General features: G+C 47.6%; 1 protein-coding gene across 1 annotated transcript; it reads left to right on the top strand.

Annotated features, from left to right (window-relative positions):
* The first annotated feature begins 16566 nt into the window (after nt 1-16566).
* LOC143927175 (transmembrane O-methyltransferase homolog) lies at nt 16567-69596 on the top strand. The gene is made up of 4 exons (XM_077451128.1): nt 16567-17586; nt 34149-34418; nt 46522-46718; nt 69241-69596. The coding sequence occupies exons 2-4, from the start codon at nt 34157-34159 to the stop codon at nt 69559-69561; spliced, it is 780 nt and encodes a 259-aa protein (XP_077307254.1). The 5' UTR covers nt 16567-17586; nt 34149-34156; the 3' UTR covers nt 69562-69596.
* The last annotated feature ends 2493 nt before the right edge of the window (nt 69597-72089 follow it).

Here is a 72089-nt window from a genome sequence, read left to right as displayed (position 1 = left end):
AAGTGTAATATTCCTTTAAATTTCGTAGGGGGGGGGGTTGTCTATAGTATGCCTGTGAAGGGGCGCATGTTTCTGGTGCTTAGAACTGTCCCTGCACAAAGTGTCATTTATGCAGGAAAAAAAGTCCTTTAAAATCACTCGCAGCTATAATGAATTGTCGGCTCCGTAATACAGAGAACACTCATTGAAAGTCATTGATAAAAAAATAAATAAATAAATTTTAAAAAAAAGCGTGGGGGTCCCCCAAATTCAATTACCAGGCCCTTCAGGTCTGGTATGGATATTAAGGGGAACCCTGCCTCAAATTTAAGAAAAAATTTGACGTGGGGTTCCCCCTAAATATCTATAACCAGACCCTTCAGGTCTGGTATGGATATTAAGGGGAACCCCGCGTCAAATTTAAAAAAAAATTGACGTTGGGTTCCCCCTAAAAATCCATACCAGACCCTTTATCCGAGCACGCAACCTGGCAGGCCGCAGGAAAAGAGGGGGGGACGAGAGAGCGGCCCCCCCTCCCTCCTGAACCGTACCAGGCCACATGCCCTCAACATTGGGAGGATGCTTTGGGGGTCTGTGACCCCTCAAAGCACCTTGTCCCCATGTTGATGAAGACAAGGGCCTCATCCCCACAACCCTGGCCGGTGGTTGTGGAGGTCTGCGGGCGGGGGGCTTATCAGAATCTGGAAGCCCCCTTTAACAAGGGGACCCCCAGATCCCGGCCCCCCCCCTGTTTGAAATGGTAAGGGGGTACAAAAGTACCCCTACCATTTTACAAAGAAAGTGTAAAAAATGGTTAAATAAAACAAACACACTTTTGAAAAATTCCTTTATTAAAAATAAAAAAATAAAAAAAAGATTCCAGCGGCGGTAATCCACTCTTGCTATCCAGCGACGGACGGTCATCTCTCCAGCGATGTCTCATCTCATCCAGCGCAGCGAATCCTCCGTCCTTCTTCTGTCTCCGTGGAGGAGACACTGCAAGGATTCCGGCGGCCACCCGTCACCTGACCCCGCCCCCCTCTGACGCAAGGGGAAACCCGGGGTTCCCTGTGACGTAGGGGTGACCCGCACCCCTCTGATGTAACACAGGCAGGTTTCCGTTACATCAGAGGGGGGCGGGGTCACCTATACGTCACGGGGAACCCCGGGTTTCCCCTTGCGTCAGAGGGGGGCGGGGTCAGGTGACGGGTGGCCCCGCCCTCCGTATATAAGAAACGTCAGCCGCCGGAATGCCTGCAGTGTCTCCGTGGAGGAGACAGAAGAAGGATGGAGGATCGCTGCGCTGGATGAGATGAGACATCTCTGGAGAGATGACCGTCCGTCGCTGGATAGCAAGAGTGGATTACCGCCGCTGGAATCTTTTTTTTATTTTTTTATTTTTAATAAAGGAATTTTTCAAAAGTGTGTTTGTTTTATTTAACCATTTTTTACACTTTCTTTGTGAAATGGTAGGGGTACTTTTGTACCCCCTTACCATTTCAAACAGGGGGTGGGGCCGGGATCTGGGGGTCCCCTTGTTAAAGGGGGCTTCCATATTCTGATAAGCCCCCCGCCCGCAGACCTCCACAACCACCGGCCAGGGTTGTGGGGATGAGGCCCTTGTCCTCATCAACATGGGGACAAGGTGCTTTGAGGGGTCACAGACCCCCAAAGCATTCTCCCAATGTTGAGGGCATGTGGCCTGGTACGGTTCAGGAGGGAGGGGGGGGCCGCTCTCTCGTCCCCCCTCTTTTCCTGCGGCCTGCCAGGTTGCGTGCTTGGATAAAGAGTCTGGTATGGATTTTTAGGGGGAACCCCACGTCAATTTTTTTTTTAAATTTGACGCGGGGTTCCCCTTAATATCCATACCAGACCTGAAGGGCCTGGTAATTGAATTTGGGGGACCCCCACGCTTTTTTTTTTTATTTATTTATTTTTTTATTTATCAATGACTTTCAATGAGTGTTCTCTGTATTACGGGAGCCGACAATTCATAATAGCTGCGAGTGATTTTAAAGGACTTTTTTTCCTGCATAAATGACACTTTGTGCAGGGACAATTCTAAGCACGGGAAACATGCGCCCCTTCACAGGCATACTATAGACAACCCCCCCCCCCCCTACGAAATTTAAAGGAATATTACACTTTTATTGTTTCACTTTAATCATTATTAAAATCAGTGCTCCCGAAAAAACGGCCGTTTTTAAAACTTTTTTTGCATTGATCCATGTCCCCTGGGGCAGGACCCGGGTCCCCAAACACTTTTTAGGACAGTAACTTGCAAATTAGCCTTTAAAATGAGCACTTTAGATTTTGAACGTTGGAGTCCCATAGACTTTAATAGGGTTCTAAAGTATGCTATATACTAGCTCCGTCGAATCTTCTTTATACATTCGACAGACACCATAAGCCTTCAAAGACAGATTCGACCGTAATTCATGTGGATTTTCGGACGAATGCAATTTTTGAACGAAAAACGAAATAAATAAAAACGAATTTCGGGAGTAACTAAATAAATTAAGTTTTCAGACGAAAACGAAATTCCGAAACGAAATATTTTACTCTGCACATGTCTAGTTCCCAGTAGGAGTGTCAATTGGCAGCGGCTCCCAGTAGGAGAGTTTTATATCACTGCAGCTCCCAGTAGGAGAGTTTTATATCACTGCAGCTCCCAGTAGGAGAGTTTTATATCACTGCAGCTCCCAGTATGAGTGTTTTATAGGACAGTGGCTAGCAGTAGGGGAGTGGGCAGTGGCAAGTCAATTTGTGAGGCGCAACCCTGCCTAAACTCCAGGGTGCTACAAGGATAATGTGCCAATGCATTGTCTATCTGTATCAGTGGTCATGGCCCCACCCAACAGCTTCCAGTAGGAGTGTTAATTGGCAGTGGCTCCCAGTAGGAGTGTTTAAATGGCAGTGGTTCCCAGTAGGAGTGTTTAAATGGCAGTGGTTCCCAGTAGGAGTGTTTAAATGGCAGTGGTTCCCAGTAGGAGTGTTTAAATGGCAGTGGTTCCCAGTAGGAGTGTTTAAATGGCAGTGGCTCCCAGTAGGGGTGTTAATTGGCAGTGGCTCCCAGTAGGAGTGTCAGTTGGCAGCGGCTCCCAGTAGGAGTGTTATATGGCAGTGGCTCCCAGTAGGAGTGTTATATGGCAGTGGCTCCCAGTAGGAGTGTTATATGGCAGTGGCTCCCAGTAGGAGCCTTGCTGTCCAAACCTGCACATATCCCACCATGTATGACATCACTCTTCCCTCCTGCAATGCCTACAGCATGGCTGCTCAACCTGTGGCCCTACAGCTGTTGGGGAACTACAAGTCCCATCATGCCTCAGCCTTTGGGAGGCATGCTTGTAACTGTCAGTGGCTTGCAATGCCTCATGGGACTTTGTAGTTTTTCAGCAGCTGGAGGGCCACAGGTTGAGCACCCGTGGCCTACAGCATTTGTCATTGTGGATGCAGATGTAGGGCCACACCTACTACATCAGTGTCACACCAGCCCTGCCCCCCTCTCTTCTCCACTAATTCACCAAAGCGGTCCTAATGTATTTTTCTAGGTGGGGGGAGGTGATGAAAAACTGCAAAAGTCGTGGCTGCCCACCTCCTAGTACTTAGACCCTCGGGGGGGTTGGGGGTTCCTATAATGATTGCCAGCAGCTCTTAGAAAAGGCCTTGCTGTAGTTCTATAGCGGGTCATTCCAGCAGCACACTGTGGGCAGACAACAGCTACATGCAGCGACGGACTGACCATTGGGCCACTCAGGCATTGCCCCAGGGCCCCCGAGCCACTAGGGGGGGCCCCATCAGGGTTGCCAGCCTCAGTAAAACCAGGGACAGTATGTAAAAATCTGTGTTTTTTTTTTTTTTTTTTTTTTTTTTTTTTTTTACATCCGTCCCTTACCGACATCCTTTTGGTCTAAAAATCCTGAGATTATAGCTGCCCCACTTCTCCAGTACCTTCTCAGCCAATAGAAACATGTCTGTGTATACTGCGTGTACTGTGTGATTGTATACTGTGTGTGTGTGTGTGTGTGTGTGTGTATAGCGTGTGGCCCCGTAATCTCGGATTGCCTGGGGGCCCCCTTAATCCCCATGATTTGTCAGTCCGCCCCTGGCTACACGTATGTATGAGATGCGCTATGGTACCGTTCACCGCCATGAGCGTTTGCAACTGCTAAAACCGTGACTGTCCACCTACTAGTGCTGAGAACCGAGGGGGTGGTCCTTCTAGAATGATTGACAGCAGCTCTTTATAAAGCACTGCACCTTTTTTTTTGTCTTTTTATATGAAACCTTTTGCTTCCAGTATATTGTATAAGCTGCTTGTTATTGGTAGACGCAGGTTTATTGTTCTTTTTTTTTCTCTTTATAAAGGGCCTTGCTGTCACTCTATAGCAGAACGTTCAGCTGAGGTCTGTGCTTAGTAATAGGAGCCGACAACAGCTGCACATGTATGAGATGTGGCGTGGTCCTGCCCGCCGGTTATCTTAGGACCCCCCCCCCCCCCCCGATAGCTGCCATGTGACCGCCGTACAGTTGCCAAATAAAGGTGTTATTGACGTGTTAGTTGTGGAAAACTACCTGGCAATGCTTACTTGCTTGTAATAATACATTATGTCATGATTACATTGTATTTCATTATATCACATTATTATTACATTGTATTTTATTCCAACACGTTATAATTATTATTACATTATTTTATTGCATTTTATTACAGGTTGGAAAGCATTTAACCTTTACATAGCCAGGCAACTAGAATTTTTTTTTTTTCTGAAGGAGGCTAGCAATGGCAGCCCCCCCCCCCCCCCCATATATTTTCATTTCAATATAAATGAATAACGTTGCTTGTATTTCTTCTAGTCTCGGAAATGTTACAGAGGGGCGTTAAACGAGAATTTTTTTTCTTGTTGTCATATTTTTAATGCATAAAAAAACTGTATATAAACGGTAATGCTGCGTTTTGCACTTTAGCGATGCATTAACACAAAGCACGTTGACGCATGTCACTTCCTGCATTAAGGTCGCTCTGTTAGGGCAGCCCGTTTGTATTTTAATGCATTTTAGTGCGCAACAAGGCAGGATAATGCACGGGTGCTGTTGTGCACTACCTTTTAAAAAGTACATGCATTTTTTTTTTTTGTTTTTTTTTTGATTGCATTTTAGTGCATTCAGGGGGCAATTCCAATGAATGGGCTGCCCTATCAAAATGCATGGCAATGTATTAAGTAACGCATGTCAGCGAAGTTTGTGTTACAGCACCTCAAAATAGTGAACATTACAGAGATGCTGAGACTTTTGACGCTGCATTGGCATGATGCTGCCTCTTACATGGTTGTATACGTATTAATGGTGAGCAGGGGGTGGGTGTGTATGCTGAGCAGGGGGTGGGTGTCTATGGTGAGCAGGGGATGTTCCTATGGTGAGCAGGAGCTGGGTGTGTATGCTGAGCAGGGGGTGGGTGTCTATGCTGATCAGGGGATGTTCCTATGGTGAGCACGGAGTGGGTGTCTATGCTGAGCAGGGGATGTTCCTATGGTGAGCAGGGGCTGGGTGTGTATGCTGACCAGGGGATGTTCCTATGGTGAGCATGGAGTGGGTGTCTATGCTGAGCAGGGGGTGGGTGTCTATGCTGAGCAGGGGATATTCCTATGGTGAGCAGGGGCTGGGTGTGTATGCTGAGCAGGGGATGTTCCTATGGTAAGCACGGAGTGGGTGTCTATGCTGAGCAGGGGCTGGGTGTCTATGCTGAGCAGGGGATGTTCCTATGGTGAACACTGAGTGGGTGTGTATGCTGAGCAGGGGCTGGGTGTGTATGCTGAGCAGGGGCTGGGTGTGTATGCTGAGCAGGGGATGTTCCTATGCTGAGCAGGGGGTGGGTGTCTATGCTGAGCAGGGGATGTTCCTACGGTGAGCACGGGGTGGGTGTGTATGCTGAGCAGGGGGTGGGTGTCTATGCTGAGCAGGGGCTGGGTGTGTATGCTTAGCAGGGGATGTTCCTATGGTGAGCATGGGGTGGGGGTCTATGGTGAGCAGGGGCTGGGTGTGTATGCTGAGCAGGGGGTGGGTGTCTATGCTGAGCAGGGGATGTTCCTATGGTGAGCATGGGGTGGGTGTGTATGGTGAGCACGGGGTGGGTTTCTATGGTGAGCATGGGGTGGGGGTCTATGGTGAGCAGGAGCTGGGTGTGTATGGTGAGCAGGAGCTGGGTGTGTATGCTGAGCAGGGGGTGGGTTTCTATGCTGAGCAGGGGGTGGGTGTCTATGCTGAGCAGGGGATGTTCCTATGGTGAGCACGGGGTGGGTGTTTATGCTGAGCAGGGGATGTTCCTATGGTGAGCAAGGGGTGGGTGTTTATGCTGAGCAGGGGATGTTCCTATGGTGAGCATGGAGTGGGTGTCTATGCTGAGCAGGGGATGTTCCTATGGTGAGCATGGAGTGGGTGTCTATGCTGAGCAGGGGCTGGGTGTCTATGCTGAGCAGGGGATATTCCTATGGTGAGCAGGGGCTAGGTGTGTATGCTGAGCAGGGGATGTTCCTATGGTGAGCACGGAGTGGGTGTCTATGCTGAGCAGGGGATGTTCCTATGGTGAACACTAAGTGGGTGTGTATGCTGAGCAGGGGCTGGGTGTGTATGCTGAGCAGGGGCTGGGTGTGTATGCTGAGCAGGGGATGTTCCTATGCTGAGCAGGGGGTGGGTGTCTATGCTGAGCAGGGGATGTTCCTATGGTGAGCATGGGGTGGGGGTCTATGGTGAGCAGGGGCTGGGTGTGTATGCTGAGCAGGGGGTGGGTGTCTATGCTGAGCAGGGGATGTTCTTATGGTGAGCACGGGGTGGGTGTGTATGGTGAGCAGGGGCTGGGTGTGTATGCTGAGCAGGGGATGTTCCTATGGTGAGCACGGAGTGGGTGTCTAGGCTGAGCAGGGGATGTTCCTATGCTGAGCAGGGGGTGGGTGTCTATGCTGAGCAGGGGATGTTCCTATGCTGAGCAGGGGGTGGGTGTCTATGCTGAGCAGGGGATGTTCCTATGGTGAGCAGGGGGTGGTGTCAATGCTGAGCAAGCAATGGGTCTATGCAGTACCGGGACAAGTCCATCTAATGGCCAGGGCAAAGATCATCTTCCCTTCTCCTTTTCCAGCACAAATCCCCCTCCCCCCAATCATCTGTGCTAGCACAAATCATCTTCCTCCCAAGAAAGAAAAAACTCTCTTAAAAAAAATTGTGCTTAAAGTAGAACTATGGGCAACACGTTTTTATTTTAATTTTGGAAAGAGTAAGGGAGGGTGATAAGTTAATTTTTTACCATCCCTGTCCCATTGCAGAGATTTCCATTCACTTCCTGCCCCATAGCCAAACAGAAAGTGAGAGGAAATCTATCTAATGCAAATTAAGGGAATCCATTTCCCCCCCAGGGCAGGTTTTAAACAGCAAGGGGTGTGACATTGACAGGGAAAGGGTGGGTCATATTTAAATTAGGGGGTGCAGGAATTTAGTTAGGCCTAGGGCAGCACAAAACCTAAATACACTACTGGTCCCGGCCCTGGGTCTCTATGCTGAGCAGGGGCTTGTCTTTATGCTGAGCAGGGGATGTCTTCACTGAGCAGGGGCGTGTCTCTATACTTAGCAGGGACGTGTCTCTGCTGAGCAGGGGATGTCTTCACTGAGTAGGGGGTGTGGATTTGACTTGTGCTCATGAACGTGTACAAAATGTTTCAAGCGGCTTGTTAACTGGCGCTGCCATAGAGTATAGAATAACTGTTTGTTATTATACTATCCTCCTGCAAGATCAATAATGCATTCATTGTTCACCATATCACAACTCATCTTGTATTTGAAGAGTACCTTACACAAGATGATTTACAGCCATTAACATATTTTTTTCAATTTTTTTTTCACACCTGGAATGAATGTTGTGAAAATATATATATATATATATTAGAGTTCTAGGAAAAACTTTCAACTCCCCCCCCCTCATTTTGGGCAGTGACAAATGCCTGACCATCATAAGTTCTACCACCGGAATCTACCTTCTGACTATTGATGAGTGCGTTTGATTTATAAAACATACAATGTAACAATTATTATAGTAGGCATTTGTGCAGTTACATGTATGGCCGCCATTACATTACCTCCCAATGTATTTGACCAAACTTGGCTCTTCCCCCACCAAGCAGTGATTTTCCCTCCCACGCGGAGCGACCATGTACAAAGGACAGATAGGAAAGTAAGAGTGCACTGCCCCCAAGCCCAGAAGATGGTTCACCATCGAGATGAGCGGGTCCCAGGAGCCAGACAGGGGGGCACCCCATGCACTGCAAGCCAAACAAGTCCAAGGTAAAGGAAGCCAGTGCTGACAACTTTATTGATTCTGACAAACGGACAAGGAGTCCTCATCCTCTGGCTCATTTCAATTACATAATTTAGCCTTGTCCGTGAAATTCATCATGGCAGGAGATCTCAAGCGGCAGCTTCTTGTCCATTTGTTCAGTTCAATAAAGTTGTTAGACATTTGCAGCATGTCCCTGGCTTTCTTTACCATGCACAAACAACATCCACCTAGACGCCTACCTTTTGGAGCACTCATGCCAAACACCATTTCCCACCTAGACACCCTTGGCCCTGTGGCCCTGCACCGATAATCAATTGCAACAGATTGCCAAATGGTCAAGGTGTCCCAAACACCTGCTGATCATGGTTGGCCATAAAGAGGACCTGTGCCCTTTGTGCATGATTATACAACGGACAGCAAGAGGTCACTGTATGTTGGAGAATATCTGCCCCGTGTTTCAATATGGCGGCACAGTGGTGTAGTGGGTAGCACTCTCGCCTAGCAGTAAGAAGGGTCACTGGTTCCAATCCCAACCACGACACTACCTGCCTGGAGTTTGCATGTTCTCCCTGTGCCTGCGTGGGTTTCCTCCGGGTACTCCGGATTCCTCCCACACTCCAAAGACATGCAGGTAGGTTAATTGGCTTCTGTCCAAAATTGGCCCCTAGTATATGAATGGAGACCTTGGATTGTGGGCTCCTTGAGGGTAGTGACCGATGTGAGTGTGCAGTGTACAGGGATAGGGACAATTGTAGACACACACTCAGGATGGACTGGATGGTCTGGTGTCTTTATTCAACCTTACTAACTATGAAACTATGAATAAATTCGACTGACCTCAACATCTTATGTGATTGGTGGAATCCAGGGGATGATACAATGGAGACCCAAAATACATAACACGGATTCATTAACTGTACAAAAATGAACAAGACGCAGCCTACAATAATATTTGTCCAGGGGGTGACCCGACCCTGGTGTTTAGTTACATCTGTACACCCACTGTGCCCATTATGAGGGGTTCCCACCATCCCTGTGCTGAGTTCCCAGGTCTGTACACCCGCTGTGCCCATTATGAGGGGTTCCCACCATCCCTGTGCTGAGTTCCCAGGTCTGTACACCCGCTGTGCCCATTATGAGGGGTTCCCACCATCCCTGTGCTGAGTTCCCAGGTCTGTACACCTGCCGTGCCCATTATGAGGGGTTCCCACCATCCCTGTGCTGAGTTCCCAGGTCTGTACACCCGCTGTGCCCATTATGAGGGGTTCCCACCATCCCTGTGCTGAGTTCCCGGGTCTGTACACCCGCTGTGCCCATTATGAGAGGTTCCCACCATCCCGGTGCTGAGTTCCCAGGTCTGTACACCCGCCGTGCCCATTATGAGGGGTTTCCACCATCCCTGTGCTGAGTTCCCGGGTCTGTACACCCGCTGTGCCCATTATGAGGGGTTCCCACCATCCCTGTGCTGAGTTCCCGGGTCTGTACACCCGCTGTGCCCATTATGAGGGGTTCCCACCATCCCTGTGCTGAGTTCCCGGGTCTGTACACCCGCTGTGCCCATTATGAGGGGTTCCCACCATCCCTGTGCTGAGTTCCTGGGTCTGTACACCTGCTGTGCCCATTATGAGGGGTTCCCACCATCCCTGTGCTGAGTTCCTGGGTCTGTACACCCGCTGTACCTATTATGAGGGGTTCCCACCATCCCTGTGCTGAGTTCCCGGGTCTGTATACCCGCTGTGCCCATTATGAGGGATTCCCATCATGCCTGTGCTGAGTTCCCAGGTCTATACACCTGCTGTGTCCATTATGAGGGGTTCCCACCATCCCTGTGCTGAGTCCCTGGGTCTATATACCTGCTATGCCCATTATGAGGGGTTCCTATCATCCTTGTGCTGAGTTCCCGGGTCCTTTCCCCCCGGCTGAATCCAGAATAAGGCAATAGAAATTAGGGGGTAGAGGGTCCCATGCCCCATCCCATGGTGTCCTCACATGCAGACTGGCATCTGAGTCTCTCACTCCTAGGGCACCAATCTTGGATAAGACAATAGAAAAATGGAGGTAGGGGGTAAAATGTTCCATACCCCTTCCCATGTTTCTCCAATACGGATTTTCCTCTGGAGGTCCCTCAACCTTAAACCACCAATCCAGACTAAGGCAATAGAAATTCGGAGGTAGGGGGGTAGAGGTAGGTTTGCCACCTCATCCCTTTAAACCCAAGCGCATTTGAATTACACAGGTTCTAAAGGCTAATTTAATGCAGATAAGGAACCAAGTGAGTTTAATTACCACCATAATCAGCAACAGAACCTGCCTAGTTAATATGTGTTCAGGTTTAAAGGGATGAGGTGGCAACCCAAGGTAGAGGGTCCCTGTATATCATCCCATGGTGTCCCCTCAATGGCAGATCTTCATCTAGAGGTCCCTCACTCCTTTACCACCAGTCATGGCAACAGAAGCTAGAAGGTAGGTTATAGAAGGTCCTGTGTGCCATCCTGAGGCTGTGCCCTCACTCCTGAGCCACCAATCCAGGACAAGGTAATAGAACTAGGAAGGCCGGAGGGTCCTCGTGCCCCATCCCATGGTGTTACCTGCTCTCGGTGAGGTCAGAGGTTGTCCCTTATTCAATGAGACATTTATTGCGATGACATGAACTTTGTTCTGTCTATAAAAATCCTCCCTGGTTGCTGTTTTTATATGAAATGCAATAAATAAGATAAATTATCAGATTGGTGCACCTTCTGTAGCTGAAAACTTACACACAGCTCTCTCCTCGCAGGGCGGTGGATTAGCAGAACAGGAATTCTAATTGGTCAGCTGACCTATTGCGTGCCCCCCACCCCAATATTATTGCAGAGGTCCACAGGCTACTGTGGAGCAAGCACAAAGATCTGGGATATTCACTCCTGTGTGTGGGCACACCCTTATGACCCTGTCCTTTATTGCCTGAGTAGTGATTTCAAGGGAACCTGTCATGACACAAGTAGCAAGGGTCCCGTCCAGTGCTGACCTCAGCGTTGGGACCTGTAACGTCATTTGCCTTCTAGTGGGACTTTGCCCCAGCGGGGTGGGGAAGCTCGTGTACAGCATATTTGCACATTATGGCACCCCTACCCAGGGCCGCTGATAAGGCAGTACAGCCAGCCCTCCTATACTGGGCCAAGGCCCCATCAGTTTAAATAGGGGGCACAGGCACCTGCCCAAACAGGAGGTCGGGCTTTACTGCCTTGGGACGCTTGTGGATCCCCTTGCAGTGCTGCCGATTTTCTCCCTCCAACTGAAATCAGCTGTCTAGTATCTGTGCCCCTTTCCACCTGCTGCGTGTTGTCCCCTGTGTGCCCCCCCCCCCCCCCCCGGAGCTGTTGAGGGCAAGCAGGGGGGATTGCTTCAGGATGGAAAGCAGGGGGTGGGGGCAGTAAATATTTCCTATACTGTATATTACTTAAATGAACACAGCAAACGGTAGTAATTACTCCTGTGACCATTCATCACGGAAGCATAGTAAGCTGTGTTTACTATGCTTCCGTTCATGAATAATTATGGGGCCTCAGAGCACTTCCCATTCATTCATCGGTGCAGCTGAGGCTACAGAGAAAGGGACCGATGAATCATGAATCTCTGGCCTCAGCCCCTTTCTCTGTCTCAAATGTGGTACATTAGGGGTGTGTTTCAACCATTGCCATTTCCCCAAAGCCCCCTAAGCAGGGCCGTTAAAAGAAAAAATGTAAACAATACATAAAGTTCTAAAGAAATAAATAAAAATAAAGAAGGGCTTTTAGACATGTGCAGTCAGTATTTGGTTTACTTCTACACTGCTTGCAGGTCCACGTTTGCTGTCGCTGGTCATTCCGTGGCTCCTGGAATGAGCCACCTGGGTGTGTTGGGGTGGTGGAGGGTCCTGTGTGTCATCCCATGGTGTCCACAATTGCAGATTTGCATGCCACTCTGAGCCACCAATTCAGGATAAGGCAATAGAAACTTGATGGTAGAGGGTAGAGGATCTCATACCCCATCCCAAGGCGTTCTCAGTTGAAGACTTGCACCCAGAGAGCCCTCACTCCTGATCCACCAATTCAGGATAAGGCTATAGAAACTTGGAGGTAGAGGGTCTCATGCCCCATCTCAAAGTGTTTTCAGTGGAAGACTTGCATCTAGGGGTCCCTCACTCCCAAGCCAGCAATTCAGGATAAGACAATAGAAACTTGGAGGTAGAGAGTAGAGGGTCTCATGCCTCATCCTAAGGTGTTCTTAGTTGAAGACTTGCATCCAGGGGTCACTCCTGAGCCACCAGTTCGGGATAAGGCAATAGAAACTTGGAGGTAGAGGGTCTCATGCCCCATCCCAAGGTGTTCTCAGTTTAAGACTTGCACCCAGGGGTCTCTCAATCCTGAGCCACCAATTCAGGATAAGGCAATGGAAACTTGATGGTAGAGGGTAGAGGATCTCATACCCCATCCCAAGGCGTTCTCAGTTGAAGACTTGCACCCAGAGAGCCCTCACTCCTGATCCACCAATTCAGGATAAGGCTATAGAAACTTGGAGGTAGAGAGTAGAGGGTCTCATGCCTCATCCTAAGGTATTCTTAGTTGAAGACTTGCATCCAGGGGTCACTCCTGAGCCACCAGTTCGGGATAAGGCAATAGAAACTTAGAGGTAGAGGGTCTCATGCCCCATCCCAAGGTGTTCTCAGTTTAAGACTTGCACCCAGGGGTCTCTCAATCCTGAGCCACAAATTCCGGATAAGGCAATAGAAACTTGGAGGTAGAGGGTCTCATGCCCCATCTCAAAGTGTTTTCAGTGGAAGACTTGCATCTAGGGGTCCCTCACTCCCAAGCCAGCAATTCAGGATAAGACAATAGAAACTTGGAGGTAGAGAGTAGAGGGTCTCATGCCCCATCCCAAGGTGTTCTCAGTTTAAGACTTGCATCCAGGGGTCTCTCAATCCTGAGCCACCAATTCAGGATAAGGCAATAGAAACTTGGAGGTAGAGAGTAGAGGGTCTCATGTCTCATCCTAAGGTGTTCTTTTTTTTTTTTTTTATTGTTTATTTCTTTATTTAACATATTACAAGTTATAACAGACCAAGTTACAGTATCAGTATATATTTTAAAATTTTGTTTCCTTATACCGCTAGTACATCCTATTCTCGTTTTCCTATTTATTTCAATTGATCCGTGCAAAACAACTTTTTATATATTTCTCTTATTCTTACTTGCCACTATCATATATACTAACATACACACAGACAGACAGACAGACAGACAAAAAAAAACAAAAAAAAAAAACACACGCACTCTCCGGGCGACAAATCCATAGAGTAGTTTCCATAATGAGTTATATAACATAAGCTGACAAAGGAGAAGATTGTTTCTACCCACATCTATTATCGTTACAATTTTTTATTTTTCATTTTTTTTCTTCCTGCCCTCTGGTGTAACTCTCTACCCCATTTTCCTTTGAATACCGTGTTTACTGTCCCACTCAAACAGAAAAAAAAAAAAAAAACCCATACTAACCACTCAATACAGACTCCCCCATTACCAATGAGGGTGGAGCTAACCGTGGATCCGATATCCATCGTTTCCATATTTTAATCCAGTTATTGGATTCTCCCCTATTGCAATCAATTTGTTGTTCTTTCAAGATGTTTTCATTTACCTGAAGACGCCAGTCCTCAAGTAAAGGTGCATTCGAAGATATCCACCTTAGAGCAATTAACTTACGTGCAATAAACAATAGTCTGGTAACTAATATCACCTCCCTGGGAAAGAATCCTTCCTCGTCAAAGTATCCCAGTAGACATGTCATAGGGGTCCTGTCGATATGCGTATTACATGTAGCATTGATTGTATTAACCACCTCTCGCCAATATCTAGCCACTTTTGGACAATTCCACATCATGTGTATTAAATCAGCTGGAGACTTTTGACATCTAGGACACTCCGGAGACGTCTACCCCACTTAAATAATTTAACTGGAGTTCTATATACCCTATATATTATAAATAGTTGCGTCAGGCATTGAGCCGGTGATAATGATACTAGGGGTACCCTTCTCAAGATAATTTGCCAGTTTTCATCTGAGATGTCCCCTATGTCTCTCTCCCAGCCTGTTCTACCCGGGCTGACAACTTTATCCTGATATAGTCTCATCAATTGACCATATAAAGACGAGATCAAGCCCTTTTTTAAATCCCCCCTTGCTAATGATGTTATAAGCGGGGTAGGTTTTATCACTATCTTTTCCCTTCTAAACTGAGTTTGAATCGCATGCCGTATTTGTAAATATTTATAGAAGTGACTAGAAGGCAGTTGAAAGGATTCTTGCAGGTCCTGAAAGGAGCGCAGAACATTATGTGTAAACATCTGTTCTATATATTGGAGCCCCTTAGAGAGCCAGCTTTCGAATCCCTCCAATTTATATAATTCTTTATGTTGCTTATTCCCCCAAAGCGGGGAGTATTTTGAAACTCCTTCAAATTTCATCATACTCCTCATTTCCTTCCAGACTCTATTCATAAGTGTCGTTGTTAGACCCCTACAGGTGTTACCCAGGGCTCCGGATTCCAACTGAGCCACAAGATTATATCGAGAACTGTTATTTAACAGTAAAACCTGTATGGGGTCTTCCCAATTACTTTCTCCCCAGCCTGCAAAATGCTGAAGCTGGGAGGCTATGAAGTAGAGTCTAAGGTATTCTTAGTTGAAGACTTGCACCCAGGGGTCACTCCTGAGCCACCAGTTCGGGATAAGGCAATAGAAACTTGGAGGTAGAGGGTCTCATGCCCCATCCCAAGGTGTTCTCAGTTTAAGACTTGCACCCAGGGGTCTATCAATCCTGAGCCACCAATTCAGGATAAGGCAATAGAAACTTGGAGGTAGAGGGTCTCATGCCTCATTCTAAGGTGTTCTCAGTTGAAGACTTGCACCCAGGGGTCCCTCCTGAGCCACAAATTCCGGATAAAGCAATAGAAACTTTGAGGTAGAGGGTCTCATGCCCCATCTCAATGTGTTTTCAGTGGAAGACTTGCATCTAGGGGTCCTTCACTCCCGAGCCAGCAATTCAGGATAAGGCAATAGAAACTTGGAGGTAGAGGGTAGAGGGTCTCATGTCTCATCCCAAGGCGTTCTCAGTTGAAGACTTGCATCCAGGGGTCCCTCACTCCTGAGCCACCAATTCAGGATAAGGCTAGAGAAACTTGGAGGTAGAGGGTCTCATGCCTCATTCTAAGGTGTTCTCAGTTGAAGACTTGCACCCAGGGATCCCTCCTGAGCCACAAATTCCGGATAAGGCAATAGAAACTTGGAGGTAGAGGGTCTCATGCCCCATCTCAAAGTGTTTTCAGTGGAAGACTTGCATCTAGGGGTCCCTCACTCCCAAGCCAGCAATTCAGAATAATACAATAGAAACTTGGAGTTGGAGGGTCTCATGCCTCATCCTAAGGTGTTCTCAGTTGAAGACTTTCACCTATAAGTCTCTCACTCTGAGCCACCAATTCAGGATAAGGCAATAGAAACTTGGAGGTAGAGGGTCTCATGCCTCATTCTAAGGTATTCTTAGTTGAAGATTTGCACCCAGGGGTCTCTCCTGAGCCACCAGTTCGGGATAAGGCAATAGAAACTTGGAGGTAGAGGGTCTCATGTCTCATCCCAAGGTGTTTTCAGCGGAAGACTTGCATCTAGGGGTCTCTCCCTCCTGAGCCACCAATTCAGGATAAGGCAATAGAAACTTGGAGGTAGAGGGACTCGTGCCCCATCCCAAGATGTTCTCAGTTGAAGACTTGCACCCAGGGGTCTCTCAGTCTGAGCCACCAATTCAGGATAAGGCAATAGAAACTTGGAGGTAGAGGGTCTCATGCCTCATCTCAAGGTGTTCTCAGTTGAAGACTTGCACCCAGGGGTCCCTCCTGAGCCACCAATTAAGGATAAGGCTAGAGAAACTTGGAGGTAGAGGGTCTCATGCCCCATCCCAAGATTTTCTCAGTGGAAGACTTGCACCCAGGGGTCTCTCACTCCTGAGCCACCAATTCAGGATAAGGCAATAGAAAATTGGAGGTAGAGGGTCTCGTGCCTCATCTCAAGGTGTTCTTGGTTGAAGACTTGCACCCAGGGGTCTCTCACTCCCGAGCCACCAATTCAGGATAAGGCAATAGAAACTTGGAGGTAGAGGGTAGAGGGTCTAATGCCCCATCCCAAGGTGTTCTTGGTTGAAGACTTGCACCCAGGGGCCCCTCCTGAGCCACCAATTCAGGATAAGGCGATAAAAACTTGGAGGTAGAGGGTCTCATGCCTCATCCCAAGGTGTTCTCAGTTGAAGACTTGCACCCAGGGGTCCCTCACTCCTGAGCCACCAATCCAGAATAAAGCAGTAGAACCTAGAAGGTAGAGGGTAGAGAGTCTCCTGCCCCATCTCACTCTGCACTGCTCCCTCTGGGTTCAACATTTCTCCTCTTCAGCAAGTGGGCAGCCATCGTTGGGGGGGTTACAATGTGTCAACATTTTGGGATATCCTGCCCGTCCCTGAGTTTATCCCCTATCTTTCTTTCTCTGTGCACTACATCATGAAAATAATCTTAACCCTCTCCACATTGAGGATCCATCCTAAGGGCACACAAAATGCTTTTTCCTGCATTCTACAAAGTTACAATGTACGGTCTGATCACTGGGGGAGGGGAGACTGAGGAAATGCCTCCTCCTCTATCTACAAAGCTACAATGTAAAGTCTGATCACTGGGGGAGGGGAGACTGAGGAAATGCCTCCTCCTGCCTGAAACAGACGTAACATCATCCCAGCCTAGGCAAAGTCACTGGCCAGAGATTGAGGGGGTCTTCTTAATGATAAAAGGTGGAAAGTTTTTGAACAATCCAACCTGTTTATATATATATATATATTGTGACATCACAGGTGTGTGTATGCAGGGATGGTTCTGACTGGTCCACTTTAAACCTTCTCTCATTTTTCCCTATTGAAATTCTGTATCTCTTCTAAACAATCGATGAAATCAGCAGTTGGAGGTGCCAATGAAATGAAGTTGGCATGGAATAAGAAGGCCATAGGACGGCACCATGTTTGTTCCTCGGACGGTCCCCAGCCGGTGTGACTCCCCCGTCTCCTCCTGGCGGTCCGGGAACACCTGTGATCCGGAGTAACCCGACCTCAGCTTCTCAGGTGACATCCTCTGACTGGTCCCCGGGCCTCATCAATAATGGACGAGGAGAACATCGTGTTTCAGGACAGGCAGTGTGGCATTCGGCGGGCAGGAGACGGAAGGAGCTGCGTCTGACCAGGTAACCCTGAGAACCGACTCTCTATATGACCATCAATTACTTCTTATATCTGTATGTATAGAGCAGGGACCTCCGAACTGCAGCCCATGGGTCAGATGTGGCCCTTTCCATGTCTTTATCCCACTCTTGGGGAATCCACTTCCACTGACACCTATGATGGGGCACTATTCCTCCCACTGACACCAATGATGGAGCACTATTCCTCCCACTGACACCAATGATGGGGCACTATTCCTCCCACTGACACCAATGATGGGGCACTATTCCTCCCACTGACACCAATGATGGAACACTATTCCTCCCACTGACACCAATGATGGGGCACTATTCCTCCCACTGATACCAATGATGGGGCACTATTCCTCCTACTGACACCAATGATGGAACACTATTCCTCCCACTGATACCAATGATGGGGCACTATTCCTCCCACTGACACCAATGATGGAACACTATTCCTCCCACTGACACCAATGATGGGGCACTATTCCTCCTACTGACACCAATGATGGGGCACTATTCCTCCCACTGACACCAATGATGAAACACTATTCCTCCCACTGACACCAATGATGGGGCACTATTCCTCCCACTGACACCAATGATGGGGCACTATTCCTCCCACTGACACCAATGATGGGGCACTATTCCTCCTACTGACACCAATGATGGGGCACTATTCCTCCCACTGACACCAATGATGGGGCACTATTCCTCCTACTGACACCAATGATGGAGCACTATTCTTACCACTGATACCAATGATGAGGCACTATTCCTCCCATCGATACCAATGATGGGACACTATACCTCCCACTGACACCAATGATGGGGCACTATTCCTCCTACTGACACCAATGATGGGGCACTATTCCTCCCACTGACACCAATGATGAAACACTATTCCTCCCACTGACACCAATGATGGGGCACTATTCCTCCCACTGACACCAATGATGGGGCACTATTCCTCCTACTGACACCAATGATGGGGCACTATTCCTCCCACTGATACCAATGATGGGGCACTATTCCTCCCACTGATACCAATGATGGAGCACTATTCTTACCACTGATACCAATGATGAGGCACTATTCCTCCCATCGATACCAATGATGGGACACTATACCTCCCACTGATACCAATGATGGGGCACTATACCTCCCACTGATACCAATGATGGGGCACTATACCTCCCACTGATACCAATGATGAGGCACTATTCCACCAACTGATGCCAATGATGGGGCGCTATTCCTCCCATCGATACCAATGATGGGACACTATTCCTCCCACTGATACCAATGATGGGGCACTATTTCTCCCACTGATTCCAATGATGGGGCGCTATTCCCCCCCCACACTGATACGAATGGTGGGGCACTATTCCTCCTACTGATACCAATGATGGGGCACTATTACACTGATACCAATAATTGAGCACTAGTGATGGACGAACTTCCGACGGGACGTTTCGCGAAAGCGAAATGCGAACGGACCCAAACGTTCGCGAAACCGAACGTTCGCCGCGGGCCCCATTGACTTCAATGGGAGGCGAACTTTGCAAACCTTCATGTCGAATTTGCGGCCACGTGGTAATTATTAGGGGGTAAAACGTAGTCCCACCATCTGGACAATGACATAATACATGTATGAGGTGAATTTGGGATCGATAACTACAAGCATTTTTATTTTATTTGGGAAATTGTTCTAACAATTCAGGACTATGGAGCTAATGAAGGCAATGGAGGAGAGGGAAGGTCAGGGACCAGGGTAGGCAAAGAAGAGGGTGCAGGAGATGATCACCAGCAGCGTGACATACCGGAATGACACATGCACCGTGATAGAGGCATCTGACAGCAGCACCGTAATACAGAGCACTGACAGCAGCACCGTGACATACAGCGCTGACAGCAGCACCGTGACATACAGCGCTGACAGCAGCACCGTGACATACAGCGCTGACAGCAGCACCGTGACATACAGCGCTGACAGCAGCACCGTGACATACAGCGCTGACAGCAGCACCGTGACATACAGCGCTGACAGCAGCACCGTGACATACAGCGCTGACAGCAGCACCGTGACATACAGCGCTGACAGCAGCACCGTGACATACAGCGCTGACAGCAGCACCGTGACATACAGCGCTGACAGCAGCACCGTGACATACAGCGCTGACAGCAGCACCGTGACATACAGCACTGACAGCAGCACCGTAAGCAGCCCCAGGAGGAAGTCAGCACAGCACAGGGATGGTGTGATCCCCTCATAATAAGAACCCCCAGGAGGAAGTCAGCACAGCACAGGGATAGTGTGATCCCTTCATAATAAGAACCCCCAGGAGGAAGTCAGCACAGCACAGGGATATCATAAGCAGCCCCAGTAGAAATATGACACCGCTCAACCTCTTCAAAGAGGAGGGTAGGGGCATATAGTACGGTGTGCTTTTTTGGGTCAAGGAAGTGAGCCAAATGAATTAAGAAGGTCTGTGTGCTTGATTAAAAAAATAGTTTATAGACATATACATGGTCTACTGGTCACATGTGTTGAATTCCTCCGAGATCCATGCCTCATTCATTTTTAGAAATGTGAGGTAGTTAACACTGTGGTGAGCTAGGCGAGTACGCTTATCGGTCACAATCCCCCCTGCTGCGCTGAACGTCCTTTCGGACAGGACACTGGATGAGGGGCAAGCCAACAGTTCGATTGCAAATTGGGCAAGCTCTGGCCAGAGGTCAAGCCTGCCCACCCAGTAGTCTAGGGGTTCATCACTCCTCAGAGCGTCCACATCGGCCGTTAACCCAATGTAGTCGGACACCTGACGGTCTAGGCGTTCCCTGATGCTGGATCCGGATGACACCTGTCGATGGGTCGGCTGAAAGAATGACCTCATATCCGAAGTCACCAACACATCTTCAAACCGGCCTCTTCTTGCAGGCGCTGTTGGATTGGTACCCGCAAATCCTTCTCTGGGAGTGGGAATTGCTCCTCTGCCAGCGCACGCAAAAGCAGAATGCAGCATTTCTCGAAGCAAGGCCTGGAAGTGCTGCATTCTGACAGCCCTCTGCGACGGCGGTAACATTTCCGCCATTTTGTGTTTGTACCGGGGGTCTAAGTACGTTGCCACCCAGTACTGGTCCTTGACCCTCATGCTTTTTATACGGGGGTCCCTATTAAAACACTGGAGCATGAAGGCCCCCATTTGCACTAAAGTGGAAGCGGTGTGGTGGCCTGGCTCCTGCTCATCATCCAGGATAATGTCGTCCTCTTCATTCTCCTCTCCCCATCCTCGCACAACAGGGATCCCAGAAAGGTTTAAAGCATGCTCTTCTTGCTCCTGCTCATCCGCCCCGGCACCATCCTCCTCTGACTCCTCATCAGACTCCTGTTGTTGACTTGTCTCAGATAGAGTAGCCCCCCCTGGGAATTCATCCAGCATTGCGACTTCCTCATCTTCCCGCTCCTGCTCCTCCACAGCCTGATCAATGACACGACGCAATGCACGCTCCAGAAAGAAGGCATAAGGTACCATGTCACTGATGGCGCCATGGCTGCGACTGACCAGTTTGGTGATCTCCTCAAATGGCCGCAGAAGTCTGCATGTGTCGCGCATGAGCAGCCACTGGCGCGGTGAAAAAAAACCCAGCTCCCCAGAACCGTTTCTTTCGCAGAGTTCATACAGGTAGACGTTAACTGCACGTTTCTGCTGGAGCAGCCTATCAAGCATATAGAAGGTTGAGTTCCATCGCGTCGGGCAATCGCAAATAAGACGTCTGACCGGCAGATGGTGTCGCCGCTGAATGTCAGCAAGGCGAGCCATGGCCGTGTAAGATCTTCTGAAATGGGCCGAGATTTTCCTTGCCTGCCGCAAGATGTCCTGGACCCCAGGGTATTTGACAAGGAATCGCTGCACGACCAAGTTTAAGACGTGTGCCATGCACGGCACGTGCGTGATTTTGCCCTGTTTCAATGCGCTAAGCAGATTGGCACCGTTGTCACACACCACTTTACCAACTGTCAAATTGAGCGGTGTTAGCCACTCATCTGCCTGTGAACGCAAAGCTGAAAGGAGTGCCGGGCCAGTGTGGCTCTTTGCTTCCAGGCACAACAGACGCAGCACGGCATGGCAACGTCTCACCTGGCATGTGGAATAGGTTCTGGGGAGCTTGGGCGGTGCAGTGGAAGAGACGCTAGCAGCGGAAAAGGAGGAGGCAGCTGAGGAGGAGAGGGAGGAGGATGGAGTAGGAGGAGGAGAAGAAGAGTCAGGCCTGCATGCAATCCGTGGCGGTAAAACCAAATCTACACGGGTGCCACGGGTTACATGCTTGACGGCCGTCAGAAGGTTCACCCAGTGGGCAGTAAAACTGATATACCTTCCCTGCCCGTGTTTGCTAGACCACGTGTCTGTGGTCAGATGTATCTTGGCACCGACACTGTGTGCCAGAGATACATTCACTTGCCGCTGAACATGGCCATATAGCTCTGGGATGCCCTTCTCTGAGAAATACTTCCTTCCTGGGACCTTCCATTGTGGTGTTCCAATGGCCACAAATTTGCGAAAGGCCTCCGAGTCCACCAGTTTATATGGCAGTAGTTGGCGGGCTATGAGTTCTGACAAGCCAGCCGCCAACCGTTGGGCAAGAGGGTTATCCGGCGTCATCATTTTTTTACGCTCAAACATTAGGCCCACGGAAGCCTGCCTTTTTGCAGAAAAATGTGAGCTTGGCGTGATGGAAGGTGGAGTGGAGGACAATTGTGAGGAGAGAGGAGAAGGAGAAGTAGAAGACGAGGCTGGACGGTGAGAGCCTGCAGTGTGGCTTTGTGTGTTCCGTTGCTCCCACTGGGCTCGGTGATGGCTGCTCATGTGCCTTCTTAAGGCGGTCGTCCCTAGGTGAGTATTGGGCTTACCGCGACTAACGCGTTGACTGCAAAGATTGCAGATGGCAACGCTATTGTCAGCAGCGGACACGTTAAAAAAAGCCCACACTGCGGAGCCATGTGCCGGTGTCCTGGGAGCGCCAGATGTGACCGTACATGGTCGATGACTCGCTCCTGATACATTTGCAGTCTGCTTTGTCCCTGCTGTGCAATGTAAGTCATTGCTGCTTCTCCTCCCTATCTGCTGGTCCATATCTCCCTCTGAACTCCCCTCCTCTTCCTCTCTTGTGGGCACCCACGTGACATCACTAGACACGTCATCATCAACGTCACCTTCCCCACCGCTATAAGTAGAGATCTCGGAGTAGGCAGCAACACCGGGGACCAACCTCCTCCTTGGGCTGATCTGGGTACTGGCGTCAGACTGCTGAGTAGCGCTTGTTGCTACCTCCTCTTCCTGATCCAATACCAAGAGTGGCTGCGCATCAGAAATGTCCTCTTGATATGGATCGGAAAATAATTCCAGTGACTCAAGCGGAAGGTATGTGGTGGTGGTGGTGGTGGTCGTGTTGTTGGTGGTAGTGTCTTTGGGGGTGCACATAGCAGAGAGTGAAGAAGAGGGTGCAGATCGAGAGGATGAGGAGGGTGCAGAAGAGTAAGGCTGAGCGAGCCACTCAACCAAGTCTGGTGCATCCTTTAAAGTAATTGAACGCACCTTCTGCAACTTCCCACTTTGGCTCAAGCCTGTTGCTCCTGCCCTACCCCTACCACCCCTGCGGAAGGGCCTGCCTCTTCCTCTGCCTGTCATTTTTTAAATGACCCTGTGACAAAACTCTTAGTCCCTATACCGATGAAGGACTGCTGCAGTATAGGGCAGCGGTCAGCAGTGGTGCACGTCAACCCTATCTATTGTGGACCGATAGCGGTCCTTACAGAACAGCAGACTGTACCGCACTCAAGCCTATGTACCGTAGCACCCTATACCAAGTTACCAGTCCTTATAAGAACTTTTGTGGACCAAGCAGGTTGTGTATTAGTGTTTAGCAGACTGTACGTCAGTCCCTATACCGCTGAAGGACTGCTGCAGTATAGGGCAGCGGTCAGCAGTGGTGCACGTCAACCCTATCTATTGTGGACCGATAGCGGTCCTTACAGAACAGCAGACTGTACCGCACTCAAGCCTATGTACCGTAGCACCCTATACCAAGTTACCAGTCCTTATAAGAACTTTTGTGGACCAAGCAGGTTGTGTATTAGTGTTTAGCAGACTGTACGTCAGTCCCTATACCGCTGAAGGACTGCTGCAGTATAGGGCAGCGGTCAGCAGTGGTGCACGTCAACCCTATCTATTGTGGACCGATAGCGGTCCTTACAGAACAGCAGACTGTACCGCACTCAAGCCTATGTACCGTAGCACCCTATACCAAGTTACCAGTCCTTATAAGAACTTTTGTGGAACAAGCAGGTTGTGTGTTAGTGATTAGCAGACTGTACGTCAGTCCCTATACCGCTGAAGGACTGCTGCAGTATAGGTGAGCGGTCAGCAGTGGTGCACGTCAACCCTATCTATTGTGGACCTATAGCGGTCCTTACAGAACAGCAGACTGTACCGCACTCAAGCCTATGTACCGTAGCACCCTATACCAAGTTACCAGTCCTTATAAGAACTTTTGTGGACCAAGCAGGTTGTGTATTAGTGTTTAGCAGACTGTACGTCAGTCCCTATACCGCTGAAGGACTGCTGCAGTATAGGTGAGCGGTCAGCAGTGGTGCACGTCAACCCTATCTATTGTGGACCGATAGCGGTCCTTACAGAACAGCAGACTGTACCGCACTCAAGCCTATGTACCGTAGCACCCTATACCAAGTTACCAGTCCTTATAAGAACTTTTGTGGACCAAGCAGGTTGTGTGTTAGTGTTTAGCAGACTGTACGTCAGTCCCTATACCGCTGAAGGACTGCTGCAGTATAGGGCAGCGGTCAGCAGTGGTGCACGTCAACCCTATCTATTGTGGACCGATAGCGGTCCTTACAGAACAGCAGACTGTACCGCACTCAAGCCTATGTACCGTAGCACCCTATACCAAGTTACCAGTCCTTATAAGAACTTTTGTGGACCAAGCAGGTTGTGTATTAGTGTTTAGCAGACTGTACGTCAGTCCCTATACCGCTGAAGGACTGCTGCAGTATAGGGCAGCGGTCAGCAGTGGTGCACGTCAACCCTATCTATTGTGGACCGATAGCGGTCCTTACAGAACAGCAGACTGTACCGCACTCAAGCCTATGTACCGTAGCACCCTATACCAAGTTACCAGTCCTTATAAGAACTTTTGTGGAACAAGCAGGTTGTGTGTTAGTGATTAGCAGACTGTACGTCAGTCCCTATACCGCTGAAGGACTGCTGCAGTATAGGTGAGCGGTCAGCAGTGGTGCACGTCAACCCTATCTATTGTGGACCGATAGCGGTCCTTACAGAACAGCAGACTGTACCGCACTCAAGCCTATGTACCGTAGCACCCTATACCAAGTTACCAGTCCTTATAAGAACTTTTGTGGACCAAGCAGGTTGTGTATTAGTGTTTAGCAGACTGTACGTCAGTCCCTATACCGCTGAAGGACTGCTGCAGTATAGGGCAGCGGTCAGCAGTGGTGCACGTCAACCCTATCTATTGTGGACCGATAGCGGTCCTTACAGAACAGCAGACTGTACCGCACTCAAGCCTATGTACCGTAGCACCCTATACCAAGTTACCAGTCCTTATAAGAACTTTTGTGGAACAAGCAGGTTGTGTGTTAGTGATTAGCAGACTGTACGTCAGTCCCTATACCGCTGAAGGACTGCTGCAGTATAGGTGAGCGGTCAGCAGTGGTGCACGTCAACCCTATCTATTGTGGACCTATAGCGGTCCTTACAGAACAGCAGACTGTACCGCACTCAAGCCTATGTACCGTAGCACCCTATACCAAGTTACCAGTCCTTATAAGAACTTTTGTGGACCAAGCAGGTTGTGTATTAGTGTTTAGCAGACTGTACGTCAGTCCCTATACCGCTGAAGGACTGCTGCAGTATAGGGCAGCGGTCAGCAGTGGTGCACGTCAACCCTATCTATTGTGGACCGATAGCGGTCCTTACAGAACAGCAGACTGTACCGCACTCAAGCCTATGTACCGTAGCACCCTATACCAAGTTACCAGTCCTTATAAGAACTTTTGTGGACCAAGCAGGTTGTGTATTAGTGTTTAGCAGACTGTACGTCAGTCCCTATACCGCTGAAGGACTGCTGCAGTATAGGGCAGCGGTCAGCAGTGGTGCACGTCAACCCTATCTATTGTGGACCGATAGCGGTCCTTACAGAACAGCAGACTGTACCGCACTCAAGCCTATGTACCGTAGCACCCTATACCAAGTTACCAGTCCTTATAAGAACTTTTGTGGAACAAGCAGGTTGTGTGTTAGTGATTAGCAGACTGTACGTCAGTCCCTATACCGCTGAAGGACTGCTGCAGTATAGGTGAGCGGTCAGCAGTGGTGCACGTCAACCCTATCTATTGTGGACCGATAGCGGTCCTTACAGAACAGCAGACTGTACCGCACTCAAGCCTATGTACCGTAGCACCCTATACCAAGTTACCAGTCCTTATAAGAACTTTTGTGGACCAAGCAGGTTGTGTATTAGTGTTTAGCAGACTGTACGTCAGTCCCTATACCGCTGAAGGACTGCTGCAGTATAGGGCAGCGGTCAGCAGTGGTGCACGTCAACCCTATCTATTGTGGACCGATAGCGGTCCTTACAGAACAGCAGACTGTACCGCACTCAAGCCTATGTACCGTAGCACCCTATACCAAGTTACCAGTCCTTATAAGAACTTTTGTGGAACAAGCAGGTTGTGTGTTAGTGATTAGCAGACTGTACGTCAGTCCCTATACCGCTGAAGGACTGCTGCAGTATAGGGCAGCGGTCAGCAGTGGTGCACGTCAACCCTATCTATTGTGGACCGATAGCGGTCCTTACAGAACAGCAGACTGTACCGCACTCAAGCCTATGTACCGTAGCACCCTATACCAAGTTACCAGTCCTTATAAGAACTTTTGTGGAACAAGTGAGTTGTGAATGTTTAGCAGACTGCAGCAGAAGGGCAGCAGTCAAGTATAATATCCTTTCTATATTTGGAAGAAAGAATATTATACATGTACAAGCCTATTACTGTACCACTGATACCAGTCCTGAAAAGAACCTTTGTGGAACTAATAATAACAGCAAGTCTTTAAAATTACCCTCACTGCCTGACAACACTGCTTCCTTCCTGTCCCTATACAAATTGGCAAAAAAAGAGAACGATTAGTGGTTACTGGAACAGCTCTTTTGTGGACCTTGATAGTAACAGCTAATGATGATGATGATGATGATGATGATGAAAGACTAATCTGGCTGTCCCTGTAGCATACACCGTCCTTTCACTTTCTCTAAACTAACAAAAGACACTCAGGCTGCTGCAAGAATCAGCAGCACAGCAAACCTATCAACACCTAACACCTATACCAGTCCTGAAAAGAACTTTTGTGTACCAAATAGCTAGTGGTTTATCTCTCCCTACTCCACACAGGAACCTGTCCCTATCGTAACAGAAGAAAGAATGTAAAATGGCCACCGGATCGGGTGTATTTATAGGTTAGGGGGAATGTACAAGTGTCCATGTGCTGTCATGTCTCAATTGGCTGTCCTGTATCACATGATAAACGTGTCACCAAAGGTTAAAGTTCTTGTATACATTAAACACGTAAGTCCGCCGCGGCGAACGACGGAAAAAGGCGTTCGAACGTGCGGACCGCGAATGTCGGAAATTCGCCGCGAAACGACCGCCGGGCGAACCGTTCGGCCATCACTATTGAGCACTATTGCTCCCACTAATACCAATGATAGGACACTATGCCTCCCACTGATACCAATGATGGGGCACTATTCCTCCCATCGATACCAATGATGGGACACTATACCTCCCACTGATACCAATGATGAGGCACTATTCCACCAACTGATGCCAATGATGGGGCACTATTGCTCCCACTAATACCAATGATAGGACACTATGCCTCCCACTGATACCAATGATGGGGCACTGTTCCTCACACTGATACCAATGATGGGGCACTATTCCTCACACTGATACCAATGATGGGGCACTATTCCTCCCACTGATACCAATGATGGGGCACTGTTCCTCACACTGATATCAATAATGGGGCACTATTCCTCACACTAATACCTTCTGAAAATGCCAGATAGTCTGGCTGTCAAACTCATCCTACTGTTTCAATAATTTGATATTCTGACCTTGGGACAAGTATACAGAAAAGAGATCTGACAGTTCGCTGACAGTTTTGTATGGCTGCGTCTGCTCCGTGATTGAAAGCTGAAAAAAAAAAAAGGACACCGGATACTATAGATAACCCCCCTCCCATCTGATAAAACCACCATTACTGCATTGTAAATTCACTGGAAGGTAACTATTTGCCTCCTCTTTGTCTGTGTGGCCACACTCTAATGCACCGCTCCCCCCCCTCATTGTATCACATGCCGCCATTTTTAAAAGAAGATGTCATCGATGGTTGGAGACTTCTTTCTTGTCCTGTGCCGGCCAACTGACAGATCTCACACATGCACTGTATAGGATCCGAGCGGCTTAATCAGGCCTATTTGGCCGAAACACGTTCTTTTTTCTTTCTTCCCAGCTGTATGTCACTTTGCCCAATATAGGATAAGCATTTGTAAGATACCTACCGAAGTGGTGGCTTTTCATTGAAGTTTGATTAGTGACGTAGCCTTCCCAGGGTGCACCTACATCACCAATTCCTCAGGGAAACCCCCGAAGTTTGGTAAAAATTGTAAGTGTGCAATAGTTGTTTGCGTTTACAAATATCTTTATGGTATTTATGGACGGGCACGCATCATGAATTTGTTCTGTTTGGGGTAAAGGTCAGTGCCAGCATCGATCTAAGGCCCGAAGGGTATATAGCTTTGAGATGGGTCGGTGTCATATACCAAAAGAAGAGCACTTCATATATATTCCCTTTATAGAGGGTGCAAATGGACCTTTTGGCTGCTTGGGACCAAACTATCTGCCACTGAGATAGGGACAGCTCTTCCACAATAGCCTGCTCCCATCTAAGCATATGCCGGTGTATGTCAAGTTGCAATTTTTAAGTACAGATGACCTATTTAGAGTGTTTGATCTGCACTCTCCCACGTGTTTTCTTTTCTTCTAGTCTCAGCTATCTATTTGTCTTTGTTAGGGATGAGCCAAACACCCCCTCGGTTCGGTTCGCACCAGAACCTTCGAATGGACCGTAAATTCGTACGAACTTTAGAACCCTATTAAAGTCTATGGGACTCGAACGTTCAAAATCAAAAGTGCTAATTTTAAAGGCTAATATGCAAGATATGCAACAGACAATACCAGCAATAAGGGGTATCTTCAGGTGTATACTGTGCTGGAGGCACACAACACCCACTTTAACTCCTGCAGATACTTGTATAAGAGAACACCAGCAATAAAGGGTAGATACAGGTGTATACTGTGCTGGAGGCACACAACACCCACTAACTACTGCAGATGCCTGTATTAGAGAACATCAGCAAAAAAGGGTAGATACAGGTGTATACTGTGCTGCAGGCACACAACACCCACTAACTACTGCAGATGCCTGTATTAGAGAACATCAGCAATAAAGGGTAGATACAGGTGTATACTGTGCTGGAGGCACACAACACCCACTAACTACTGCAGATGCCTGTATTAGAGAACATCAGCAATAAAGGGTAGATACAGGTGTGTACTGTGCTGGAGGCACACAACACCCACTTTAACTCCTGCAGATGCCTGTATAAGAGAACACCTGCAATAAAGGGTAGATACAGGTGTATACTGTGCTGTGCTGGAGGCACACAACACCCACTAACTCCTGCAGATGCCTGTATAAGAGAACACCAGCAATAAAGGGTAGATACGGGTGTATACTGTGCTGGAGGCACACAACACTTTAACTCCTGCAGATGCCTGTATAAGAGAACACCAGCAATAAAGGGTAGATACGGGTGTATACTGTGCTGGAGGCACACAACACCCACTTTAACTCCTGCAGATGTCTGTATAAGAGAACACCAGCAATAAAGGGTAGATATAGGTGTATACTGTGCTGTGCTGGAGGCACACAACACCCACTAACTACTGCAGATGCCTGTATTAGAGAACACCAGCAAAAAAGGGTAGATACAGGTGTATACTGTGCTGGAGGCACACAACACCCACTTTAACTCCTGCAGATGCCTGTATAAGAGAACACCAGCAATAAAGGGTAGATACAGGTGTATACTGTGCTGGAGGCACACAACACCCACTTTAACTCCTGCAGATGCCTGTATTATAGAACACCAGCAATAAAGGGTAGATACAGGTGTATACTGTGCTGTGCTGGAGGCACACAACACCCACTAACTACTGCAGATGCCTGTATTAGAGAACACCAGCAAAAAAGGGTATCTTCAGGTGTATACTGTGCTGGAGGCACACAACACCCACTAACTCCTGCAGATGCCTGTATTAGAGAACACCAGCAAGAAAGGGTATCTTCAGGTGTATACTGTGTTGGAGGCACACAACACCCACTTTCACTCCTGCAGATTCCTGAGAAAAGAACACACTGTCCCTGCCTATCTTGCTCTTTCCCTGCACGCCGGATCAAACTACACAAGGCCGCCACGCTGGCGGCCTTATATAGTGTGGGGCGTGTACTAAACCCCCTGAGCTATAATTGGCCACAGGCATCCTGCCTGTGGCCAATTATGGCTCTCCTCGCTGCCGGTCGCTGTGATTGGCCAAGCATGCACTGTGACCCCGCATCAATCATGAGCCAGCAATGCACTGCGATGGCGCAGTGCATTGTGGGCCGTTCGTGCCACACGAATTTGGAGCGAACGGTCCACAAAGTTCTGAATTCACCGAACAGACGAACGGCCGATGTTCGAGTCGAACACCGAGCTCATCCCTAGTCTTTGTATATATGTGGAGCTTGCAAGGAAGAACAGTCTGCTTTGGTTACAGTGATGGGCTCTGTTTCTGAAGATTATACCTACTTTTCCTTTTATTTAAAGCATTAAAGGCAGAAAAAGCCAGGCAAATAGCATTTTCAACAGGAAGCCTGGTAAAAACCTCTGCCTTAGTTCTGATCTTAGTGGGGACAGCTACAGGTGGAGAAACCCAAGAAGAAAAATGTAGTATATAAAGCAGCTTTTCAACAATGCTTAGCATAGTGTATCTATGGGACAGCCGCATTGTCACCCTAGGACAGGAGGTACATTAGAACTACAGAACACCTCCCCCTCACCTCATGTATATTATGTATATAACACTGCTTGCACAGTACAGAGGTGTCCTGTACCTGGTGGAGAGCTTCCCTTACTTCTGTCCAATACCCACTGGGGATTAATGTCAGGGCAGGGTAGGACGAGGCACTGGTGTTGGCGGCGGGTTACAGCAGATAATCTGAAGTCGGTTGTGGATATTATTGAAGTGCTCAGACCAGATCAGTGGAGAATAGTGGTTCACAGATCAGGCACAGGAGCCTGTAGGTGCAGGAGGCAGAGGTGTAGTCAGGGAAAACAGGAGCCAGCAACAGCCAGGCAGCAGATGTAAGAATTCAGAAAGCAGAAGAGAAGTCAGGCCAGGGTGGAGATCAGACAGGCAGCAGAGGTAGCAATTCAGAAAGCAGAATATACCATAGGCTAGGGTGGAGATCAGACAGGCAGCAGAGGTAGCAATTCAGAAAGCAGAAGTGAAGCCAGGCCAGGGTGGAATTCAGACTGGTAGCAGAGGTATCAATTCAGAAAGCAGAAGAGAAGTCAGGCCAGAGTGGAGATCAAACAGGCAGCATAGGTAGAAATTCAGAAAGCAGAAGAGAAGTTAGGCCAGGGTGGAGATCAGACAGGCAGCAGAGGTAGCAATTCGGAAATCAGAAGAGAAGTCCGGCCTGGGTGGAGATAAGACAGGCAACAGAGGTAGCAATTCGGAAAGCAGAAGAGATGTCAGGCCAGCGTGGAGATCAGACAAGCAGCAGAGGTAGTAATTTGGAAAGCAGAAGAGAAGCCCGGTCAGAGTGGAGATCAGACAGGCAGCTGAGGCAGCAATTCAGAAAGCAATAGAGAAGTTAGGCCAGGGTGGAGATCAGAAAGGTAGCAGAGGTAGCCATTCGGAAAGCAGAAGAGAGGTCAGGCCATGGTGGAAATCAGACAGGCAGCAGAGGTAGCAATTTAGAAAGTAGAAGAGAGGTCAGGCCATGGTGGAGATCATAAAGGCAACAGAGATAACAATTTGGAAAGCAGAAGAAAAATCAGGTTAGGGGGAGATCAGATGGGCAGAAGAGGCACCACGAAAGCAGGCAAGGGAGAAGTCAGGACACAAGCCAAGGTGAGCAGCAGGAGATACAGATACACCAGATGCAAGCCAGGTCAAACCCAGGATAGCAGAGCATTAGTCAGGTCACAGTAGCTGATGAGCACTCAGCAACTCTCCTAGATTGTGCTGAGCTTTAAATAAGGCATTTGGCTCCAAAAGCAAATGTACGCAGAGCAGTGACCCAAAGACTTAGACCATGGCAGGCAAAATACAAAGGTTCTGAACTTCAGGACTGCCCATGCACCTGCCCTTCCTGACAACAGGACAACTCACAAGAGTTCTGGCAGGATCAACAAGTACTTGATTGCAGATATCACAAACCAGTGGCGGTGCGTCCATAAGGGCACACTGGTGCCGCCCCCTCTCTCCAGCCATCCCCTCTATCACCAATAGATAGATTCATGCATTGCAAGAATCTATACATGGCCACCGCTGCCACCCCCTAGTCAGGCACCTGGCCCCTTTTCAGGCATCAAGCACCTGAATTACAGTGGCGGGGGTGGTATTGAAGCACCTGATTAGAGCCATAGGCTCTAACAGGCATCAAAAAAGGTAAACAGCGAGCTTCATACTTGGCGCTCGCAGTTCACCCAGCTGTGTTAGAATAGCAAATCAATACTAACTTTCCTAACACTTAATCGCCTCTCCGCCAATCAGGTACTCGGGTCTGTTACCTCTCACCTGATTGGCTGAAACGACAGGCGCTGTGATTGGATGCCTATCATAGCAGAGGATGGGAGGAGAGGACAGGAGAAGACATTGAGGACATGGAGGAGCGACGCTGCTGTCACCTGCTGCCCCACCGACACAGGGTAAGTGCCGGATGGGCGGGAGGGCACAATGGCAGCATTCAATGGGCACAGTCAGAAAATTTGATGGGCACAGTGGCAGCATTTGATGGCACGGTGGCAGCGTTTGATGGGCACAATGGCAGCATTTGAGGGCAAAGTGGCAGCATTTGATGGGCACACTGGTAGCATTTGATGGCACAGCGGCAGCATTTTATGGGCACAGTAGCAGCATTTGATGGCACAGCGGCAGCATTTTATGGGCACAGTAGCAGCATTTGATGGCACAGTGGCAGCGTTTTATGGGCACAGTAATAGCATTTGATGGCACAGTGGCAGAGTTTGATGGGCACCGTGGCAGCATTTGATGGCACAGTGGCAGTGTTTGATGGGCACAGTGGCAGTGTTTGATGGGCACAGTGGCAGCGTTTGATGGGCACAGTGGCGGCATTTGATGACACAGTGGCTGTGTTTGATGGGCACAGTGGCTGCGTTTGAGGGCACAGTGGCTGCGTTTGATGGCACAGTGGCTGCATTTGATGGCACAGTGGCTGCATTTGATGGCACAGTGGCAGCATTTGATGGCACAGTGGCTGCGTTTGATGGCACAGTGGCAGCATTTGATGGCATAGTGGCTACGTTTGATGGCACAGTAAGGCTGCAATTGATGGGTTTTTTTTTCAGTTTGTTTGCCCCCCCCCCCAAAAAAAAATTGAGCACCAGCCACCACTGCACAAAACTCTTTAATGGGATATTCAACATACACAAAGGTAGTGAAGAAGATACATTCATTGTTGGGGATTACAAGACTGTTGGGGGGGACCAGTTTTATACAAAAAGATCCAGTGTAGCTAAATAACTGGGAGCAGATGGTAAAGTCAGGAATATGCAGGAGATGACGCACAGCTGCAGGAGAGACCTGAACCCAAGGGTGCTACCTTATGCAAATCTCGCATCTGAGGACGCCTTTTCGTCCCACCTGCTTGATATGACAGGGGGGACCCCACTGACCAATAGTGATGGGCGGTAAGTGAAAGGAAATCTCTGTCTATGGAGCTGATATCTGTTCCAAGGTCTACGTTGACCCTGGTTTACCAGAATCCATCAATAACAGAGAAGAACGAATTTTCTAAATGTACTAAAAATTTTAGTCAGTTGGGTTTCGGTGGAGCATTCCTATAATTCAGAAACTTCTCAAATCTGAACCAAAAACCCCACCAAGGTCAATGGAAATCCAAACCCAGCTAGGAAAAAGGTTTGTATTAATAGAGCAGCAAATGAGGCAACGATTTTGGTTTGGGAGGCTCCTTAGAAGGAATGTCTGCGGGCTGGTTGGTAAGTAGGCTTGGGTTTTTTCCTGGGCATTCCCCAGGCTTTGTTGTTATCCCTAGAACGAATGTATGAAGGGCATCACAGAATCACCTGTCTATCTTCCTTCGAAGGTTGGAACATGGTGTCCCCAGCAATAGCCTTGGCCTTCATCCCCTTCATCATCACCCTGATCATCCGCTACCGCCATTATTTCCTGCTCTTCTACCGAGCCGTGATTGTGCGCAGGATTCAGGACTATCTGACCGGCATGCCGCGCGAGGAGCGGGCCTTCCAGTACGTCATGCTTCACGCCATTCCCGGGGACCCCCAGCACGTGCTCAACACCTTCGACCAGTACTGTCTGCACTGCGAGCACCTCAGCAACATTGGACCTCAGAAAGGTGGGTCACTCAGTTTTATTCTAGCCACTGATGAGTATCTCCAAAAAGGTGTACACCCTCCACCTTCATATGCCGCAAGTCTAATTACCTGTAATATTTACCGTATCTACCGATGAAAAACTAACGTTAAAACGAAACTCCACAAAAAAAAAAAAAAAAGAAAAAACGTTTCGACGTTTGCTATGTACCAATAAAAGACCTCCAATGATGGGTGTCCTGTTGTGTGGATAGCTGTTGCTTTGGGTAAAACGCTTATGCCCCGTACACACAAGCGGATTTTCCATTGGAAAAAACTTGGTTGGTTTTTCCGATGGACTTACGCTCAAGCTTGGCTTGCACACACACAGTCACACAAAAGTTCTCTGAACTTTCGACCGCCAAGAACGTGGTGACGTACGTAAAGAAGAAATTGAAAAGCGGATTTTTAAGGCTGCCACTATAATCCCAGCAGGGAAGGAAAAGTACTCAAAGGTAAAATTAAATATCAAAAATGTATTAAATATCATTAGAAAACATGTTGCAAAGGTGAATACATGGGTGTGCCATACAGTCTGCTTTATAAGACCGATGTGGCTGGACAAGGAAACCTGTAGGGGTGGCCTGAGCAATGTTGAGTATGTTATCATAACAGTCATCTTCTATCTGAAGGCCATCTGACTGGATCACAGTGTCAGCCCCAATAGATCACTACTATGCATTTCGCTGTTAGCTTCCTCAGGACATCCTATTGATACATGATGAATGCACATGGGAGGAACGGGACATCCAAATCCCTCTCCACGTGGATTTCTCATTCATACTGTGGCAGGGGTGTCCCTCATTACGAGGACCAGCATCCGGGAGGACATAGGCTCTTCCAGAGAGACACCTGTAGTGGTGGCCTTAGGAATGTTGAGTATGTTATCATAACAGTCATCTTCTATCTGAAGGCCATCTGACTGGATCACAGTGTCAGCCCCAATAGATCACTACACGTTTCGCTGTTACCTTCCTCAGGACATCCTATTGAGACGTAAAGAAAAAACACATGGGAGGTATGGGACATCCAAATCCCTCTCCATGTGGATGTCTCATTCACACTGTGGCAGGGGTGTCCCTCATTATGAGGACCAGCATCCGGGGGTACATATGCTCTTCCAGAGAGACACCGGTACAGGTGGCCTTAGGAATGTTGAGTATGTTATCATAACAGTCATCTTCTATCTGAAGGCCATCTGACTGGATCACAGCGTCAGCCCCATTGGATCACTACGTGTTTGCACGAGAAGTGCCTGGTTACTGAGTTGGGAAGGACATTGACGAGTTCACAATTTTCCCGTACCACAAAGGAAGCGGGAAACGTTCCAGGTACAGTTGGAAAAAAGTTCCTGTTCACCCTCAGTTGATTGTTCAAGTTTTGAGTCAACGTGCTGACTGCCATGGTTTCTGGCTAGAGATCTGTTCAGCTTTGAAGTGCCCAGCTGCGAGTGGCTACTCTCTTTGTGGAAGTAGAGACTTTGTTAAACCTGCAGTTTAAGGTACCTGAGTTCTTCACCCCGTGCCCTCTGTTCCCTAAAAGACTGTGTTTTGTGAAAGTTCTACTGCAAAATAAAACCTTTTGAAAGGACTTTATCTGTGTCAGTATACAAGTCGTTGGGTATCAACCCTGGGAACCCCTAGATGTGGAGGAGCAGGGCAGGAGAAGGTAACCGGTAACCCCATTCAGTCAAGGCCGCCCTGCAACGTGTTATGGCCGCTACATAGGTATCAATATTTTGGCTGTAAAGTAAGGCTTCTCTTATAAAACCTAGCAAATGATAGCATCCCATAAAAAAGAAAATATAATGGAGAGAATTCTATAGGTCTAATGCCGCGTACATACAAGGGGTTTTTCCATCAGAAAAATCTTGGATGGTTTTTCCGTCGGGATTCCGCTCAAGCTTGGCTTGCACACACACGGTCACACAAAAGTTCTCGGAACTTTCGACCGCCAAGAACGCGGTGACGTACAACGCTCTGGCGAGATGAGAAAATTAAGTTCAATGCTTCCGAGCGTGCGTCAGATTGTTTCCGAGCACGCGTAGGAATTTTGCCCGTCGGAAAAAACGTGGATGGTTTCGCTGATTGCGCTCAAGCTTGGCTTGCATACACACGGTGACACAAAAGTTTGCTGAACTTTCGACCATCAAGAACGCGGTGACATACAACGCTACGACGAGTCGAAAAAAATTAAGTTCAGTGCTTCCGAGCGTGCATCGGATTGTTTCCGAGCACGCGTAGGAATTTTGCCCGTCGGAAAAAACGTGGATGGTTTCGCTGATTGCGCTCAAGCTTGGCTTGCATACACACGGTGACACAAAAGTTTGCTGAACTTTCGACCATCAAGAACGCGGTGACATACAACGCTACGACGAGTCGAAAAAAATTAAGTTCAGTGCTTCCGAGCGTGCATCGGATTGTTTCCGAGCACGCGTAGGAATTTTGCCCGTCGGAAAAAACGTGGATGGTATCGCTGATTGCGCTCAAGCTTGGCTTGCATACACACGGTCACACAAAAGTTTGCTGAACTTTCGACCGTCAAGAACGCGGTGACGTACAACGCCACAACGAGCTGAGAAAATTAAGTTCAATGCTTCCAAGCGTGCGTCGAAATGTTTCTGAGCATGCGTAGGAATTTTGCGTGTCGGAATTGCTACAGACGATTAGAATTTCCGATGGGAACTTTTTCTGACCGAAAAATTGAGAACCTGCTCTCAATCTTTTGCTGGCTGGAATTCGGCCAGCAAAAGTCCGATGGAGCATACACACAGTCGCATTTTCCGACCAAAAGCTCTCATCAGTCTTTTGCTGGCCCGAATTTCCGATCGTGTGTACACGGCATAAGTTTCATTTTTTTAATCAACGGGGCTATCTCCTCCAAGAAAACCTTCATCTTTGGGCAGTGACACCATAAATGCAGAAATGAACCCCTTTGGTTACATCCCCTCCAGCAATTAACATTCGCAGATGGATATATCTGAGCCAATCGAACCGGTGTACGATACCATCTTGTCAGGAACTTATAAGACATCTCCTGTATATGGAAACTTATTGAAGTATGGTGTGTCGCTCCCATCACCCTTTTTAATTTGTTCTGATGTAAAATTATAGACTAGTTCTCTTTCCCATTCCCAAATGAAATAGGGAGCCGTCATATTTTGGGCGCTCAGAACCAGCCTATACATTCAAGACAACATATGACCCGGCTCTGATAAGTTATCACACCATTCCTCAAAAGTAGTAAGCGGGTTCGCTGGCCTGATCTGGTGCTTCCACTTATTGAACAAGTCTGTCAGTTGACGGTATTTCCATACAGCCATTGGTACTTCCCCCAGTATTCGAACCAAGTCCACCAATGGAATCACTTTGCCCGGTGGGGCCACGCCAGCGCAATTACCCTTCCCATCCATTGCCCCACTCCCTTTCTCTTCCTCCGGGGGAAACCAGGGAAATCTTTCCAATGGTGTTATAAGGGATATGGGGGGGGGGGGGGCAAACTTTCCCGTACTGTTCATTCTATCCCAAATGGATAGCGTTGTCTTCGTCAGTGGTGATGCATATTCTAACAAACCCCTATAAGAAGCCGGGAATTCAGGGGGCTCCGGCCAAGTTCCTACCTGCTAATGTTTTCTCCAAGGGCACCCATATATTACTAGCAGAGTCATGGTCTCCTCAAAATCTCGTGTGCCAACCTAGGATGTTTATCTCCCCACACAAAAATCATAAAAGCCCTTCATATTTGTTTAAAGAATATCTGTGGGAGTGTTATGGGTACGGTATGCAAAAAGTAAATAAGCCTGGGAATTACACTCATTTTAAGCGCATTTACCCTGCCAAACCACGTCAGAGTATGACTTCTCCAATTTTGCAAGTCTTTTATTATGGATACCATCAAGGGCCCATCGTTTTTAGATCATATAGGTGCTTTACATCTGAAGAGATAAAGATCCCTAAATAGAATATAGAATCAAGGCGCCAAACAAAAGGAAAAGATTGTTGCCAGGTGTTCCTCATCCTCAAAGGCACATGGATCATCATCAACACTGATTTCTCAATATTTATTTTAAAATTAGATATGAGGTCAAACCTGTTGTCACAAGGGCCACGTACCTGATGTGAGACTGAAGTAGTGGGGAGGCCTCCCTTGCACCTCAGGTCCTTAAAGCCTCTGGAGACGGAGACAGAGACCTGGTGGTCATCGAGTGGCAGGGGTGCGGAGCACCGTACAAGCCTTAGTCCGGGATCCGAGCCGAGGTCAAGTCCAGTTGGGCAGGGAAGCATAAAACGGTTAATCATAAGAAGAATGGTCGAGATCCAAGCCGGGGTTGGTTCCAATCTGGCAGCTGAGTACAAAAGGGGCAAAGAAGTAGAATGGTTAAGGTACAAATCTGAGGTCAATGGCAAGCAGCAATCAAGAGTAATCAAATAGGTTTCCAGGTCACAACAGGTTCAGACAGATCACACACTAACTAGCACATGAACAAGGGGGGGACTGAAGATAATCCAGCAATTTGGCAGTGTCTGGGCTGGGTTTATATAGGGAAGTTTGAGGTCACTTCCTGTGCGCCTCCTGGGCATTTTCCCGCCTTTTTCCATCAGGTTGATGTCACTTCCTGTGTGCCTCCTGGGCATTTTCCCACCTTTTTCCATCAGGTTGATGTCACTTCCTGTGTGCCTCCTGGGCATTTTCCCACCTTTTTCCATCAGGTTGATGTCACTTCCTGTGTGCCTCCTGGGCATTTTCCCACCTTTTTCCATCAGGTTGATGTCACTTCCTGTGTGCCTCCTGGGTATTTTCCCACCTTTTTCCATCAGGTTGAGGTCACTTCCTCTGCGCGTTCTGGGCATTTTCCCACGCAGCTGCGGTTTGGCACCCTGAGGCGTCTTTGGCGCATGCTCAGTTGGCACGGATTTCCTCTTGCGGCAATGCGCCATTGGTGCATTTGTAGTAAGCCGTGGACTCTTACACCTGTCTATTTACAACATCAGTTCCGTCAAAGACACTTGAGGAGAAGAGAGGTACAACAGTAGATCATCTACGTAAGCTGAGATCTTATGTTCCGTTAATCCAATACAAATCCCCTTAATTTTTCCTATTTGCCCTAATTGTGCGCAGAAAGGGCTCCAGCACCATAGTAAATAACAATTGGGACAGTGGGCACCCCTGCCTAGTCCCATTTCGAATCTCAAAATAATCTGATAGTCTACCATTAACTTTAACCCTTGCTCTAGGATCTGCATACAGTGCCGTCACCCATCCCATCATCCGCTCTCTCAGACCCATCTCCCTCAAAACTCCGACCATAAACTCCCACCCCACCCTATCGAATGCTTTTTCAGCATCCATTGAAATTACTACACTCGGGGTCCGGTTGGGTCCATTATGCATCCAATGCAATACATGCAGGGCCCGAATAGTATTATTTCTAGCCTCTCAGCCCTTCATAAACCCTGTTTGATCTGGGTGAATCAATTTAACTACCGTATTTATCGGCGTATAACACGCACTTTTTTCCCCTCAAAATCCGGGGAAAATCATGGGTGCGTGTTATACGCCGATCCCCCCGCCGATCTGCCGATCTGCGCTCTGTGGAGCGCCGCCGATATTTACCGAGTTGAGCCGAGTGTACTGTGTACTCGGCTCCGCTCTCAGTCACGCCCAGTCCCGCCTCCTAGCCTTTACGTCCCGCCATTGGCCCGGTGTTGTGTCCATCACAGGAGCCAGGAAAAGGGGCGGGACGGGGGCGTTACTGCGAGCAGAGCCGAGTAGCCAAGTACCCTCGGCTCGGCTCGGTCTTTGTCGGCGGCGGGAGGAGCCGAAGATCTAGGCGGCGGGAGGAGCCGAAGATCTCGGCGGCGGCGGCGGGAGGAGCCGAAGATCTCGATGGCGGCGGCGGGAGGAGCCGAAGATGGCGGCGGTAAATGGAGGGGGACAGTGTAGGGCTGCAGGGGGACAGTGTAGGGCTGCAGGAGAACAATGTAGGGCTGCAGGGGGACAGTGTAGGGCTGCAGGGGGACAGTGGAAGGCTTCAGGGGGACAGTGGAAGGCTACATTGATGGGCATTTAAAATGTAAGGTTTTTTCCTTAAAATTGCCTCCTAAAAGTTTTTTCCCTTAAACTTCCTTCCTAAACTTGGGGTGCGTGTTATACGCCGGCGCGTGTTATACGCCGATAAATACGGTATATGTTCTGGTATCCTTAGGGCCAGAAATTTAGCCAGGAGCTTAGTGTCTGAGTTAAGGAGGGAGATGGGTCGGTAGCTGGTACAGCACTGAGGGTCTTTCCCTACCTTCGGGAGAACCAACACATAAGCCAACAGTGCCTCTGGAGGCAATGTGTTAGAGACTGAGAAAAGAGTTAAGGTATCTACAAAGAGGAGCCAACAGGATTGGGGAAAACTTTTTATAATGCATATTTGTGAAACCATCAGGTATCTAATGGCAAAGCCGCAATCGCTCCGCCCAGCTCTTCAATGGAGATTACTTTCTCCATTTACTCCAAGGCCACAGATGGAATGGCCTGTAGCCCTGAGGCCTCAAGATATTCCTGAACTCTATCCAAACGTCCACCCTCCTCCGCCCCCATGGGAACTTAGTCTATGTTATATAGAGACACATAAAATCGATGGAAGTCTATCTCTGCCTTCATGTGACGCAGTTCATGCCAGAGGCAGCCCCTCTTACCAATCGTGCAAAGCCCTCTCACATTATATGATACAATCTTCATTCTACCTGCCGTTCTCTCAATACTCCCATAAGTCTCTTACTGTGCTGCTGTGCCTGATCGATGTCTGCGCCCGGCCTTCTGAGCTCTCTCACCTTGGATGCATCTGATGAGAAGAAGGAGGGAGAAAAACAAAACAAAAAAACACAAAACCATCTAAAAACTGTAACCTGCTATGGCACTGTCTGTGGCACATCCCTCTAAAGGGATGGTGAATCCGGGCAGAGGTGCACCACCTGTGCCTGGAGCCCCCCCCCACTTCCGCTTTTTGGCAGGAAACAAAGTGTCTTGTCTCGGGACCAACTTATTGGGGAAAAGATGGATAAAAACATGAACAGGGTACCTTGTGAACCCCGGGCTTCCATTTATATTCTTATATCATTTTTTTGCGGTATTTCAGTGTATTGGCTCAAAAATTCCTACCAAAGTGCATAAAACAAACAAGTATTTTGGGGGGGAAAAGAAAAAAATAGGGGGGTTAAAAAAAGGGGGGGGGAATTGAGAAAGGACAGAGAGACAGCTCAAAAAAAGGGGGGTAATAAAAAGGGAGGGGGAGGGTGGTGGGGGATTAAGAGAGGACAGAGGGAAAAAAACAACATCCCCCCCAGTCAACTCTAGACAATCTGTTCCTTTCTTCTTAGCCTTTTTCACTTTACAACGCTACTCAGGCATATCCTTCTACAACAGGATTATAGTTCTGTCTTATCCACATCAATCTTCCATCGACCTTTATCTGGCACTTGTTGCCATCGTTCTGGTCGTTGTGGTGATGGTTTGTTGTTACTCAAGCTCCAATCCGAGAAGTCCACCAGGGGGAGCTCCAGAACTTCTATGAAGTGTTGCAGGTCATCTTTAGTTTTAAGTGTTGCTGTTTTCCCATTCCGGGTTGCTACAACCTTAAAGGGATATCCCCAGCGATAGTTTACATCAGCTGCTTGTAGAACTTCCAACAAAGGTTTAATCGTTCTACATTGCATAGGGGTTCTATATGATAAATCTGGAAATAAAGTTATTTGCGCACCTTCAAAATCATCCATGGATTTATTATGGGCTGCTTTCACGATGGCTTCTTTCCCTGGATATCTATGTAGTTTACAAATGATATCTCTTGGTTTTTCCGCATTTTGGGGGGTAGGGGCGAGGGCACGATGGACTCTGTCTATTTCAATCTTATCCGGTGCGGATGGCCCCTGAATAAACTGGAACAGACTGATCACCTTTGGAAGCAATTCAAAATGTTGTGTTATTTCAGGCAGGGCCCTTATACGTATATTTTGTCTACGATCTCTATTTTCTTGGTTATCCACCATTTGATCTAACGGAGAATTCAACACTTCCTCATGATGTTTTGTCATATCTTGGATATCAGCCACTCCTTGTCTAATATCAACCTGGCCCATCCCCATTTCCTCCACTCTGTGCATCAGTGCCCCTATATCCCCCCTTAACCCCTCCACAGCCTGTTTGCAGGATGATTCAACAGCAGTAATTGAAGTAATTGAATGCCTTTCTTTGTAGGAAGTGCTAGTAATCTTCTATCTGAATGCCAGCTGACGGGATCACAACGCCAGCACCAATGCATCACTACACGTTTCGTTGTTAGCTTCCTCAGGAGATCCTATTGGTACGTGATGAAAACATATGGGAGGTATGGGACATCCAAATCACCATGAGGTAAAGATGGGAAAAAAAAGGGGGAAGAAAGGGGAAGGGAAGATAAAAGAGCTCGCCCAACTCGCTCCGATGGAAATGGAAGAAGGTACCAGACAGCCTAATGAAGAGCCTCATTCATGTGTGGCAGCTTTTGAATGATGCTCTGGCATTGATAGTGGGTAATGAATTTGATGGTGAGTAAAAAAAAACTATTTATTCCCTTGGACTAGACTGGATGCACAGTGTGATGTATTCTATTTGAGTATTCCTGATGGAAATAGTCAAAGGCGCTGTCCTCTCTGGAAGAGCCTATGTATCCCCAGATGCCAGTCCTCGTAATGAGGGACACCCCTGCCACAGTGTGAATGAAACGTCCACATGGAGAGGGATTTGGATGTCCCATACCTCCCATGTGTTTTCATCACGTATCAATAGGATCTCCTGAGAAAGCTAACAGCGAAACGTGTAGTGATCCATTGGGGCTGATGCTGTGATCCAGTCAGATGGCCTTCAGATAGAAGATTACTGTTATGATAACATACTCAACATTGCTCAGGCCACCCCTACAGGTTTTCTTGTCAAGCCATATCGGTCTTATATAGGAGACTGTACATACTATGGCACACCCATGTATTCACCTTTGCTACATGTTTTTTTTAATGATATTTAATACATTTTTATATTTTATTTTACCTTTGAGTACTTTTCCTTCCCTACTGGGATTATAGTGGCAGCCCTAAAAGTCCACTTTTCAATTTCTTCTTTATTTTCTTTATATTATTGTTCACTGATGAAGGGCCCCTTTTATTAGTTATCAATGGGATGAGGACCCCCCTATATTAGTGGTCAGTGAAGAAAGACCACCTTATATAGTGGTCAGTGAGATAAGCCCCCCTTATTTTAGTGGTCAGTGGAATGAGGACCTTTCTTATATATTGGTCAGTGGAGAAGGACCCCCACTTATATTAATGGTCAGTGAGATAAGGACCTCCTTATATTAGTCATCATTGGGATGAGCAACTCCTTATATTAGTGATCAGTGGAGAAGGACCCCCTTGTATTAGTGGTCAGTAAGATAAGCACCCCCTTACATTGGTGGTCAGTGGAGAAGGAGCCCTTATATTAGTGGTCAGTGGAGATAAGGACCCCCTTACATTGGTTGTTCGTAGAGAAGGACCCCTTATATTAGTGGTCAGTGAGATAAGGACCCCCTTACATTGGTGGTCGGTGGAGAAGGACTCCTTATATTAGTGGTCAGTGGGATAAGGCCCAGCTTATAAAGTGATCGCTTGGAGAAGAACCTCCCTATATTAGTAGTCAGTGGAGAAGGAGCCCCTTATTTTAGTGTACTGTAGAGAAGGATCCACTTATATTAGTGGTCAGTGGGATAAGGACCTGCATATACATTGTATTTGTGATCAGTGGAGAAGGACACCTATATCTGTGGCCAGTGAAGGACCCTCTTATATTTATGGTCAGTGGAGAGGGATCCTCTTATATTAACAGTCATTGGAAAAGGACCACTTTCATTGGTGGTCAGTGGAAAAGGACCCTCTTATAATAGTTGTCAGTGGAGAAGGATCCCCTGTATTAGTGATCAGTTGAGAAGGACCCCCTGTATTAGTGGTCCATTGAGAAGGACCCCCTGTATTAGTGGGCCATTGAGAAGGACCCCATGTATTAGTGGTCAGTGGAGAAGGACTCCCTGTATTAGTGGTCAGTGGAGAAGGACTCCCTGTATTAGTGGTCAGTGGAGAAGGACCCCCTATATTAGTGGTCGTGGAGAAGGACCCCCTGTATTAGTGGTCGGTGGAGAAGGACCCCCTGTATTAGTGGTCGGTGGAGAAGGACCCCCTGTAATAGTGGTCGGTGGTCAGTCACTTTAATTGCTGTAGAGAAAATTTGGGATGTACATCTGTGGTCAGTGGAGAGGGATCCTCTTATATTAACGGTCATTGGAGAAGGACCACTTTCATTGGTGGTCAATGGAAAAGGACCCTCTTATAATAGTGGTCGGTGGAGAAGGACCCCCTGCATTAGTGATCAGTGGAGAAGGACCCCCTGTATTAGTGATCAGTGGAGAAGGACCCCCTGTATTAGTGATCAGTGGAGAAGGACCCCCTGTATTAGTGGTCGGTGGAGAAGGGCCCCCTGTATTAGTGGTCCATTGAGAAGGACCCCCTGTACTAGTGGTCAGTGGAGAATGACCCCCTATATTACATGTAAAAGATTTGTATAGATGGGGTTTGATCAAAAGATAAAATGGTACCACATCCCAAACAGTAAATATTTAAAGATATAGGGAAGAAACAAACAGGGGACTGGAGGGTAACCAACCCCCGGGACTTTTAAGACGGTACCCAGTATCATAAACAGAGAATAAAATCAATATAGTTTTATTGAAAATACAAATATATAAACAAAAAACGTTTCCAGAAAAAGGAAAAAGTGTATAAATATACGTAGCAAGTCTTAACATACAAGGACTGGTGCAGAATCATACGGAACTACACATGTTATCGAATTTGTACATTATATATGCTGCATTTTTCTCTCTACATGTTTCGCTCTTCTGAGCTTCTTCAGGACATTACAGCGTGTACATTTATACAGAAAACTGAAAAATATACAAAAATAATCAATAAATTTAATTAATTAATGCATCCCAAAAAGTTTTTTTGAAACACATATAGATCTGTCAGCTACAGTATCTGCTCGGGTCTCAGTTGGTCGAGGCAGATATATTCCTTATCAAATGAAATTTTCAAACAAGGACATTATTGCAAAGAAACACGAAATAGATACAAGTTAATAAGTCCTAAGATTAAATATACATGAGACTTTAACATTGTGAACAAAAACGGATAGTAACAAAACTATCCAATTGGAGATTTCAATTAAGTTTTCAAAAATGGCCGCCTTACCCATTGAATCTTTAAATTCATACTTTTCAGGGAAATAATTAGGTCAGATGTTGATAAGTGAGGGAGAGAGAAAGACCCCCTGTATTAGTGGTCCGTGGAGAAGGACCCCCTGTATTACTGGTCGGTGGAGAAGGACCTCCTATATTAGTGGTCAGTGGAGAAAGACCCCCTGTAATAGTGGTCGGTGGTCAGTCATTTTAATTGCTGTAGAGAAAATTTGGGATGACCTGACTGTGCTGTCTGCTAGGGCTGGACAGATCACAAGACACAAATTCACACCGGTTGGATCTGTTGCACTGCGTTTAGCGCACATTAACATGCACTGCATTCGGACAACACCATTAATTTCAATGGGCTGCCTAACACACCACAATAGCCCTAAAATAGGATTTGGATATTTTTATTGGTGCACACCATAAATCCTGGTAGAACATTGTAGTGAGCTGCTGTGTAGGTGTGTTGGGGTCACCATTTATAGGGATCATCAGGGCACCAATGCATGTCACCTGCAGTACTGCACATTGGGGCAAGTCATGCTATAGCATGGCGCACTGAAGTGAACAGGCCCTCTGTTTTTTATTTCCTACTGGCAGGATTTGCCCTTACTTCCTCTCTTGGTGCTCACACAGGAAGTCAGTGCCAATCCCCCAATTGGGGAAAACAATAAAAAAACTTGGAGGAGCATTTCTTTACTTGTTAAAGTCTTGCTGCCCTAGGCAGCAGCCCACATGGCCCCTCCACCCATAAAACCATTAACCCCTCCGTCTCTTCTTTCCTCCCTCAGGGAAGACCCTGGATCGCCTGGTCTATGAAAACGCCCCGCTCAACGTGCTGGAACTGGGCACATACTGCGGCTATGCCACCATTATCATCGCCCAGGCCCTGCCACTGGGAGCCCGCCTCTACACAGTGGACTATAACCCCAAGAGGGCCGCCGTGGCTGAAAAGGTGATCCGATTGGCTGGCTTTGATGATGACACGGTGGGTACTGTCTCTATTCACCAATAAGTAAATCCATCTAGAGGGTGCGGCTGATGGTATAGCAGATCACGTGACCTCTATGGGGGTCTAGCACTAACTGGCACCACCGTTATTAATGCTACTTAAACACACTGCAATCAGTGGTCAGTAGAAGATGGCCCCCCTTATAGTAATGGTCAGTGGAAGAAGGACCCTCTTATATCCGTGATCAGTAGAAGAAGGACCACCTTATATCAATGGTCAGTAGAAACGTGACTGCCTTATACTATAGAGAGAAGAGAAAGTAGAGCCCTATATTCTCAAAAACCATTACAGATTTTGTAGGAACAACATGTAGAGCCCAACATATTTAAAATATATAACAATCTTTATTCCCAAAATTTCTAAAAAACATATTTGCATAAAACCATTACAGCACCCTCTGCATTCAGTATGTCAACAGATACCCAGTCCCAAGCATGGAGATACACATTGTATATTGTGCATTGTGATAGTATTGTGTTTAATAAATAGAAGTCCATATCCGTAAATATTTTCTTCTATCTTTTCATGTGACAACACTGAAGAAATGACACTTGTCTACAATGTAAAGTAGTGAGTGTACAGCTTGTATAACAGTGTAAATTTCCTGTCCCCTCAAAATAACTCAACACACAGCCATTAATGTCTAAACCGCTGGCTAGGGATGAGCCGAACACCCCCCGGTTCGGTTCGCACCAGAACTTGCGAACGACCCCCGCGTTCGGTACGAACGTTAGAACCCCATTGAAGTCTATGGGACTCGAACGTTCGACTTGGAAAGTGCTAATTTTAACGGCTAATATGCAAGATAGTGTCCTAAAAAGGGTTTGGCGACCTGCCTCCTGCCTCAGGGGACATGGGTCACTGCAAAAAAAAGTTTTAAAAACTACCGTTTTGGCGGGAGTACTGATTTTAATGACGATTAAAGTGAAAAAAAAAAAGTGAAATATTCCTTTAAATATGGTGCCTGGTGGGTGTCTGTAGTATGCCTGTGAAGTGCCACGTGTTTCCCGTGTTTAGAACAGTCCCTGCACAAAATGACATTAAGCGGAAATAACACCATTTAAAACTGCTTGCGGTTTTAATGTTATATCTGGTTCCTGCAATATGGTTGAAAATCATTCAGAAAAATGGCATGGGTAGCCCTCCCTGCCCATTACCAGCCTATTTGGGTCTTGTACGCATATTAAGGGGAACCCCGTACCCATATTAAAAAAAGGAAATGCGTGTGGTCCCCAGGCCCTATATACTCAGAACAGCAGTATACAGGCGGTGCAAACAAGACAGGGACTGTGTAGGTTTGTTGTGTTAAGTTGAATCTGTTTGTAATTTTCAACTGGTACATTTTTAAAGTGTAGCTCCAGTCAAAAAAAATATTTTTAAGCTTTTTGGAAAACATAGGGATGGGTTATCACCCCTGTATAATTTGTTTTGTCGTCCATCTTTTTTCATCTCACTTGCTGTTGTCTCCTTCCGTTTGCAAGTAGGAGATGTTTGTAAGTTGGATGTTTGAAAGTAGGGGCCTGCCCTATATGCTCTGCAGAAATGGCGGAACAAGGTGTTGGTTTTGCAACAACATTGTAAGCCCTCAAAGTGACTCTTGGTGGGCGCTGGAGCGCCCTGCTGTGAAAGATTATATCAAGAATTGTAATTACATGCCATTGTTGAACAGTGGTAGAAAAATTTACCTTTGGTGGTTGTGGTGCTGGTGCCACAACACTATAAGTCCTCACAGTTACTCTGGGTGGGCACAGGAAGGGGCCCTCCTGTGAAATATTATATCAAGAATTGTAATTACATGTCCCTGTTAAACAGGGGCAGAAAAATTGGGCCTTAGGCACTGGTGCCATCACACTGCAACCTCTGCCATACACTCTAGTTTTATTGCAGGAATTAGCCCTGCTGCAAAGCATTGCATCAAAAATTGTACTTAAACGCCCCTGTTAAACAGGGGCAGAAAAATTGGGCCTTAGGCACTGGTGCCATCACACTGCAACCTCTGCCATACACTCTAGTTTTATTGCAGGAATTAGCCCTGCTGCAAAGCATTGCATCAAAAATTGTACTTAAACGCCCCTGTTAAACAGGGGCAGAAAAATTGGGCCTTAGGCACTGGTGCCATCACACTGCAACCTCTGCCATACACTCTAGTTTTTTTGCAGGAATTAGCCCTGCTGCAAAGCATTGCATCAAAAATTGTACTTAAACGCCCCTGTTAAACAGGGGCAGAAAAATTGGGCTGCTGGCATCACCCAGAACCAAAAATGTTCTTCCAACATATCAGCGGAGGAGGAAGAGGATAGACAATCAACATAACAGGACAGTCACTCAGCATCAGCATAGGCAGTCTTGAAGGGATGTGGTATTTCAAAAAAAATTATTCGGTTACATCAGCTTCAGGTGCTTGGTAGCTGTGGGTGATCCAAGACTGATTCATCTTGATGAAGGTCAGTCGATCAACTGATTCGGTGGACAGGCGCACCCTGTGATCGGTAACGAAGCCACCAGCAGCACTGAAGGTGCGTTTCGAAAAAACGCTGGATGCAGGACAGGCCAGTAGCTCAATTGCATACTGTGCAAGCTCTGGCCAGTGATCCATCCTCAAGACCCAGTAAGCCAGAGGATTTTCAGTGGGAAAGGTGTCCAAGTCTGACCTTGCCCCTAGGTATTCCTGCACCATGTAAATTAGACGCTGGCGATGGGTGCTGGAACCAATCATACCTTGGGGCTGCGGACTAAAAAATTGTCTGAAAGCATCAGTCAGACGGCCACCTTCTCCACCGCTCCTTCTGGCTGATGCCTCAGCAACATGTTGTCCAGGACCAGGAGTTTGTGACCTCCCAGTCTCTGGGAACGCGTTGCACAGAGCTTTCTGCAAGGCCTCCCGGAGATGTCTCATCCTCTGCTCCCTCTGCGATGGCAAGATAAGGTCGGCAACCTTACCCTTGTACCGTGGATCAAGGAGAGTGGCCAGCCAGTAATGGTCCCTCTCCTTGATCCGAAGAATACGAGGATCCTTCCGCAGGCTTTGCAGGATCAGGGAGGCCATGCAGCGTAGGTTAGCTGAGGCATTCGGTCCGGAGTCCTCTGGGTCACTAAGGACAACATGATCCGCAGCTACCTCCTCCCAGCCACGTACAAGTCCACGTGTTTCTTGGGACTGTAAATCATCCCTATAAGACTGCTGCTGCTGATGCTGAGTGCCAGCCTCCACCTCCATGCTGACACAATCATCCTCCTCCTCCTCTTCCTCCTCCTCACCCTCTTCCTGTGTGATGGGTGGCACAGCAGGAACACTGTCTGGATAAAGGGGGCCTTGAGAGGCAAGGAAGTCCTCCTCTTCCTGCCTCTGTTCTGCCTCAAGTGCCCTGTCCATTATTCCACGCAGCGTATGCTCCAAGAGGTGGACAAGAGGTATAGTGTCACTGATGCATGCACTGTCACTGCTCACCATCCTTGTGGCCTCCTCAAACGGTGACAGGACAGTGCATGCATCCCTGATCATGCCCCACTGGCGTGGTGAGAAAAAACCAAGCTCTCCTGACCCTGTCCTGGTGCCGTAGTCGCACAGGTACTCATTGATGGCCCTCTGCTGCGTGTGCAGCCGCTGCAGCATGGCCAATGTTGAGTTCCATCTGGTGGGCATGTCACATATAAGGCGGTTCTTGGGCAGGTTCAACTCCTTTTGGAGCTCAGCCAGCCGAGCACAGGCATTAAATGATCGGCGGAAATGCACACAGACTCTCCTGGCCTGTTTCAGGACATCCTGTAAGCCGGGGTACCTGCCCAAGAACCGCTGCACCACCAGGTTAAGGACGTGAGCTACACAGGGCACATGGGTCAGTTGTCCCTGTCGGAGGGCGGAGAGGAGGTTGGTGCCATTGTCGCAAACCACCATTCCTGGCTTAAGCTGGCGTGGCGTCAACCACCTCTCGGCCTGCCCCTGCAGAGCTGACAAAACATCCGCCCCAGTGTGGCTCCTGTCCCCCAAACAAACCAGCGCAAGCACGGCATGGCATCGTTTTGCCTGCGTACTTGCGTAGCCCCTGCAACGCCTACGGAGCACCGCTGGTTCTGAGGACAGAGCACTGGAAGAGGCAATGGAGGAAGAAGAAGAGGACGGGGTGGAGGAGAGAGGTGTGTCACAACCAATAGTAGCATTTTGGAGGCGTGGTGGCGGAACAACCTCCAATACTACTGCACCTTGTCCTGCATCCTTCCCAGCAGCCAGAAGAGTGACCCAATGGGCCGTGAAAGACAGGTAACGTCCCTGTCCATGCCTGCTGGACCATGAGTCAGCGGTAATATGCACCTTACCGCTGACCGCCCTGTCCAGCGAGGCAAGGACATTGCCTTCCACATGCCGGTAGAGAGCCGGAATTGCCTTCCGTGAGAAAAAGTGGCGTTTGGGGACCTGCCACTGAGGAACCGCACATTGTACAAACTCACGGAAGGGGGCCGAGTCTACCAACTGAAAAGGCAGCAGTTGAAGTGCTAGCAATTTAGCCAAGCTAGCATTCAACCGCTGGGCATGTGGATGGCTGGGAGTAAATGTCTTCCGCCGGTCCAGCAGCTGGGGCAGGGACATTTGTCTGCTATAATCGGACGTGGATGTACCACTAGCAGAGTTCCCGGAAGCACTTGGCTGTGACACACCTAATTCTACACCTTCATTCCTCTCAGAGCAGGTTTCAGAGAGGACTGAAGGTCTAGTGGGGTTGGAGATGCCAGCTGATGAGGAGCAAGGAGAGGTCCGCTTTGTTCTTTGGTGTGGGTCTTTGAGGTACGCTTGCCAACGAGCTGCATGGCAGGTCAACATATGTCTGGTCAAGCATGTGGTGCCCAAGCGGCTGATGTTTTGGCCACGTGAGATACGCTTGAGACATATGTTGCAAATAGCAGCGGTGCGATCTGATGCACTCGTCTCAAAAAAGGCCCACACCAAAGAACTTTTAGAATAACGCGCAGAGGAAGCGCTCTGCGCAGAGGAAGCGCTCTGCGCAGGCGGAGCTCTGCGGTGTGATTCAGTCGGTGTGCTGCCCCTAAGCTGGCCCCCGGAGGGCATCCTGCCTCGTTGGACATGTGCCTCCTCCTCCTCCTCCTCCTCCTCCCTCCTTCCAGGCACCCACGTGGAGTCAGTGCCCTCATCATCCCCTCCCTCTTCATCGCTGTAGCAAACCTGGCAGTATGCTGCAGCTTGTGGAACATGACTGCCAGATTGCTGTCCTTCTTGAGCATCCCCTCTCTCTGTGCTCACGCTACTGCCTTCCTCTAGCTGAGTGTCATCATCAGAGCCCACCAAACACTGGGCATCCTCCTGGAGCATGTACCCAACACTGTGCTCAAAGAGTTCAGGAGACTCCTCAGGAGGACGTGGTGGGTCTAGGGAAGGAGTCACTGATGATGACATTGAGAGGAGGGAAGACGATGCGTTGGCAGCTGCTTTGCTAGTACCCTGAGACTGGGTGAGAGAGGATGAGGAGGATGAAGAGGGCTTGGTCATCCACTCTACCAAGTCGTTGGCATGTTGCGGTTCAACATGTCCAGCTGCAGAAAAGAAGGACAAGCATGTCCCATGGCCACGTGCTGATGACAATGCACCGCGTCCACGACCAGCACTGTTGTCTCTAGACACAGAGCCTGCTTGCCCTCTTTTATCGGCTCGCGCCTGTCTGCCTCTCCTTGCTGGCCTTCCAGACATGGTAATGGCCTGAAGGGAGTTGGGTAAAACAGTAGTTGGGTAGTTTATATTGTGCTGGAGGCACACACAACACCCACTAACTCCTGCAGATGCCTTTTTTATAGAACAGCAGAGTTAAAGGGGTATATACAGATGTATACTGTGCTGTGCTGGAAGCACACACAACTTCCAATAACTCCAGCAGATGCCAATCGGGCCCAAATAGAGAACAGCTATGTAGGTGGATAATAGCGGTATGTACTGGGTACAGAGCAGGCACACAGCACGCACTATCTCCTGAGTGACACTACTGACTGCAAGCTCTATTGTTAAAGATGGACCACTAGCTATATAGGTGAGGTGAATATCACGGTGTATACTGCGGTCAGGGCACGCAGACAATAACCAGAAAACAGCAGAGTTAAAGGGGTATATACAGATGTATACTGTGCTGTGCTGGAGGCACACACAACTTCCAATAACTCCAGCAAATGACAATCGGGCTCAAATAGAGAACAGCTATGTAGGTGTATATAGTGGTATGTACTGGGTACAGAGCACACAGACAGCACGCACTAACACTACTGACTGCAAGCTCTATTATTAAAGATAGATCACTAGCTATATAGGTGAGGTGAATATAGCGGTGTATACTGCGGTCAGGGCACAGACAGTAACCACTACACAAGAGCAAAATAGTAAATCAGCCAAAAACGATTGGTGTGTAACTGTGTTGAAGGTACACAGAACACCCACTGCTTCAGATGCTAACAAACACTACACGAGGCCGCCTGAAAGGCAGTTTTATATAGTGTGGGGCGTGCACTACACAGTCTGAGCTATGATTGGCCACAGGCAGGATGCCTGTGGCCAACCATTGCTCTCCTCGCTACTGGCGCTGCGATTGGCCAAGCATGCGGGGTCACAGTGCATGCTTGGCCAATCGTGAGACAGCAATGCATTGCGCCATCGCAGTGCATTGTGGGCCACACGAATTTTGCCGCGAACGGCCCAAACGTTCGAAATTCAGCGAACGCACGAACGACCGATGTTCGAGTCGAACATGCGTTCGACTCGAACACGAAGCTCATCCCTACCGCTGGCAACAAAAGTCAGTACACCCCTAAGTGAAAATGTCCAAATTGGGTCCAAAAGTGACAATATTTTGTGTGGCCGCCATTATTTTCCAGCACTGCCTTAACCCTCTTGGGCATGGAGGTCACCAGAGCTTCACAGGTCACCACTGGAGTCCTCTTCCCCTCCCCCATGATGACATCACAGAGCTGGTGGATGTTGGAGACCTTGCGTTCCTCCACCTTCCATTTGAGGATGTCCCACAGATGATCAATAGGGTTTAGGTCTGGAGACATGCTTGGCCAGTCCATCACCTTTACCCTCAGCTTCTTTAGCAAGGCAGTGGTCATCTTGGAGGTGTGTTTGGGGTGGTTATCATGTTGGAATACTGCCCTGCGGTCCAGTCTCTGAAGGGAGGGGATCATGCTCTGCTTCAGTAGGTCACAGTACATGTTGGCATTCATGGTCCCCTCAATGATCTGTAGCCCCCCAGTGCCGGCAGCACTCATGCAGCCCCAGACCATGACACCCCCACCACCATGCTTGACTGTAGACAAGACACACTTGTCTTTGTCCTCCTCACCTGGTTGCCCCCACACACGCTTGTCACCATCTGACACCAAATACGTTTATCTTGGTCTCATCAGACCACAGGACATGGTTCCAGTAATCCATGTCCTTAGTCTGCTTGTCTTCAGCAAACTGTTTGTGGTCTTTCTTGTGCATCATCTTTAGAAGAGGCTTCCTTCTGGGATGACAGCCATGCAGACCAATTTGATGCAGTGTGCGGCGTATGGTCTGAGCACTGACAGGCTGACCCCCCCCCCCCCCCCCCCCTACAACCTCTGCAGTAATGCTGGCAGCACTCATACGTCTATTTCCCAAAGACAACCTCTGGATATGACGCTGAGCACGTGACCTCAACTTCTTTGGTGGACCATGGCGAGGCCTGTTCTGGGTGGAACCTGTCCTGTTATACCGCTGTATGGTCTTGGCCACCGTGCTGCAGATCAGTTTCAGGGTCTTGGCAATCTTCTTACAGCCTAGGGCATCTTTATGTAGAGCAACAATTCTTTTTTTCAGATCCTCAGAGTGTTCTTTGCCATGAGGTGCCATGCTGAACTTCCAGTGACCAGTATGAATGAATGAATGAATGAATGAAATACTTATATAGCGCGCAATGCGAACTGAATCGCCTCTAGGCGCTGTGGCGAGCTTTGATCATCTGCTAAAAGAGGAAGGTCTTGAGTTTTTTCCTAAAAGCCAGGTGATTTTCTTCCAGGCGGATGTTGATTGGTAGAGCATTCCATAGCAGAGGCCCTTGGACAGCGAATCTCCGATCACCCTTGGATTTATACCGGGCTTTGGGCACGAGGAGGAGGTTTTTGTTGGCTGATCGAAGACTGCGGTTTGGTGTGTAATGATTTATTTTCTCCATTAGGTATTGCGGAGCTTCTCTATGCACGCATTTGTGGGTGAGGCAAAGGGTCTTGAACGTGATCCGATTTTTTACGGTTAGCCAATGTAAGCTCCTCAGTGAAGGAGAAATGGATTCCCAGGGTTTTTTCCTGTTATCAGCCTTGCCGCCGTGTTTTGGATCAGTTGTAATCGCGCAAGTTGATATTGTGGTAATCCTATGTAAAGCGAGTTTGCGTAGTCCAGTCCTGAATTAATGATTGTTCCAACTACCACTGCTTTGTCATTCCTTGGGATAAAAGGGATGAGTCTGCGAAGCATGCGCAGTAGATGGTGAGATCGACTGACTACAGATCCTATTTGCGCATCCATTGACATTTGTGCGTCTAAAATAACCCCGAGACTCTTCGCTTTGGTCTTTGGGGAGATAGTCTGCCCAAAGACGGTTGGTGGAGACCAGGAGGTTTTGGTTGCGGGCTTATGATTTGGGTGTAAGATAGGAAACTCTGTCTTTGATTGGTTCAGCTGGAGGGAGTTGGTGGTCATCCAGTCCTCTATTGATTTGAGGCAGTTTTCAAGTTGTTGTTGGTGATCTTTTTTTCCATTGATCCGGAAATAAAGTTGTGTGTCGTCAGCGTAAGAGTGGAAGCAGAGATCTGAGCATCTGATGATTTGAAGGAGTGGGCGAATGTAAATGTTGAAGAGAACGGGTGACAACGGAGAGCCTTGAGGGACTCCGCAGGTGACTGCCCGAGTTTCGGAGAGGAATTTTCCTAGTTTCACTGTCTGTGACCGATTTCCTAGGAAGGACGCGAACCAATGGAGATCTATGTCTTGGACTCCGGCTACTTCTGTGAGGCGGACGAGTAGAGTATTGTGATCTACTGTATCAAACGCTGCACTTAGGTCTAGCAGTACGAGGAGACACGGCTCTCCGTCATCTGCTGCTTCGAGGGCGTCATCCCAAATCTTGAGGAGAGCTGTTTCTGTTCCATGACCCGGGCGGAAGCCTGATTGCAGCGGGTCCAGGAGTTTGTGAGTATCCAGGTGAAGTTGTAGCTGATGTACTACAGCTTTCTCCATGATCTTAGAAATGGTGTTGAGGCTTGTAATCGGCCTATGGTTGTTTGGATCCTGAGGGTCCAGGTTTGGTTTCTTGAGTAGAGGTTTGACGATGCCTTGTTTGAGGATGCTGGGAACAATCCCTTCGTGGAATGATCGGTTTATGAGGTGGGTTATGGTTGGAGCCACGATGTCGGAGCATTCTTTCAGTAGTTTTGTGGGGATGATGTCAATAGGTGAGATACTGTCACGCAGTTTATTAATGATGTTTTTTGCAGTGTCTACGGTAATTGGGGATAGTGAAAATTTTGGCGGTTGCGGTATGTTGGTGCAGACATCCTCTTTATGTATTTGCTGGCTGAGGTTGGATGTTTTCTTCTGACAAATTGTTTCCCTGATGGTTTTGACTTTATCGATGAAAAAATCCGACAGTTTGTCACAGTAATCCTGGGATTCGCTTTCTGGGGGTTCTAGGCACACCGGATTCATTGATTGATTAACCAGTTTAAACAGTTCCCGTGGCTGGTTTGCGGCCGTTGAGATTGTATATGAGAAGTGGTCCTTTTTGGCTTTGAAGATTGCTTTCCGATAATTCTCTGTCAGACCTTTGTAGTTAAATAGGTTTTCCTCGGTGGGATTTCTTCTCCATGTTCTTTCCGCTCTTCTGCGTTCTTGCTTTAGTACGGAGAGGGAGCTATTAAACCATCCAGCATTTTTCTTCCTGATGAGAGCCCTGCGTTTTGGTGCTACCGAGTCTGCTGATTGCAGTAATGCCTTGTTCAGGGAGTTGAGTGTTTCCTCCGTAGAGTGGTTTAAGGTTATTGTAGATATTTTTTTGGACAGAGTGGTTTTGAAGGCTTCGGAGTACAGTTTTTTATGCGATCTGGTCCAGTGCGTTGTTACAGGTTTCCGTTTTGCGTTGGTGATGTTGGTAGCGATTTTGAATTTGATGGCGTGGTGATCCGTCCATGGCAGAGTTATGTTGTCGAGTATGTTGACGTCGATGTTCTGTTTGAAAATGAGGTCCAGGGTGTGTCCTGACCCATGCGTGGGAGTCTTTATCAGTTGCTGTAGACCCAGTTCTTCTAGTTGATTGATGCAGGCAGTCGCGATGGGGTCTTTAGGCTCGTTTGCCCAAAGGTTGAAATCTCCGAGTGCCAGGAAATTTTTGAATTTTAGGGTGTGCATTGCAAAGGATTCCGTGAGGGGTGAAAGAAGATTGGACTTTGGTCCCGGTGGTCTGTAGCACAGTAGAATATGAGTGGTGTCATGGGGTGTTGGTTGAAAATGTAGCGTCAGGGTTTCCATAAAAGACACTGGGTTCTGAGCTGATGGTTTAGTGAGATCAAGGTGACCTTTAAATATCACTGCTAGGCCTCCTCCTTTTTTCCCTATCCGGTGTTCGGTTAGGATCCTGTAGTTTTCCGGCACCAATTCGGTATGAGAGAGTGAAAGCGATAATATCAATTTTAACACACCTGTTCCCTATTCACACCTGAGACCTTGTAACACTAATGAGACACATGACACCGGGGAGGGAAAATGGCTAATTGGGCCCAATTTGGACATTTTCACTTAGGGGTGTCCTCACTTTTGCTGCCAGCGGTTTAGACATTAATGGCTGTGTGTTGAGTTATTTTGAGGGGACAGCAAATTGACACTGTTATACAAGCTGTACACTCACTACTTTACATTGTAGCCAAGTGTCATTTCTTCAGTGTTGTCACATGAAAAGATAGAAGAAAATATTTACAAAAATGTGATGGGGTGTACTTACTTTTGTGAGATACTGTATATGTGGTTGTCAGCATGGATATCACAGATTAATTTCACAGTTCCTCCACACTTGTTAGTCAATGCGTTTTGTAAGATTTACTTGCTTCTTCAGGACTGATCGGGTGGGTGCTACTATTGCATTCAAAATATGCACAGAAATATTCCATGAGTGTCATATCATATTGAAGGGTATCTTTAATATAATATACTCTACATTATTACTGTAGCCAAGTCCCGGGCCTCTTTGGGCCTAATAGTTACCTCCAGGGTTGGGGGAGCTGACATCCTTCAGTGTAGAGGCGGTTACAAGTCATGGTGGGTGTAATGCAAGATGAACAGGTGGGCGCCAGACACTTTTTGAATGCAAAGAGATTTATTGTCTCGTAAATAGAACTGTGGGAGAGAGGGTTAGGGCCAGGCAGGGGCGGACTGACAACTCATGGGGCCCCCGGGCAATAGGAGATTATGGGGGCCCCAGGCAATTAGAGATTATGGGGCCACACAGTATACACAAACACACACACACACACACAGTATACAATCACACAGTATACACACAGACATGTTTCTATTGGCTGAGAAGGTGCTGGAGAGGGGCGGCAGCTATAATCTTGGGATTTTTAGACAAAAGGGATGTCGGTAAGGGACATTTCAGAGACAGATGTAAATGAAACACAGATTTTTACATACTGTCCCTGGTTTCACTGAGGCTGGCAACCCTGATGGGGACCCCTAGTGGCCCGGGGGCCCTCGGGCAGTGCCCTAGTGGCCGAATGGTCAGTCTGCCGCCCTGGGGTCACTCAACGAGCTCCCAGTCTTTCTCACTAGACTTCAGATCCAATAGCCACTGGTTTCCCAAAGCTCCTTCACAGTAGCTCTCCCATCTTTATTGGAACATCTTTTTGGAGGCCCAGCCAGTAGTTGAGTGATTTGCAGGTTTTGGCCAAGGGTACGTAGTACGTAGGAGATACTGCTGATGGGGTGTTTGCGTGATATATTAAGGTGTTTACCCTAAACTTTTGGAGCATACTCTATTCTCGGACAGTTCTGAGTCCAGATCCTTATCCCTTTACACCACACATTGGGACTACTCACCCTCAACCTCGATTTTACTTTCAAGTTTGTCCAGGTATATAGTAAGTCTCCTTTGACACAAGAGGCACTCCAACTAGATATGCGTCTGACTCTTCTCTGGGGTTTGGTTACATCTTTTTTCACCTCAGGGCCTCCTGTTTATGTTGGGTGGACAGCCGGTTGCAAACTTTGGTAAATTGGTCTTCCGGGTTTTTTTGAGGGACGCGAAGAAACTCCTAGTGAAATTGAAAGATTTAGAATGGGGAGTCAACTATGGATGGATTACTTGTGATTAGGGATGAGCCCGATGCTCGAGTCGAACGTAAGCTCGACTCGAAACATCGGGCGTTCACGTGTTTGCCCGAAAAGCAAACAATTTTGGTGTGTACGCGGCAAATTCGAAAGCCGCGGAACACCCTTTAAAAGTCTATGGGAGAAATCAAAAGTGCTCATTTTAAAGGCTAATATGCTGGTATTGTCATAAAAAGTGTTTGGGGACCTGGGTCCTGCCCCAGGGGACAAGGATCAATGCAATAAAAAGTTTTAAAAACTGACGTTTTTTTCGGGAGCAGTGATTTTAATAATGCTTAAAGTGAAACAATAAAAGTGTAATATTCCTTTAAATTTCGTACCTGGGGGGTGTCTATAGTATGCCTGTGAAGGGGCGCATGTTGCCCGTGTTTAGAACAGTCCGAGAGCAAAATGACATTTCTAAAGGAAAAAAAAGTCATTTAAAAGTACTCGCGGCTGTAATAAATTGTCGATCCCGGCAACACACATAAAAGTCATTGAAAAAAAATGGGATGGGATTCCCCCAGAGTCCATTACCAGACCCTTTTGGGTCTGGTATGAATATGAAGGGGAACCCTCGAACCAAAATGTAAATAAAAAAATGCTTGGGCCCCCCCCCCCAAATTCCATACCGGGCCCTTCAGGTCTGGTATGGATATTAAGGGGAACCCCGCACCAAAATTAAAAAAATAATGGCGTAGGGGTCCCCCCAAAAATCAATACCAGACCCTTATCCGAGCAAGTTCCTTGATGTACAGCATTACACATCGCTGGCGAAATTCCCAGGAAGGGTTTGCTGTCTAAGGCCGCGTACACACGGGCGGATTGTCTGCCCAACTTAGTCCGCGCGGACAATCCGCTCGTGTGTGGGCTTCAGCGGACTTTTTCAGCGGACAGTCTGACGGACTAAGTCTTTCGGAATTTCCGTAATTTTGTCCGTCCAAACTTGGTTTCAGCGGACAGTCCGCTCGTGAGTAGGCTAGTTGGACGGACTAAGTATGGCGCATGCTCAGAAAGGATTTACACGGCTGAAGGTTGCATTGCAGTGTATAGGACGTCGTTTTTCTAGTCCCGTCGTACGTGCTGTACACGTCATCGCGCAAGCTTTCAGCGGACTGTCTGTTCGTCGTGTGTGGTCAAGTCCGTTCATTCAAAAGTTGGACGGACTGTCTGTCGGATTGTCTGACGAACTTAGTTGGGCAGATAATCCGCCCGTGTGTACGCGGCCTAACACACATTGTAGGGAGCACTTAGATAGGGGGGCATCCCTCATCTTCTACAGTCAGTATTCCGGTGCTCTCTACCCCATTCAGTATAGAATTTAACAAAATAAGAAACACGGTTACTAAATATCTTCCCGTTTTGTTTAATGATCCTATTTACACTCAGATGCTTTCTAGGGGCATCAAAACCGTTTCTCGCAGGGCCCCAACGCTAGGCAGATTTTTATCGCCCAGTCTGTTCAACCAGTGAGAGCTCTGGCTCTCACTGGTTGAAGTTTAACCCTTTCATGACTAAGCCTGTTTTTGGAATTTGGTGTTTACAAGTTAAAATCCATATTTTCTACTAGAAAATTACTTGGAACCCCCAAACATTATATATATTTTTTTAACAGAGACTCTAGAGAATAAAACGGCGATTGTTGCAATATTTTATGTCACACGGTATTTGCGCAGCGGTGTTTTAAATGCAACTTTTTGGGAAAATGTACACTTTCATTAATTAAAAAAAAACAAAACAGTAAGATTATCCCATTTTTTTTGCATAATCTGAAAGATAATGTTACGCCGAGTAAATAGATACCAAACATGTCACACTTTATAATTGCACGCACTTGTGGATTGACGACAAAGTACGGTACCTAAAAATCTCAATAGGCGACGCTTTAAACATTTTTTACGGTTACCAGGTTAGCGTTACAGAGGAGGTCTAGTGCTAGAATTATTGCTCTCGCTCTGACGATCGCGGCGATACCTCACATGTGTGATTTGAACACCGTTTACATATGCGGGAGCGACTTCCGTATGCGTTTTCTTTGCTTTGCGAGCTCGCGGGGACGGCGGGCGCTTTAAAAAAAAATTTTTTATTTTTTTATTTATTTTATTTATTTAAAAATTACTAAATTGTTTAAAAAAAAATAAAATAATTTTGATCACTTTTATTGCTGTCACAAGGAATGTAAACATCCCTTGTGACAGTAATAGGTGGTGACAGGTACTCTTTATGGAGGGATCGGGGGTCTAAAAGACCCCCCACCCCTCCTTTACACTTCAATGTATTCAGATCGCCGAAAACGGTGATTCTGAATACCGGATATTTTTTTAAAACCGGCGCCATTGGCAGCCGAGTAAACGGGAAGTGACGTCATGACGTCGCTTCCGTGTTTACTATGAGGAGACTGGAACGAAGCCGATTACGGCTTCGTTCCAGTTCCTCCCCAGCGGCCGGAGCCATCGGACACGCAATCGGTGCTCCCGATCGAGCGGGAGCACCGGTAACAGCGGCGGGAGGCGGCGGGAGGGGGGGACGTCCCCTCCCGCTCCTCCGGCATAACAGCCGAGCGGCTTTTAGCCGCATCGGTTGTTATGGCTGGATAGCCAATCGCTCGCTGTAAAAGACGGTACCGGGATGATGCCTGCAGGTGCGGGCATCATCCCGGTATACCCCCCGGAAGCCGAGTACGCAGATCTGCGTACGCTCGGCGGGAAGAGGTTAAAGGTCATTTCAAATGTGGAATTGTCAGAAACCATGAAATCAGACCGAGACGGAAGTACAGTTAAATCACACTTGTTTAATAATAAAAGTAAAAAGAACAAACGTAGTCAAAACATAGCCAAAGTTCAGTAACCAGAATGGATGGTCAGCCAAGCCAGAAGTCAGGGATCAACTTAGAGAAACAGCCAGGGCCAGATTAACGTAGGGGCTATTGGAGCTGCAGCTCCAAGCCTCTACCTTTAATATAGGCCCAGCAGGGTTGGACTGACCATTTGGGCACTGCCATTGCCCTACTGATGCTGTCCACTGCCAAAAAACCCAGCCCCAAATGATTTTGATAAAAAAAATATAAAAAAAATTAATTGTAAAAAATTAATTATAAAAAGAAAAAAAAAAAAAAAACTGCTGACACCGTCCAGTGCACTACTTACACCATCTACTGCCATCTACTGGAAAAAAAAAATAATAAAAAAGTAAAATTGTAAAAAAAAAAAAAAAATAAGAATGTAAACAATAAAAGATTGCAATGAATAATTAAAAAAGTTTTAAAAATTAAAAAAAAAAAGTATACAGGAAATTTGGGCTCATTTGCACGGGTTCTCTTGCACATAGTGTGAATGAGCAGTTTGTTAAAAAAAAATACCTAATTTGTTTTATTAAAAATTTGATTGCGTTTTAATTTTATTTATTAACCATAAAAAACTGCCCTCCAAAGTCCTCAGCACCAGGCCCATGATGCTCTGAACCCGGCCCTGGAAACAGCAAGCAGGATCTGGAGCCAGAAAGGATGTCAGCCAAGTAAGTCTTAAAACAGGATCGCAGGAGATAGTCTCCGTGATGTTGACCAAGGCGAAGGCAGAGATCCTCTGGACTGGATGGCTTAGGTAGGCAGGACTGACGAGCAGGATCATCTATAGGTGAGTAACTGTGGAGAGAGATGGGAGCTGGCAATTAGCCGACAGCTGAGCGGCCAGCTCTGAGAAGAAAGGGCTCAGCCCAGCCTTGACAGGAATACGGGGATGTGCTTATTGTTGTTATATCAAGAGGGGCCCTTCAGTCTGTTCTACTACTACTGGTAGAAGTGTTGTTGATTTTTCATGTATTAACTTCAGCACCAGGTTTCTGGTATATGTAGTTACATGCGATTTATGCAACATTCAGTATGTGGGTCGCATGACGTGCAGACTGAAGGATCGCCTTTATGATCAATTAAGAGACATTGAGAAAAACCACTCCACGGATGTGGACATTGGAACATAGTCCATAACAAGGAGGTCTCCAGTTTAGTTATTCAGGGGATTGAAGCTCTAGTGACACCCCCCTAGGGGAGGCGACAGATTTAGAGCGCTTTGCAAGAGGGAAGTTTACTATATTTTTTCCCTCAATACCAGGAGACCAGCAGGATTACATTTTGAGTGGAATGTCTCATATTATTACGATTAACTCTAAATTGAGGTTGATTTTTGTCATATATACATTTTTTATGTTTAAACTGATGTTTTATGGGTTTTTTCCTGCGTTTTTTCCTGCGTATGTTTTTTTAAAATTTAAATCTCTTATTTTTTTGGCATTTTTTTTCTGTTTTCTCTGCATCTTTTCTGCATTTTTAATTTTTTTTTTTTGCGTCTTTTTTTGCTTTCCTGCTGCTTTGCTGGCTTCCGTTGGGTCTGATAGATGTCGGAATGGGTGGGACCAAGCAGCTATCAACACAAGCCAACGATTGGGCAGCTTAAGAATGGGGGTGGGGCCACACAAACGTGGCGGCCTGCCCAGACCCCCATCCCATTGGCTGGTATTTGATAGCCGTTTGGCCCCGCCCACCCCCCCTCCCTTCCCCCCGACATCACCGCTGAATTTTGACAGCTGGTCTCTCTCTCTATGCAAGCCTTGACGTTACATGACAGCATTTCAAGCTCACACACTCAGCGGCTCTGGTAAACATCACAATCTGCTGCCTGTGAAACTGTTTCACAGGCAGCGGGGGGCTGCGCAGGATCTTGAATGCAACATTTCTGGGCAGATCTTGGGAGACGGCATGGGTGATTAGGGTGTGCCCAGGCACAACCAGCACACCCCGTGCGCACACCTATGTATATATGCGTATCTTTGATATGTACATGTATATATAGAAATCCCTTTTTCTTTTTTTGTTTATGTTGACCATCTCGCTTTGTGGTCTATTTCCATGTTTTCCATTTGTTCTCAGGGGCCTCGCATGTATGTATGTATCTCTCTCTCTCCCCCCCCCCCCTTTTTTTTGGGCCACATGTGTTTGCAATTTAAAATCATTGAAAGCATCATGTGACATGTTTGAATCTGGTATATATTTGTCAAAAAATATGTGGTCATTTAGCTATGACTAAGCAACAATGATGTTGTGAAACGCGTCAGCTGTTTGTCCTGCTTGGGTTGTCACACGAACGTTGACTATTCATTACTATAAAGGCGGAGGGTAGCTGTCCAGAATCCATTTCTTCTATACTCCTGTTTATGTTTCTCAGTAACAACTTTCTGGGTAAGCTATATACAAACTGAGGACATGATTATATGGCTGCCGCACCGATAACTAGTCTTTACTGAGTAACATAATATATATGTCCCCTTCTTTTATAGAGCGTTGAGGTTGAACAACTCTGCCTACATATATACGTTTAGTTAGTCTGGATTTGGGAGAAGTGGGCATTTGGATTCTTTATTCAGTGCCCCCCCCCATCCTTCCCTAAGGTGACCCCTGTGTTTGCCCCCATAAATGGCTATCGCCCATATTTCTCCTTTCAAGGTTGGTCAGGCAAGCACAGCTTTTTGATTTTGTATGGATAGGATGCATGAAGATATGTATATGGGCTCCTTGAGCGTAGGGACCGATGTGAGTGTGCAATGTACAGGGATAGGGACAATTGTGGACACTCACTCAGGTTGAACTGGATGGACTGGTGTCTTTATTAAACCTTACTAACTATGTAACTATTTAAAAAGTAACAAAAATGTAGAGTATACGATAAGGATAACCTTCAAAAAGATACGACACTCGTGGAACATTTCTGTGCATATTTTGAATCAAATAGTAGCACCCTCCCGATCAGTCCTGAAGAAGCAAGTAAAACTTGTGAAACGCGTTGACTAACAAGTATGGAGGAACTGTGACATTGATCTGTGATATCCATGCTGACACCACATATAGATTTTTCACTGATGGACTTCTATTCATCACATACAATACTCGGCTGGATTTGTATCCCCATGCTTGGGATTGGGTATTGCGTTGACCTACTGAATGTAGAGGGTGCTGTAATGATTTTATACAAATCCTTTTTTATACATTTTTGGAATAAAGATTGTTATACATATTAAATAGACTGCCCCATGTTGTGCTTACAAACTCTGTCATGGTTTTTGAGAATGTAGGGCTCTACTTTCTCTTCTCTCTATATTTAATTTGGATGTTGGCAAGGTGAGGGTCCTTCCTCTGTAGACCCCTTATATTAGTGGTCAGTAGAAGAAGAACTCCTTTATCAGTGGTCAGAAGAAGAGGGACCCCTTATATCAGTGACCAGTAGAAAAAGGATTTCCTTTATATCAGTGGTCAGTAGAAAAAGGATTTCCTTTATATCAGTGGTCAGTAGAAAAAGGATTTCCTTTATATCAGTGGTCAGTAGAAGGAGGACTCGTTTATATCAGTGGTCAGAAGAAGAAGGACTCCCTTATATCAGTGGTCAGTAGAACAAGTACTCGTTTATATCAGTGGTAAGTAGAAGAAGGACTCCTTTATATCAGTGGTCAGTAGAACAAGTACTCATTTATATCAGTGGTCAGTAGAAGAAGGACTCTCTTATATCAGTGGTCAGTAGAAGAAGGACTCCTTTATATCAGTGGTCAGTAGAAGAAGGACTCCTTTATATCAGTGGTCAGTAGAAGAAGGACTCCTTTATATCAGTGGTCAGTAGAATAAGGACTCTCTTATATCAGTGGTCAGTAGAACAAGTACTCGTTTATATCAGTGGTCAGTAGAAGAAGGACTCCTTTATATCAGTGGTCAGTAGAAGAAGGACTCCCTTATATCAGTGGTCAGTAGAACAAGTACTCGTTTATATCAGTGGTAAGTAGAAGAAGGACTCCTTTATATCAGTGGTCAGTAGAAGAAGGACTCCTTTATATCAGTGGTCAGTAGAAGAAGGACTCCTTTATATCAGTGGTCAGTAGAACAAGTACTCATTTATATCAGTGGTCAGTAGAAGAAGGACTCTCTTATATCAGTGTTCAGTAGAAGGACTCCCTTATATCAGTGGTCAATAGAAGAAGGATTCACTTATATCAGTGGTCAGTAGAAGAAGGACTCCCTTATATCAGTGGTCAGTAGAAGATGGACTCCTTTATATCAGTGGTCAGTAGAAGATGGACTCCTTTATATCAGTGGTTAGTATAAGAAGGACTCTCTTATATCAGTGGTCAGTAGAACAAGTACTCATTTATATCAGTGGTCAGTAGAAGAAGGACTCTTTTATATCAGTGGTTAGTATAAAGCCGCGTACACACGGGCGGACTGTCTGTCCAACTTAGTCCGCTGAAACACATTTCAGCGGACAGTCCGCTCGTGTGTGGGCTTCAGCGGACTTTTTCAGCGGACAGTCTGGCGGACTAAGTCTTTCGGAATTTACGTAATATTGTCCGTCCAACTTTGGTTTCAGCGGACAGTCCGCTCGTGTGTAGGCAAGTTGGACGGACTAAGTATGGCGCATGCTCAGAAAGGATTTACACGGCCGAAGGTTGCATTGCAGTGTATTGGACGTCGTATTTCTAGTCCCGTTGTACGTGCCGTACACGTCATCGTGCAAGCTTTCAACGGACTGTCTGTTCATCGTGTGTGGTCAAGTCCGTTCATTCAAAAGTAGGACGGACTGTCCGTCGGATTGTCTGACGGACTTAGTTGGCCAGACAGTCCGCCCGTGTGTACGCGGCTTAAGAAGGACTCCCTTATATCAGTGGTCAGTAAAAGGACTCCCTTATATCAGTGATCAGTAGAAGATGGACTCTCTTAAATCAGTGGCCAGTACAAGATGGACTCTATTATATCAGTGGTCAGTAGAAGGACTCTCTTATATTAGAGGTCAGTAGAAGAAGGACTCTCTTATATCAGTGGTCAGTAGAATAAGGACTCTCTTATATCAGTGGTCAGTAGAATAAGGACTCTATTATATCAGTGGTCAGTAGAAGAAGGACTCTATTATATCAGTGGTCAGTAGAAGATGGACTCTCTTATATCAGTGGTCAGTAGAAGAAGGACTCTATTATATCAGTGGTCAGTAGAAGATGGACTCTCTTATATCAGTGGTCAGTAGAAGAAGGACTCTATTATATCAGTGGTCAGTAGAAGATGGACTCTCTTATATCAGTGGTCAGTAGATGAAGGACTCTCTTATATCAGTGGTCAGTAGAATAAGGACTCTCTTATATCAGTGGTCAGTAGAATAAGGACTCTATTATATCAGTGGTCAGTAGAAGAAGGACTCTATTATATCAGTGGTCAGTAGAAGATGGACTCTCTTATATCAGTGGTCAGTAGAAGAAGGACTCTATTATATCAGTGGTCAGTAGAAGATGGACTCTCTTATATCAGTGGTCAGTAGAAGAAGGACTCTCTTATATCAGTGGTCAGTAGAATAAGGACTCTCTTATATCAGTGGTCAGTAGAAGAAGGACTCTCTTATATCAGTGGTCAGTAGAAGAAGGACTCTCTTATATCAGTGGTCAGTAGAATAAGGACTCTCTTATATCAGTGGTCAGTAGAAGAAGGACTCTCTTATATCAGTGGTCAGTAGATGAAAGACTCCTTTATATCAGTGGTCAGTAGAAGAAGGACTTCCTTATATCAGTGGTCAGTAGTAGGACTCCTTTATGTCAGTGGTCAGTAGACGAGAGACTCTCTTATATCAGTGCTCAGTAGAAGAAGGACTCCTTTATATAAGTGGTCAGTAGAAGGACTCCTTTATATAAGTGGTCAGTAGAAGGACTCTCTTATATCAGTGGTCAGTAGAAGAGAGACTCTCTTATATCAGTGGTCAGTAGAAGAGAGACTCTCTTATATCAGTGGTCAGTAGAAGAGAGACTCTCTTATATCAGTGGTCAGTAGAAGGACTCATTCATATCAGTGGTAAGGGGAAGAAGGACCTATTATTAAAAGTTGGTGGAGAATGATCCCCTTATATTAGTGGTCAGTAGAAGGATCCCTTATATTAGTGACCGATGAGATAAGGAAACCCCTTATATTAGTGGTCATTGGTAGATGGAGCTCCCTTATATTAGTGGTAAGTGGATATAGACCTCCATATATTAGTGGTCTGTGGGAGAAACCCCCTTTATATTAATGGTCAGTTACATAATAACGCCCTTATATTAGTATCATATGAGATATACGTGGGCTGCCGTTGCTCGCCGCCTTCTGCAAATTCCTCTTCCCAGGCTGTGTCCGGCCTCAATACTCTCTGAGACACAAGTAAGCAGCAGATTCAGAATCCCTCACGGCTGTAGTTTTGGTTCACAGGCCAAAAAAAGCATCAGTATGACAGCCAGACAACTAGCATTTTCAGAAGTCCAGGTCGGCTATGGTGACTTTGCTTGGGCTGAGATGATGTCAGTGATCAGACTGTACATTGCAACTGTGTAGAAGGATGTGGAAGCATTTCCTTAGTCTCCCCTCCCCCAGTGATCAGACTGTACATTGTAACTTTGTAGAAGGCAGGAGGAGTCATTTCCTTAGTCCTCCCTCCCCCCAGTGATCAGACTGTACATTGTAACTTTGTAGAAGGCAGGAGGAGTCATTTCCTTAGTCCTCCCTCCCCCCAGTGATCAGACTGTACATTGTAACTTTGTAGAAGGCAGGAGGAGTCATTTCCTTAGTCCTCCCTCCCCCCAGTGATCAGACTGTACATTGTAACTTTGTAGAAGGCAGGAGGAGTCATTTCCTCAGTCTCTCCTCCCCCAGTGATAAGACTGTACATTGTAATTGTGTAGTAAGTCTCAAAGTGAGAGGCTGTAGCAAGGGCTAAGGTGTGTCCGACATTTGTGAACTAGCCCCGGGATGTACATGATTGTGTCATCTCTGAGCCAGTATCTCAGTCCAGGAAGTAGATGGTGACCCCGGTGCCTGAAAAAAGACGAAGCCACCCTTCTGGAGAGGAAAGCAGATGAAGCCATTGTCTGGGGGAGTCCTGTGATCTCTGGGGGGGGGGGGGGGTGAATACCTGGAAGGGTTACACTGATTTACATATATCTAATAAATAATAATAATAGATCTGGTGACCGCTCCCCTTTAAGTTGCACAATAATCTTGTAAGAGGATGATGGAGAGGATGTAGGTACCAGTGTCACTGTTCTCGTATTTCCCCCTTACGTTGTCATCTTCTGCCCCGCCTGCAGGTGGAGCTCCTGGTGGCTCCCTCGGATGTGGTTATCCCCCAGCTGAAGGACAAGCATGGGGTGCAGAAGTTGGATTTCATCTTCATGGATCACGGGAAGCGCTGCTACCTGCGGGACCTCCAGCTGCTGGAAGAAGTGGGCCTCCTGCAGGAAGGGACCATCATCCTGGCGGACAATGTGCTGTTCCCGGGGGCCCCCCATTTCATGCAGTATGTGAAGGCCTCCGGAAAGTACCAATGCAAGATGCACCGCAGCAGCCTGGAGTACTTCCGTTACATCCGGGACGGCATGGCAGAGCTGACCTATACCAAACTGATATGAGTACCGATCACCGATCAATAAAGACTTTTCTTAGAGCTCCGCCTCATTATTGGTGTTATGGTTGACTAGTCTAAAGGTCTGGGCTCCTGGGCCGTCATTCCCATCCCTCCTCTTCATGGTCACTGACCTGCAAATATGCAGGGTGGGTACTTTGCAGGCTGCATGTTTATCATAGGACATGAAGTCCTAAAACTGACTGTGCCCACTATGAGGGGCTCCCACCATCCCTGTGCTGAGTTCCCGGGTCTGTACACCCGCTGTGCCCATTATGAGGGGTTCCCACCATCCCTGTGCTGAGTTCCCGGGTCTGTACACCCGCTGTGCCCATTATGAGGGGTTCCCACCATCCCTGTGCTGAGTTCCCGGGTCTGTACACCCGCTGTGCCCATTATGAGGGGTTCCCACCATCTCTGTGCTGAGTTCCCGGGTCTGTACACCCGCTGTGCCCATTATGAGGGGTTCCCACCATCCCTGTGCTGAGTTCCCGGGTCTGTACACCCGCTGTGCCCATTATGAGGGGTTCCCACCATCTCTGTGCTGAGTTCCCGGGTCTGTACACCTGCTGTGCCCATTATGAGGGGTTCCCACCATCCCTGTGCTGAGTTCCCGGGTCTGTACACCCGCTGTGCCCATTATGAGGGGTTCCCACCATCCCTGTGCTGAGTTCCCGGGTCTGTACACCCGCTGTGCCCATTATGAGGGGTTCCCACCATCTCTGTGCTGAGTTCCCGGGTCTGTACACCCGCTGTGCCCATTATGAGGGGTTCCCACCATCCCTGAGTTGAGTTTCCGGTTCTGTACACCTGCTGCGCCCATTATGAGGGGTTCCCATCATCCCTGTGCTGAGTTCCCGGGTCTGTACACCTGCTGCGCCCATTATGAGGGGTTCCCATCATCCCTGTGCTGAGTTCACGGGTCTGTACACATGTAGTGCCCATTATGAGGGGTTCCCACCATCCCTGTGCTGAGTTCCCGGGTCTATACACCTGCTGTGCCCATTATGAGGGGTTCCCACCATCCCTGTGCTGAGTTCCTGAGTCTGTACACCCATAGTGCCCATTATGAGGGGTTCCCACCATCCCTGTGCTTCGTTCTCGGGTCTGTACACATGTAGTGCACATTATGAGGGGTTCCCACCATCCCTGTGCTGAGTTCCCGGGTCTATACACCAGTTGTGCCCATTATGAGGGGTTCCCACCATCCCTGTGAATGAATGAATGAATGAAATACTTGTATAGCGCACAATGCGAACTGAATCGCCTCTAGGCTGTCCATTATGAGGGGTTCCCCCCATCCCTGTGCTGAGTTCCCGGGTCTGTACACCCGCTGTGCCCATTATGAGGGGTTCCCCCCATCCCTGTGCTGAGTTCCCGGGTCTGTATACATGTAGTGCCCATTATGAGGGCTCCCCACCATCCCTGTGCTGAGTTCCCGGGTCTGTACACCCGCTGTGCCCATTATGAGGGGTTTCCCCCATCCCTGTGCTGAGTTCCCGGGTCTGTACACATGTAGTGCCCATTATGAGGGGTTCCCACCATCCCTGTGCTGAGTTCCCGGGTCTGTACACCGTCTGTGCCCATTAGAGAGGCTCCAGTGGCGGCTGGTGTGCTTTTTTTTGAGGGGGGGGCTGCAAATAACCACACCCCCCCCGCACGCGATCGGTCGGCAGCACCCTCCCATCAAGTCCAGCACTTGCCCCATCTAGGTTGCGGGCTCCTACGGGCGGTAGGCGGCTTGCGGGATCCTATGGGTGGCGAGCAGCGGCTCCTGCGTCCTCTCCTCCTCTTCTGCATCACGGCGTGCGGCTCCTCCTGCCTCCTCCTAGGCGTCCAATAAAATTGCCTGTCCTTTCAGCCGACCGTGTGAGGGATCTCAAGACCCGCTTCCTGATTGGATCAGTGTGGCGATAGCGAACATTCATTCGCTATTGTCACACAACTGGATGGGCTCGGAGGGCAGTTATCCGCTCCCCAAGCCCACCCTTTTTTCAAGCCTATTAGAGCCTCACATGCTTCAAAAAAAAGACACCTCCCCTATTAGAATCCATGGTCCGGCGCCCTGTATGTAGATCAGGGGGCCGGATGCATAGATGGAGGGGGCTCCACCATGCGCCCCTAATGGACGGGCCCGCCACTGAGAGGCTCCCTATTTATTCACAAACTGAAGCGTACTAAACACAGGGGGGAAAAAAGAGGATGAAAGCTGCAGATGACGGGGATCCCGGACAGAAGACGGGGTGATCGGAGAGGAGGAAAGGGGGGCCATTCGCTGAGACCGAACACCCTGTGGTTCCCCCTGCAGCAGCTGAGAGACTGCAGGGGGAGGGAGAGAAAGAGAGAGAAGCCAGCTGTGCTGCAGAGAGGAGGAACTGCCTGCAGTGCTGCACCATAAAGCTGCCCGGGGCCCCCCCCTGTTGAACTGATGGGGCTTGAGCCCCTTACAGGAGGGGTCAGTGCAACCCCCTTATCAGCGGCTCTGTACAGGCCAATGCATTTAAATGCACCTGATGGGTAGAATGTCCCCAATCA

The sequence above is a fragment of the Lithobates pipiens genome, unplaced genomic scaffold (assembly GCF_037356315.1).
Source record: "Lithobates pipiens isolate NorthernLeopardFrog02 unplaced genomic scaffold, aLitPip1_a1.2 Scaffold_23, whole genome shotgun sequence".
Lineage (NCBI taxonomy): Eukaryota > Metazoa > Chordata > Amphibia > Anura > Ranidae > Lithobates > Lithobates pipiens.
The sequence above is the reverse complement of the archived record's forward strand: the minus strand, read 5'-3'. Positions and strand labels throughout refer to the sequence as shown.

Coding starts and splice junctions, on each gene's coding strand:
- LOC143927175 (XM_077451128.1), top strand. CDS start 34,157: ATGGTGTCCCCAGCAATAGCCTTGGCCTTCATCCCCTTCATCATCACC. Junction 34,419..46,521: donor CAACATTGGACCTCAGAAAG/GTGGGTCACTCA, acceptor TTCCTCCCTCAG/GGAAGACCCTGGATCGCCTG. Junction 46,719..69,240: donor CTGGCTTTGATGATGACACG/GTGGGTACTGTC, acceptor CCCCGCCTGCAG/GTGGAGCTCCTGGTGGCTCC.